Genomic DNA, 72,089 nt, shown 5'->3' with positions numbered 1-72,089 from the left:
AGAACAGGAAGACCATGATAACTTAGAGGAGGAAAGTGCCATTCAATGCACAGTGCAGTGAGTGGGGTAAGTGGTACGGAACAGCTTTCAAACACTAGGACAGGAAAGAAGGGCTAAGAACAGGACCACCGGTGTATATGTTTATATACTGGAGCCTGTAATTGCAATCTTCCCAGGAAAAGAAACAAAAATGAATGGTGATTTGGGGTGTGCAAATTCAACTTCCCCAGGTTTTCAGATAAACATTTTTAAGTATTCTTTTTCAAAACTATTTTAAATTATTATTGTGTGTGTGTGCATGCACACGTGAAATCCTAAAATTCAAATTATTACTGCCTTGATGGATTTTCTGATTGCAAAATTCTTGATAAGCTCTGCTAAGCTGATCTTTCTCTCCTGCTTCACTGGTGCCCCAAACATGTGCTTTGGCCACCTCTGGCTACAAATATATTATTGTTTCAAGTTCTTACAAACAGAACACCAAAAACAAATTTTTCTGACCATTGACTATGTCTTCAAAACTGCCATTTTTGTCGTCTTCACCTGACATGTCCTTTAAAATATAGTCTGTTGAGAGTGATTTAATTTCTTCACCAAATACTAACTTGCTCAATCCTTGCAACTTTTCTACTACATAGGGTTAGCAGATAAATAGTATGCCTAGTTAAAATCAAATTGCAGATAAACAAATACCATGTTAATATAAGTATGTGCCAAATAGTTGCTAAATCTGGCACCTACAACCTCAAACTTGGAAGTGTCCATTACAAGACTTTATGGACCATTACATGCAATGGCGGGACCATGAGTGGACCAGACACACAACGTAGAATCTGAAGGACCATCTGCCCCATTTACTCAGTGACTTTGGACACATCAAATATTTCAGAACTAATTGGAGGCACATCTTCTATGTATACAGTGTGTGCTCTGAGTGTCAGTTTAGATGCTGGCCATAGCAAGATGAAGCAACAGCCCAGTAGAAAAGCAGTGCTTTTGGACTCTGAAAATATAGTATTCAAGTTTTACTCTTTTCAGGAGGCATTTATTTTTCTCAACAAAAGTTTAAAGTGGAGGTCTAATGTATGCAGTATACAAAAACAGAACTTCTGTGTTTGAGAGCAGAGACCGACTTTGCAAATTCTTGGCTCCTCCTTCATTGAAGACCATGGCAATCTCCAGTGACTTCTATGGAACATCTAGGGCTCTACCTGACACAGCATGTAAGACACACTTTTAATCCACTAGCTTGAGTGTAATGCTGCTAACAAGAGAAGACACTGAAGAGAAAAGAAGAGGTAAGAGATACCTCTTGCGGGTGTTCTGGCCTCTTTTGCCACATTCTCTGTTAAAAGCCTGCATAGTTCACTTTGGCATGAATGCCATCAAAATAAAGGTTTTTTATTTTTTGCTGTTTTTTTCTTCCTGTTTGGCAATATAAGGAATTCTCTTGGCCATTTAATGATTTACTATGTACAAATTCCCTGTCCAGATTTGGTGAAACAGCCCATCTGAATCTGCCCTAGGCAAAGAAATAATATCTCTGGCTAGATATAACATCAGTGTAAAATATCTTAATATGGTTGGCCAGGTATGCAAATTCCCTGAAGGTATATGACCTAAGGGTCATATAAGAAAGAAGGCAACTAATGGGCCACCGGGAGAAAGATTTTGTTTTGGCCAGGCTTCATTCAGGACAATTTTTCAACCTCACTTAGCTAAAGGCAATGCTAAAAGCCACTTAACTCAAAGATCTGACTGTGTTGGTGTAAGTGTTTTATTATTATCACTTTATCCAAGTCTAAGAAACGTGACTCTGAATCGTAAGTGAATGAAGCAACTCTTTACCCTTTACAACCAGTCAGGTCTTTGGAGTTATTAAACCAGCAAAAAGAAACAGTTTGTTCCAGCATTTAGATGGCAAGTGTGCTCACTAAATAAATCTCAACATAAATAAGGTTCTAAATCTATGCATTTATTAGGACTCTTTACCAGTGGTGACATTTCTTTGGCCTCTCTTGGAGTTTCTACTTTACTCTTTTAGTTGAGACAATCACACTAGGAGGAAATATAGCATTGGTCATCTCCAATCTTCAGAACATGCCCTTCTTACAGAAGTATAATTCAGTGAGTCTCGGAAACATTTCTATCAGAACAAAGGGGTTGAGTAGGCACAAGCTGAGAACATTCTGGGGAGGAACTACTTTATTGTGTTAAGTGTTTACCTGGCATTCTATGGCATCTTCACGTTGGCTATAGACACACTTCAGCCACAAAGCTAAAAAGAGCAAATGTGCTTGTCTGGCTGCCTTTCCAGGTCTCATTATCTTAAACCCATCAAAGGTACATTTATTTTACTGAAAACTTAGTAAGTCAGTGTCAGAGCTACTCTTCCCATTTTTACAAATGGAATCATACATCAACTTTCAATTACCAGGGATATCTGGTAGAACAAAAAAAATTCACAGATTAATTCTGAATCTTAATTTGGCAGTTGATTTCAGCCTTCCCTTCTTCAGGACAATTCTCAGTGAGCAGCCAGATGATCTAGAAAGTGACTGAATTGAGTAATAATAGTATCAATATTAATTATATGACTACGATTTTCAAAGTGTTTTCACATTCATCATCTCATTTAGTTTTCACAAACTCTCTGTGATGGAGAGAAAGTGTGAGCTTTATTTCTCTTTCAGTGTAAGAAAGCAGAGAATGAAAGTTCAGATCACTTGCCTAGGTATTTGGCCTGATCCTCTCTCTATAATACTATACCTACATAATCCAAGATTTAGCAACCATAGTACCACTTTGTTATCTGTACATTTATATTTGGTGAGCTGACAATGAGCTCATGAATTGAGGACATAAATACAGCAAACCTGGTTTTTAACAAAATGTTAAAAACTTTCACAGGATTCCTTCCCAAGATCCTGGGAACACAATTTTGTGAATTTCCTAAGTACTGTATGAATTTACTAAGCCCACCTTTCTCTTCTTTCTTTTGTTCATGGTTGTTTTATTCTAGTGAGTAGTCTAGTCTATAGAACAATGTAAATCTTAAATGGTTTATACGTTTTATACTGTTAACTGGCCAAAATACAAGGCATCATTTACAATGGAAAATGGAATAACAAAGCTTTGTTCAAATGAAAATGTCCTAACCTATGCTGTTTTATATTCTAGATTCAAACACATGATCTAGAAATTTAGAAGTTTGCAGAGAGTCAGATATCCTGCCTAAGGCCTTTTCACTTCTTCTTACCATGTATAAATAAAAGAAGACATTTTTGAGGCATGAAACACCGAATCTAACACACCGAATCTAACACTCATTTGTCCTCTTATCATCTCCCTGTCTCTTCTGGCTCAACAGTATTCCATTCCCAGGTTTGGCAGAAGATGAGAAGCAGAGAAAAATGAAATGGAAATATCAATCAGAGAATACTTGCCTTTATTGTATTTTCTTTCCTAAAACTAATTATTCTGGCTTGAGAAGGAAAAGAATAATAAAACACTGTGAATCCTTACTTGATTTCAAGATTTGCTTAGAGCCAAAATATTGGGTAGGGCTTAGTTTTCCTTATGTTAGCTACAAGTTCAAACCCTTTCATGGGTCATTTTTCCATTATTTCATAACATATTTCCCCCCTTTCAACCAAAAAGTAAATACTCTGGTTTAGAAATGACAAATTTGGTTTTCACTTTCAAAATAGAGCTAGAATGTTATTTGAAGGGTCAGGTAAAATGATATTGTCAAAAATGCTAGTGGCCAAACTCACAAATTTACACCTCAGCCATTTCCAATATATTAGGAATTCTAAGTGTCTTGTCACCTCTTACATATTCTACTGAGTCCACAGTCCTGGAAGGGGAAGCCTTCCTGTGTCGTTTCCACAGCTTCTCCTCCTCAATAAATGTTATTTATCTTTCAAGATTCAGTTGACGCATCAACTTCTCCTAGCCCTCCCTGACTTCTCAATTGTGTTGTTAGCCTCTTGTGGGTATCTCGAAATCCTAGACACTTTTCTTGGTGCTCTTTGCACATGATTAAACCTGCAAGGTGGACCTCATTTTTGCCACTTGACACATACAGAAGCCAAGGTTCAGTGAGGCACAAGAACCTGCCCAAGGTCATGGTTGATTCAGGATTTATTTGTGGTTTGAATTCAGAGCTCATCTGTAGACTGTGTGCTCAAGGACTCTACCTGGGAAGGCAAGTTGGTTTATGTTACATGTACATGAAGAATCCTATCAGGGTTATCGGTCAGTTTGGAAATGCTCACTAGGGAAATGTTCTAGGCTAAAATGCTAACCAATGTGCTACAGGACTCTGCCATAGAAAGCTAGTTCAGTAAGCTACTTCATGGAAACAGGAACCCTTAATTGAATCAGTATTGGAAAGCCATACTATTCTTGGATATTTGCAGCTCACATTAGCCTCATTAAGGCTTTAAGAAATCCTGCAAGAAAACAACTGGTTGAACCTTGTTTTATTCATTGGCTCTCAAACTTATTTATCATAGAGTATCCATATCATCCTTTAGAAATAATGCTTCCTGGAGAAAACTGTGTTGCAAGGTAGACCCTGGGGGCCTTGAGGAAAAATTTCTCCATCTGGAGCAGACTAGGAACAGTTTCTGAGGAAGACTCTTACTCCTCTAGGCTGAGGTGGAGGACATAGCCATCATACGATTAAGTAACTTTCCCACCGCTCAGCACAGGATTAGTTGTCAAGGCATTAAGATGTTCCTTTAATCAGCTCCACATGGTATGTGTACTTCAGGTCTTTACCCAGGATGGCCTCCTGAAATTCTCTGCTCTCTTTTATGCTTATCCAATATCTTAATGTGAGGTGCACTACTCGGAAGTCTCGTGTGTAACGCGAATGAAAAACAACAGTCCCTGTTTTGGGAATAGGAGTGTGGATATCTACTCCCTAGAGTCATTTTCCACCACCTCCCACATGCACCAGAATGATCACTTCCATGGGGTTTGGTTTAAATGCACTTTTCTAAATTTTATAGTAGGTTCAGGCAAGATGAAAAGAGAGTTAGATTTTTTTTCCTGCAATATTTTACCTATTCACACACTTGCTTTTACTGTATTTTACCTGGATGTTAGGTCACTGGAATACTTTAAGGACCATACAATGAGTGGTCACATCAAAGTGAATATTTTAATTATTGTGTAGATGTTGGCAAGCCTCCCACCTATCATATAGCACAGTGTTTTCAAATTGAGAATCCATGGGACAATTTTCCCTCTCATCTCAATAACTGCAAAATCTCTTCCACTTGGTTTTAGCCAATAGCCTGTTATCTTACAAATCTTTGTAACTGATCACATTTCCTACTTTGCTTGGATGTCTCAAAAGTAAATTTAATGCCAAAATTTTGTTTATTTTCAGCAGCTTTGTAATATCCCTATGGAAGTTATACCTTGCATATTGGTCTTATTCTGTCCTAACTTTTTTCTTATCTAAGTTTTTCCTTTACCAGAAGTCCTTCCATTATTTGTATTCATCCTATATTCACACACACATACATATATACATACACACATGTACACCTATGTGCACATATTTATGAACAAATTTAAATCCTTTGTGGAATGGGCTGGGGCATAAAGAATTAGTGTGTGTGCATATCTCTCTCAGTGTCTAGCTTAGTGCCTTATGATAGAAGGTACTAGATAAACATTTCCAAATTAATAAGTGGGGAGATGAAATTTATTTGAAACATCTTCTATGTCAAATTCTCCAGTAGCTTTATTAATGCTAACCTTTCTATTACATGCACGCTGGAAAATGTTTCTAAAGCATTTGCCTTATTATCACTTACCAAAGGAACTTCACAAAAGACCCTGCTGGTGTATAACTGTGCGTCGCTGATGACGGCTGCCAGGGTGCAGTGCTGAGAAGTGCTGAGAAGGAACTGGGGCTGACTCCAGGCCTGGAAAGAGCAGGGTTGGTTAATCTTGTCTCCATTTGATACAGAAGGCGAGAGTTGTGCACTGCCACCAACTCACCATTCCTACCTAATGGGAATGTTGTCCACAAAAGAACTTCTTTGCCTATATTTAATCCATGACATAGAAAAGAAACCAGTGTTCTCTTAAACAAAGCCGTATTTGGCCACTTAATAATTTCCAAATTTTCATTTGTTTCTGCAGTTATTCCTCCAATTGGTGTCAAAATCAATTAAAGAAAGAATCTTCAGCTTGGCATAGTTTTAATTCTGTTAGCACATTAATCTTCTATTGCCTTAAAGGTTTAGGATATCACTAAAACTCTCTCCCATTGATTCCCACATGTATTTTTCACACAAGCAAGATTAAAATATATGTAAGCATGTTTCCGAACACGCTGGTATAAAAACAGGGATTAAATTTTACTCACCACACTGCTAACTAAATTTCACAGATGTTTTATGTGAATTAAGGATTGTAAAACACTTAGAACAAAAGAGCAAGTGCAGTGATTACCTTAAACTCAGTTTTAATGCCAGACAAGTTATTGCATCTGTTACCAAATGGAATTTCAAATTAACAAATCTCTACAACCTGTTCATATCATTAAATGGAACCCTGGTATTTAAATGTCTAAATTGTAAAAATTTCAAGTCATAGGCATGAATTAATTTATTTTGAAATTTAATACTTTATGGAACATGCACAACGGAAGGAAAATCGTTTCGTGTAAGACAAATTATTTTCCAGAATTCTAGCCTGCCCTAGTCTTTAACAAAATCATGTGACCTTTCTAACTGATTTTAATATTTCGGTTCAGTGCCCATAGAATAACCTGCCCACTGCTGTTTCACATAAAGTTACTTCATTATCACCAAGAATCTGTATAGAAACCTTCTAAAATTCTAATCTTGGGGACAAAATTAAAGCATAGCTAGGTAGTAATCATTTTCCATGGAATGGTTGTATTTCTGAGTGTTCATAGCATTACTTTATCCAAATAAATCTCACATAACTATATTCCCTGAAAGGTATAAAATAAAGTGGATTGAGATGGATTAGACTAATTAATGGATATGAACTGGCCTTTCACCCCAAGAGTTGTGGACAAGTTCACTCTAGGAACTTAAATCAGGGTTTGCTGTTCTAAGCCCTAGCAGACATCAATTCACATCATATAATTTGGCAGAGCTGGCCCAGAAATGAACTTGCCGTGGATTTGATCCTCCCAGTCATAGTTGGGGCAGCACAGTGAAAGAAAATAAAAGCATGTACAGACACACACATCTAAACCATTACAACTGTCTGAATTTTGTGAAAAAGATCGAAGGCTCCACTTTAAAAGGTTCTACTTGAATGTACTGGCTACCAATGAAAATCTTATAAAATAACATTATATTATAGTTCATCACTCTACTCTTCATTCAGTTGAAGACTGAGAAGTAATCTATTTATTTATACCCTCATTTAAGCCTACTGGATATTCATCCTGTAAAACAAATAGAATTTGAGGCATACAAGCATCATCAACTTTTACCTGAGTTTCTCTGTAGCCTGATTAAAAATAAATTTCATAAAGAAATAACATTTTCCCAAAGAACATACCTTTTCTGAAAATACATATCTCATTGCATTTACATCAAACTCATTGTAAATATAAATAAATGTACATATGTGTGTTTGTATTAGTCTTATTTATAACTAGCCTATGAGACAGCTTTTCTGTGAGTCCCCCACTTTCTGTCCTAAAAAAAAATCACGGACAGCAATCCCAATGGTGAGAGTCACCAGTCAAGCCAGGACAGAAGGTCCCAGAGGAACCCCCTGCCAACTGAGTACTGCAGGGCTTGGGGCCACGGGTCAGACAGCCAGTGAGGGCGCTGGGCTGGTTTGAATAAGAAAGCTGTGAATGACAGAGGGGCTGATGGATTTCAGGGAAGCCTTCTGTCACGGTGACCATGCTAGCATGATGAAGCACTGCTCGGGGCCTTGGAGAATAAGATTGCTGTTAGTGAATATTTGTACACTTGGCAGTAAGAATATTATTTTACTGTTAATGCAATTTTCTCAATACTTGGTGGCTGAAATACACAGCACAACCTTTCGTTAAAGGTCACATATCCAAAAAAAAAAAAAAAAGAAAAGTACTCCTATTTTCTAAAAACAAAATATTCTTTCGTTAAAAAGAAAGAAAGAAAAAAAAAGCTATGTGAAGTTCATACCGGATCTGAAGAGTTTTAGCTGAAACACTTATTTGTGTGTAGTCAATGCAAAATTTGTTATGTGTTTTTAAGTTCTAAATACAGAATCTATTTGAATAGATGTTAGAGGCCTCTACCTGAAACATCCACATCTAGTAGTAACAAGTGTGATTAGAATACATTACAGCAGCCTCCTAGCGGATTTAGCTTAAATCAGCTCTGCCTCATCTCTGCATTTCCGTTTTTAGGGCATTTGAAAATATGTTCCATAAAGTCACAAATAAGCTGATACCAAGATATTTATAGGTCTTATTAATAAAATTAAAACATTGTACATAGGGAATACTAGTTAACTCTCCTTAGCAGTAACTTTTGGGCTGTTCCTTAGATTTATAGCTGACGATTGACTGATTTAGGAAGGGTGAAATAAAAATTATTATGTGATTTTGTAAGTATGAAATTTTATGAAAAATCAAACCGTGCACACAGAGCAATGGAATTTGGCAAGTAACTTACAGTGCAGCATTCTGTTGTAATTATCAGGTAACTATGCTTTCTGTTTCTGATCTGTAAAGGGGCCAGAATAAATTGTTCTAGTTTACAAGCTCTTTCCTATTATCTGTCTTAGCACCTCCCAACCCACTGTTTTTTCTCCCCTAAGCTTCAGTGGGATGTAAGCCATCTTTGTGTTCCTAATATTAAGACAGAGAATAAGAAGTCATAAAGAGTCTACACATTTATAAAGATCAATCATGTGTGTTCTTTTTCCTTTAATGCATTGTTAAAAAGACTTTCTGCATCAAAGTCTATGATAAGTTCATTGTGATGAGAAAATTAGAAAGTTGGACGTATTTATACCAGTCATGGAGAATGTGCATGTAGTTAAATAGGTCATTTCCAATTTTAACAATTCCACCCCCAATTTCATTCAGCATCTTTGACACAGAAACCCAGTTTAACTCCTCCTGGGAGGGGTAAAGCCCTGGAGCAGCAATTCCCCGAGTGGGGCCGGCGCATCCCTGGGATAGCTCTTTACTTAAGGAGACTTTCTCCAACGTGCCTGCTGCTCCCGGCAGATGTGCTGGTGAGACACTAGGGAAGGAAAAATTATTTAAAACATAAAAGGAAATTCACAAAATGTATTAACTGCTATGGCTGAAGGAGACCAAAGAAACACCAGTTGTTAAAAAAAAAAAAAAAAAAAAAAGTAAAATAAGGGTCCCAGATTTGAGCTCATGTATGTTTATTCATCTGTAAAAACATTTAGTGTGCTACCCATACCTTTATTTCCTTTCTAATTTTATATGGCGTGTTTAAGCTCCGGGATTTGTTTGTAGAACAATTAGTTTACAATTGGCAAAGATGCCAATGACTAGTTTCTTCTCATTGGAGAAAGTTAATTAATTTCTTCCTCGTTGGCTTCTGCTAATGGAGGCAAAGATTGCATTCAATACCATTTTTGCTGTGTTTACCAAAAGCCAGAGAAGCCAAAACCTCTTGCCAAGTTTCTTCAAGTCGCAATCTGGAATCACCTTTAACTGCCCGCATAATTTGTTGAGACTACATACAGAAGAAATAATGTATGTAGTAAAAGTCTTGCAAGGCATAACAATGGTTACTGATACAGAGGCGGATGGCAGAGTAAATTGGGTCATTGACCTTGAACCTCTAAAGGCCCGAGGTTAGATCTGGATTAAATCACGAGTGAAATGATCACAGAGGTTTTGCTTCAAAAATTAGCACTCAGGTTGATTCACTTTGACAGGAAAAGACGAGGGTGCCAGTGACTAAATTAAATAGAATTAGATTGTTCTGCCTAAGTGGGGCATCTGCTGAGGATGAAGCTTTATTCTCACACATCTTAACCTACTGAATACCCAAGTTGGATTTTTTTTAATAATATATGGTATAAAAATAGTTTTGAGATGGCATAAAGGATATCAAGATAGCACAAGAGGCTAAAAATGTACAGTGGCTGCACTAATTTGGCAAAAATAGCTTAGAAATTAATTACAGTTGAGTGCCAGTCCTTGGAACAGAAAGTATTCTGTTAAGTTTATATTCAGTTTCCCCCGTTACCAAGTCTCTCATCAGTATTTGGGAAAATATCTCCAGTCATCTGATGAATGCTGTGATTGTGTAGGACCTAAAAATCTCAAAAGGAAGACCTATTTTAAAAAAGAAGTAAACCTATATCTCATAAAGAGGTACCATTTTTAATGAGTATTTTGAAAGTTCTGGAAACTATGTAAAATATTTTACTATTATAATTATTTCAATTGCTTTCCAGAGTATAGCATAAGAAAATTTCAAGTAATAGAAAAACAGAAATTATGCAGTTATAAAGTCATTCTTTAATTTTAATTATTTCACTTCAAGAAAATTGCATTTTATTTACTTTTTGAATAAGTATCACATTCACTTTTTAAAAAATAAGTATCACATTCATTTGATTCACATTTCAAAAGCTAGTACAATAACAATTACCCTTTTACCCTGTGTTCATTTCATTCTTTTCTCATCCTATAAATATTTTTGTGAATCCTCTAGAGATATTTTTACTCAGATGCAATAATCAAATGTATATATGTATATGTAGACTATGTGTGTGTATATGTATATTGGATACATTGTTTTGCTTTAACAATACATATTTAAAATTATTTCATATCAGTAACAAAGAGCCTTATTATGCTCTTAATTAGCCATATAATAGTTTACCTAGTTTTCTTTCAATCCTCAGTTGTATAAAGGGGAAAGTATTGGTGTGGTGTCAGTATTTCTGAAGTGACTTTTTAACATGTCCCAATCTCTCTTTCTTTTATACAAAAATAAAGATAAAAAGAAAAGAAAATAGATGGCAGGGATGTACATAATCTTAAGAAAATTAAGGCAAAGCTCTGCCGTAGTGAGATAAGTAGGAGCCATGAAATTCAGTAACATAAGATGTGGGGTTATGTTACAGGGAGGATGTTGAAGAGACCTGGGCCAGCATGCACAGTGATTGAGCCAGGAAGTCTCAGAGTGTCACCGCGGGATTCCCGTCCACCCACGTTCCACATGCACTTTGGTACCACCTGATTGCACTTGCCTACTCTGACTTAAATATCAATGAGGATCCTCCATCCTTCAGCTGGCTGGAATTTCCAAGACAGTGGCCATGATTCCAGGACCCTCCCACTTAAATGGTATCCATGTTGTTCACCTGATCCAAAGAGATTCAGTCAGAAGACTCCTAGGAGAGCTGCTATCTGTGCCTTAGCTTCCCAAGACCAGATAATTTACTATTTATCTTCCCTATCTTGCCCTTGGCATCGTATTTCACTACCCCCATCTTTGAGATAAGAACTCTTCAAACTGCATAGGTCCACCATGAACATCAGCCCTGCACAAAACTATATTCTCCATACAAATTGATTGTGCATGCTCTGTTGATCAAATATTCTGGTGTAACTATCTGTGTTATTACCTTCCTTAGGTCTGTCTTTAAGACATCTTGAATGAGGACTAAAAGACATGGAGATGCGGTGGTCTTTACAGATGAGATGCTACTAGATTCATGGTACCCAGACTCCCAGTGCCATTGCCTTTCAATCCCCATATTTTTTAACAGTGTCAGGTGTGTTTCCTCACCCAGATGAGGGGCTCAATGTGATTATATCTTCTATTTCTTCTGTAACCACATCCCAATGAGCTTGACCTAAACATATTTTTAAAATGCTTATCTAATGCTTCACGTATAGTTGGTACCAAATAAATGTGTGCCTCCTGTGTGACTTTCTCCCTTCCTTCAAAGCATAGGTTCTGAAGCTAAAATCGCTCTTACTAGATAAACAATCGCCTTGTTGGCAGGCACCAGTGCCTGACACATAACAAGAACACAATACATGTTTGTGGAACCCAGTGATTTTGAAAGTGAATCCACAGTTTACTGGTCTTTACTAAAACTCCGAATCTCAACCTCTCACCCTATGAAAGGGGTATTATAAGTACTTAGTTTGGGAAGGGAGACAGGGAAGGGAAAGAGAGGGAAAAGGAAGACACAGGAGTGGAGGGGAGGGGAGGGGAGGGGATACAAGGGGAGAGGAGGGAAGGTAAGAGGAAGAAGAAAATCTCTTATAGTTACTGTATATAGTAGGTGCTATATAGTACCTGATGTATATAGTAGGTGCTTAACTAAATGGGATTCACATTTTCACTTTCTTCAATATCCCCTCTATGTGTTAAGCCATCTGCCTTTTTTCTCTACTCTTTTATTCATAAGTATGAACGATTATCCCAAGAAAGCCCCAGGGGCTCATGAAGTCCTACAGTTAACTAAATTCAGCATTTAGTAAGCTCAAATATGTTCCTAGGTAGCAACAGACAGTCAACCAAAAAGTCCCAAGCTCAGAGAAAACTACATTTTTAGTAGTACCCATGAACCCCATTTATAGCTTCACTACTACTCAAGGGATCCCAAAATCTGGCATAACATTTTGGTTTGTAATAGTCAACAACACCGAAACTCATAATCACCAACAGTAGAACATCTTTTTGCCTAGTCTGTCTTCTATAAATTAGAATTTTAAAACTGTTATTGTCAACATTGATTATAAGTGAAGACACAGGAAAGTCAGGAGTTAGGAAAGTTGATGCCCTGGGTCACAGTGAGTGGACTAGAATTTTCTGTTATCCACAATGAACAAAAGTTTCCCCTATCCTTAGCTTTTTATTTTGGAAATGTTCAAGTCTATGAAAGTTGTGGAAGATTAGCACAATGAACACCTAAATACCTAACAGCTGGATTCACCAATGATTAATATTGTGCTGAATCATGTGAAAGTAAGCTGCAGATATCAAATTCTGCACATCTAAACCCTTCATGGAGCATCTCTTCAAGTGCAGGGGCATTCACTACATTAAGTAGTTATCCCACCCAAGAAAGTTAACATTGATTGAAAATGCCTTCCAACTGCATTTTAAACCACACTCCAGTGTGTGCTTGCCCTGGGGGATTTTACTCTTGGAGAATTCTGCTCTATTAACTATGATGATAGATGCTCAGAATCCCACCCCTTAATAGAAACAGAAGGGCAGGGAATTCAGAGGAAAGAACAGTCTTTGAAGGTGCATAAACTTTGATTTGAAATCTAGCTTTGCCATATGGTATCCATGAACTTGACCAAATTTAACCACAACTAGCCTCCCTTTTCCCATAATAAAAGACAGGGATAAGAACACCTATGTCACTTGACTGCTAGGAGATTACATGAGACAAGCGATACGAAGAAGCTGACCCATCGTTGATCCTCAATAAATATTGGTTGTTTTCTTATGTGGTCCATACCAACAACAACAACAAAAATGACCACACCTTGGAACTTTCATAGAAAAAGATATCAAAAAGACAAAGGCAAAAACAGAACAAACAAACAAACAACAACCACAATAAAGCAAACTTTTCCTGAAGTTTCACTTAGACCACAGGAAAGGGGCTGAATGAGAGAGAATACTTGGAACTTCTCCACTGACGTTCTCCAGCTTGCCTGAAACAAAATGACAGCAATTGTGCCAGATCTCCCCAGTTGGAGAATGTGTCAGGATTTCAGGAATAACTATATGTGTGTGTGTATATATATATACACACATATCCTCTCTCTTCTCCCACCCTCCACCCCACAATAGGCCTCAGTGTCTGTTGCTGTCCTCTTTGTATCCATGAGTTCTCAACTTTTAGCTTCCACTTATAAGTAAGAACATGTGGTATTTGGTTTTCTGTTCCTGCATTCTGTTTTTTAAGGATGATGACCACAAGCTCCACCATGTTCCTGCAAAGGACACGATCTCATTCATTTTATGCCTGCAGAGTATTCCATGGTGAATATGTACCACCTTTTCTTTATCCAGTCTACCATTGATGGGTGTTCAGGTTGATTCCATGTCTTTGCTATTGTGGATAGTGCCACAATGAACCTATGTGTGCATCTAAATTTAATAAAACATTAATAATGTAAGTAGTGGTGGTAAAAATTAGCAGGAAAACCTACCTTCTACCTATTCTATTTCAATCTGAATCTTGCCAGACAACAGAATGAGCCGCAGCTTAGGTAAAGTGTTTTATTGATGTCTCTAAAAATCCCAGTTTGTTAAAAAGTATCAGGTCTACATTCTAAGGTGAGTAACCAAAAAGAAAAGGGCATCAGTAAAGTGGTTCACATTTTCTAACGCATTTTAGGGACCAGTCACCATCTAAACGCTCCATACACATTTTCAGTTAATCCTAATTAGACAACCTGTATGCAAAGGTACCACAAATAAGCAAAGTGAAGCTGAGAAGTATTTATTTTAGAATGGTTTTTAAAAAATGTCAATAATTCATCTTTAAGCTTTTTGAGAAGACTGAGTTATCTATTTCTTCCTTCTTCCTTTGTTTAAATACATTACGTTCATCAGAGAAGTTATAAGACATTATGTTTTATATGAGCACAAGAAGTAACTGAAGCCAGTGATAATGCCTAATGTTGTTTTAATTAAGCCCTCAATTAAGAATTTTAAAAGTTCCAACCTCAGGTCTCTCTGTGGCTGGGTACCTGACCTTGGGCAATCTTTTCCCACATAACAAGGACTCCATTCTTTTAAATAAAAATGTCTCTTGATTACTAACTCTAGTAGTAACATAGTTTTAAGTAGATAATAGCTGACATGGACTTTTTTTCTCCTTTAGGACCACCAGAAAATTAAATATTTTTGAAAGTCAAAACAATGTTGCTATGACTTTCAATGAGTTTCCATTTCCATGCTGCCTCCAAACTTCCTGATTCCAGCTGGGATTGTGATCAAAAATGCAAAAACATATGTAGAGAAGTTATTCTTCTGGAACATCTGACCGGAAGCAGGAAATGCAAGATATCTCATGGGACTGCCTGTTATCAAAATATACCCAGTCCAGCACTGCAAAGACAAGAGCAGTTTGTTTGTTCAACACCCAGATAAAGAGAATTATAGAACATTCTGGTATAGATGTAGCACTGGGAAATGATATGGGACCGAAATGCCCCTTGTAAGTTCTAGTCCCTGACTCACCCTGTATCATTATGTGACCTTGCAAAGTCCACCTTAACCTCTGCCTGCCTCATTAAACCCTTCTACACAACAGATTTTTACAATAATAACTTTAAAGCACATCTCCCTTAACAAATCTTCTAAATGGGAAAATCCTTTTATTATCCATGGGTAAAATGGAGATTTATACTCATAGTAACTGCTAAAGGTTACCATACACTCCATCCTAATGCTCAAAAACAAAACTGACTTTGTTACTTGAATTTAAAATTATACATTTTGTTTTTCCTGTAAGTCCTGAAAGTATTTACTTGAACTTTTTCAATAAAATCAAATTTCATGAAAACATGTATTTTAATTACATAATAATTAAGTTTTATCCTCTTTAAAAAAAAATAGAAGAAATTGAAGGGAAATATTCTTCAAGAATTCTAGCCAGGTATTTTAAACTCATCCATCATAAAATCATTGGCACACAGCAGGCAACTGGAAAAAGGATACCTTTTAACCTCAACTGGCATAAACGTGTGTATTTATTTTTAAGAAGTGAAATATAAACAGACATGCTGAGAGCCAAGTGTTTTATGAATAAAAAAAAAAGATTTCATACACACACACACACACACACACACAAACACACACACACACACACACATATAAAAAACTTTCCCCAGTGGGCCACTGAGGATTTATGTGGATGTGAACTCTATTTACTGTTAGTATTAAGGAAATAGTGGCTTTTTAACAAGTTACTCATGCCTGGAAAAAATCCCAGTTTTGCAAGTTATCCAGGATTCTTTGCCAACTGTCCGTGGGAATCACTGGGATGGGAAAAGTTCAAATTTGTTTTAAAAGAATTTGCTTAATGGAAAATTTTTTAAAAAGTAGAAGAAAACCAGTAACCCACTGTGCTAATCTTTTGGTTAAATAAGAATAAAATATGGTCTAGTTACTTTATTTTTCTTCGATATTATTTTAAGAAAAGGAAAAATCCCCCAAATTTTCCATTTTTATGTTATCGCATAAAGTCACATTTAGGACTTTATTTCAGTTATCCAAGGGTCTGATGACTTGCTGGCTTTGATTAGCCTAAGATTATACCAAAAGGGGCTTGGGGACTTTGGTCAGAGACATTAAAATCAGATGACTTGACATGGCTTATCTTATGTCATTTTCTTTAAGATCTTTTTTTTTTTTTTCTGTTTCGATCAAACAGCACGGTCTAGCTACATTATTGCTGTCAATTTCAAAACTACAAAAGACTAAAAAAGCCAAGATTAAAAGTTGTGTCATTTACAGTTAGAAAGCCGGAATAATTGTATATTTTCTGGAACCTAAAAGGTGCCCAGCAGTGTTCCAAGTTCTTTTATATATATTAACGCATTTCAAGTTTCCTTACAACCTTATGGTTTTAATCTCCTTTCACAGGTTTGGAAACTGAGGCCCAGGGAGGTTAAATAATTTCCCCATGCTACACAAACAGTAAATGGCAAAGCAAGGGCGGAAACCCAGGTAGTCACGTTCCAGAGTGCTTGCTTTAACCTCATAAATTATACCACTTCTAAGAAAATACAATGCACAATTCTTTTGACCAAGAGATTTTATTAGAATATATCACAAGTTAATGTGATTTTAATTTGATATGACAGAACCCACTTTTTATAGAGTAAGAAATCATAAAATGGAAATCTTGCTTTTCCACTTATGATATAATAGATGTGAAATAGATTCTCTTGCAGCCATCCATGCAATGGGTGTGCTTGTTCTAGTTTTATTCTGCAAAAGGACCCTCGGGCAGAAGCATCACATATAACTGGGCTCTTATATAGAGAGTTCTCAACTAAGTAAACAAACAAACAGACCCTTCTTCCTCCCAAAAATAAATCCATAGATTCCTTTCCAGAAAAGCAAAATAGTAAAAGGAAAAATTCTACATATTTTGTATTTAAAAAATATTGTTAAGAAAAGTGGTTCTCCTGGGTAGACATTTGATTAAAAAGAGTTTTTCACTCTCTTAATATTTATATTTTTCAAAGATACAGTTGAGCATATTCTAGAGATTCTGTCCATCAATTATTTTTAGCATTCATACTCTTAGAAAGAAATAGTGCTTCAGGTTCTTTTTTTCTGTGCATTTATATTCTTTGATTTTTTCAGAATTTAATATCTAGGTGATTGCTTTTACTTGGCACGATTGGGAAACACTGCCAGTCTAGATCTAAATATTTTCACATACAATAATAACAACAAAACTGTACTCTGCTATGCTCCGCTGATTTATAGAGCTTCAAAAAATGGGTTTCAGATGTGATTTTGCCAAGTTGTAAACCAAGAAGTCTTAATTTAAATTTTTCCTGACAGGAAGCTAATTCTTCATCTGAGATAAAGTATTTTAGTATTTTCACACACACAAAATAAGGTTTATAAATTGCATTCAAGCTGGTATTATTTGCACGATGGCTTTTTTAATACCTTGATATGCAACATAAGTGTACAATATTTTCACTGGGTAGAGTCCCATTGGAATGACTAGGACAAGGTTTATGCTACTGATTCTAGTTATAATTTTTACAGTAAAATACTAGTCAGCATTATTTTATATTATTCAGTTGAAATTTACATACACTTGAGAGTTGAGATTCCAACTTAAGTTATAAAAGGAAGCCTAAGTTTCTAATTAATATCCATGAACTTCTCTAAGAACCATACTATTAATGGAAGTAATAAACATGTATGCTTATTTTTAAAAATTAAAATTAACAATATTAGCTTCACAGCTCACAGAAGAATGTCATGTATGCCATGATTATTTTGCATGTTGCTGTTAAAATATGCATAATAAAGGTGGCATTTCAAATTCAATTTTGAAAAATTGAATTATTCACCAAATCCTGTTTTATTGGCTATCAGTGGGCAAAAAATAAAGTTAGATTCCTTCTTTACATAATTTACCGAAATAAACTCCAGAGATATTAAAATCTAACTAAAAAGAAGAAAGTGAAGAAAAAAATGAATAATTATTTTTACTCAGTGAACATGTCTCTTAGCACATAGTAAGCTTTCAGTAAATGTTCGTTATAATTATTGCAAGAGTAAATTCTTTCTAAGCAAAAAACCAAAGGAACAATGATTGATAGATTTCACTATACTAGCAAAACAAAGTTTGAATTAAAACATCACTGTAAGAAAATGTAAGGCAAATAAAAATCTAGGTACAACGTTCAAAATATTTGACCCACCAAAAGATAATATCCTTTATAAATAAAATGGTCTTACAATTTAATAAGAAAATGATCTGCATTTGGTCAGTACAAGTCCTGTTCAGTACTAGGCAAGTACTTGGTCAGTACATTTGTGAATATAGATAAAATGTCATAAGTCAAAAAAGATAAACTAATTTGTTACAATTTCTACTTTTTCAGATTGGAGTTAGTGTAAGACAGTGAGGTTTTGTGTGTGGTGATACAAAGTGATAGAAACTTTTCAGAGCACAACATTCTTTAACCTAGAAATTTCACTTTTAGGAATGTATCCTATAGGAAAAAAATGGGGGATATTCACTAAAACATAGGTTGAAGAATTCAGAGCATAACATTCTTTAACCTAGAAATTTCACTTTTAGGAATGTATCCTATAGGAAAAAAATGGGGGATATTCACTAAAACATAGGTTGAAGAATGATCATTGCAATATTATGTACAACAGCAAAAGTTTGAAAACAACTTAGGTTTACAAAAATATTAGATTACATGCAGAAAATACAGAAAGCATACAATGAAGTCTTATCTAAACAAAAATAATATCTATAAGTTTATTAAATGGCATAAACATTTATTCACATAAATAATGTAAACTGAAAGATCTAGTTGCAAAACAATATGAACATGATTTTATGTACAGGTGTATAGGTGTGTGTAAAAGATAATCTCTCCTTTAACCACACACAAATTTGTAGGAGAAACAAAGTAGAATGGCTGAATTCTCTTCCTCTTCTTTCTCCTTTGTTCTTTCATGTTTCTGCATTTTCAATTTTTCCTCAATTGATCATATATTGCCTTTGTGATTTTAATGCAAGATTTTAAGGCTATTGCTTTATTAACTCAGAGTTTAAAACACTCTCCAATTGTTTACTATTTTATAAAAATGAGTGCCTGAATACTGTGAAAACTCAACAGGTATGAAAAGTTTTAATCATATTTTTTATCATAATTCAAAAGACTAGTGGGACCCACATTGATTCCTACGCAGATGTTTAGTGTCCTTATGGTCAGAGTCTTAAAAAAAACTTTATATTACATGAATTAACAATTTAAGATACATGAAGGTGGAAATCCAGGAGTCTACCCTTAGTCTTCTTATTTCTCAGTTCTTAGAAATTAGAAGCCAATGGTGTTTTTAAAGTTAAAAGCGACATGTTTATGGAAACCCAGGGTAGCCATTAAGTTATCAACTACTACTTTTTTGTGTTTTCTTTAGAGGGTCACAGTATTATTTTAACCAAGGTTAGTTGGGTTTTTGTTTTTGTTTTTAGTAATTTTTTTCCTGGTCTTACTTTGTTGATGTGGAAAGTAATTTAAACTTTATGGCCCATTTGAAACAAGATTATTTATATCTGTGTGGCAGTGTCTGCGTGTGCATGTAATTTATACACCACTGCTATTGCTTCTCAAATTCCTCCTACTTGGTTGAATTTATTTCCATTGTAAGCTTGTTATTTTTCACTTTAGTTAGTTAGAAATTAGAAAGTCGGAAGAAAAGTTTCCTTAACTAAGGATGAACAATTGTGTTGTGTGTGTGTGTGTGTGTGTGTATGTACTTGTTTCCTGCTTGACTTTTCTCTTTTTGTTTAGTGTTTGAAACTTAGCTTTTCTTAGGTAAGAACTGAAAACTCCAGAGTGAGTGCTATGATGTTAAAGATGGCTTTAATTCATCTATTTAAACATTAGTTTAGAAAATTATGCCAAGAATATTATGATGGAGAATACACCAGCAAAATATTTCTTTGAAAAATTGTATATTTAATTAACAAGGCAGTAGAATATTTATAAATCAAATTGAAGTTTTATATCTTTAGTACAAATGAGACGTCCTTCATATTAATTTCAATTTCAGAACTTTGAGTTCTACGATTCTAACTTATCATACTACAACATAGAGACATTTTCCCTCAGGAATTAAAATGTCATGCTTAAATAGAGTCATATTTCCAAACATAAAATCATTAAAGATGGTCTGATACTATATTTGAGAAAAGAGAGGTTTGTGATGAAATGTTCACTGTGATCACTGCATTTTTCGATGCTTCCTGACAAAATTGTTTGTCATTTCCTTTGAGTTGGTATGCGTAATCATGAACCATTTTTTAAATGTTTTCTGTTTTTGGTGTCTGTTATTACACAACACGGTTGTCTGAGGAAGAAATTTAACTGAGGCTCTAGGTCTTTAGGGATGTGCACCATGACCTAAAACCCTTTTCACCCTTTCTTCCTCCCTACATCCTAAGTGTATTAAGCCAAATGTCTCCAAATGGTATCTCCAAATGGTGGCCTCAATACGGGAAACATGAACATTGGTAAGGGTAGGCCTTTATTTCTTTAATTTCATGTCTCCAAATGGTGGCCTCAATAGAGGAAACATGAATATTGATCAGGGTAGGCCTTTATTTCTTTAGTTTTCACATTCTCAACTTTTCCATAATTTGAAAATTTCATGATACTCTCTTTCTCCATGCCCCTCTCTGATCAGGCCTGAGATTCCAATTTCACTGAATAATAAAGTTTCCATTACAAGTGCCCTCTAATCTTTTTTGTTCATGAAAGATAAACAAAGAAAAAGGGTTAGCTGTTCAAAAGGAAAATTGAGATAAATTCCAATATTCAAAGAAATGTGAGAGGAACAACAGAAAAGAATAAATGACTTTTCCTCCTCCCACATCCCCCACTAAACCTTGAAGAAAATGGGATTATTCAAAGGTCTAGTGATTTCCATCTGAAGACATCACTCCTCCCATTAGGAAGAAGAACATGAGTTTCAGTGGCTTGTAGAGAAGAACAACTCCAGGAGTAGGATGTAGCGTGGGGTATTGGTAAAAACATTCCTTCTGCAGAAATACTAAAGGGCCCCACTGTGTGGTTTTAAATCAAACTTATTATAGAAGAAATCTCTTTTGTTCTTCTAAGTGGCACCTGATCCAGATAAGAGAACAGCTTGATCTAAACAAGTTCATTGAGAGTGGCATTAATTATCGGCCTTCTTTTTTCTATAAACTTATATAAAACTTGTAGCTTTATGTGTTTTGTTCCTATTGACAACTGAATCAGGCTAAACTTCTAAAGAAAAGGTGAAGAACAAAAATAGAACAGAGAATATAAAACAGTGAACCTTCATCTTTTTGCTGTAGAGAAGCTGTTGCTTCCAAGTTCTGTGGATGCATTTTATATAAGTGTTTACGGTTTAGGGTTGTAAACTTGGATTTCAAATGAGAAAATTTCTTCCTAAATCTGATTCAGCCCCTCAACTGTTTTAATTATTATTATTTTCTACAAATCTGAACACTTGACTTCTCCTCCTCCCTATTGCTTAGAACTGTGCAATAACATTTCCATAGGATGAATTAATTAATAAAACCGTACAGTATTCTGTTTTCCAGAATAAGGTATAGCAGCCATTTTAGTATTTAGAGAGAGACAGGTTCCCAAAATAAACTCCATGGGGGAGAAAAAAAGCTATCACTCTACAAATGCATTTGCAAGGCACTATGATTAATATTGATATAATGCCTCTATATATCTACTTGGCACCTGTTGAATTGTTGTACTTACCCATTAGCACTCCATTTAATACCAGAAGGCAGTTAATAAATTCTTTCTTCCTGTGCAGGAAATTGACTAAAAGACACAAAATTAGCTTTTAAATTTTAAAGAATTAAGATCTCTACTGCTGACTTTTTCCTTTATTCAGTTACCTTGAGAAGGAGCGTTCAACCTTATTCTTTGTGTAGCTAGAACCTGTTAGATCCTCAGACCTCAGACTTTGCTTCTAAAAGGCACAATCTGTGTCCTTTCTCAGATCTTCCCTGCATCAGTTCACAGGAAAGATCTAGGTTTGGATGATTGTCTGGGCCTTAGGCCCCAGAGGCCACAGAGTTCAGGCTTTTGTACTGAGAAGTTGCCTGGATTTCTTTACATTCTTTGTCTGATAAAAGATAGCAATGGCTTTTTGTACCACGCACACTCCACCCCCAACTGTAAGCACAATGGCATGCCAACCAAAAAGGGGATAAGCCAAAGAGGTACATCTTTATGGCTTCCATGGAGATTTTATATGGCTATTTTAAATTTCAGAAACAAAAAGGCAAACTGTCAAAAACTCGAATGCAAGAGTTTTGATTCTTTGCAACAAAGTCTCAATATAAGAAAAATGCATATTTTGAAGTGTAAAAGTAGTCCCTGCTAGTTGATAAAATTCTTGTAGAGAACAACTTATAAATGTTTTTTAAAATACAAGATTCACATAAATCTCTCGAAATGGTATTATAGACACTAACAGGAAAAACTGCTGGTATCCGGAAGGATGATGTTAGAATAGTAGTGGGTTCTCTTGTTTGTTGTTGAACAGTTTAAGTGTTTATTTGTTTATGATGTCTGTTTAGTTAGCAAGAAGAGATATTTATTATTCTTTTATGCATTTAGAGGAAAATCTGAATTATTTTCCTCCACCATCTCAACATTCTTCAAAACTTTGGAAAAAATGCATATGGTTAGAAAATCCAAAAGAATTCATCACTTTTTTCCTCGAACATCAAGAGTCTTATCATCTTTCCCAGGGTCCTTCAATGTAGTAAAAATCTACAGAAAAAAAAAAAAAAAAAAAAAGACAAAAACAAAAAACCAGCCTCTACTTTAGAACGGGAGAATTTATATCTCCCAAACAAGAATGCTCCCATTATTATCAGAAACAGACATAAATTGTGAGGGCACCACAGAAAAGAAGGGCAGGTGTTTACATTAAGCCTTCCTCAAGGCTGCCTTTGCCCATCTGTTGAGTATTTGTATACTTGGTTTTTGAAAAAAAAAAAATCTGTGTAGAGACTAGAGATAGATGGGGGTAAAATAACAAATAAATCCATTTTTATTCTTATATTTTAGCTTCATCTATCCTTTCTATTTTAAAAGTACTATAACAGAAAACCAATTCTCTTTTTAAGACTATCTCCCAGAAATTACTGATTGCTACCTCTATGACTCTTCGAAAATTTCCTTTCATATCACAGTGATGCATACATTAAAAAATAAATTTCTCTTCAGTAGTGATAACAGATTTTTCAAATATTTAAAAATGATGAATTACCATTAATTGCCCTAAAATTCTTGGGCTTATTGCATTAGATGAGATTTGAGCATTCAGTCATTCCTTGCCTCTTATTTCTTTAGCTTGTTTTCTTGTTTTGTTTTGTTTTAGTTTATTATTTATTTATTTAGAGATGAAGTCTCACTCTGTTGCCCAGGCTGGTGTGCAGTGGGGCAATCTTGGCTTACTGCAGCCACTGTCTCCCAGGTTCAAGCGATTCTCCTGCCTCAGCCTCCCGAATGGCTGGGACCACAGGCGTGCACTACCATGCCTGGCTAATTTTTGTATTTTAGTAGAAACAGTGTTTCACTATTTTGGCCAGGTTGGTCTCGAATTGCTGGCCTCAAGTGGTCCACCCACCTCAGCCTCCCAAAGTGCTGGGATTACAGGCATGAGCCATAGCACCAGCCAAGCTTGGTTTTAAAATCCCATTCCTCCAAACCGATTTTTTTATAAGGCAAGCACTGTTTTCCAAAGCTAGAACCACTCAACGACTCTGTAGCAAGCATACACTACAAGAATTTTCCCGAAGATTTTGGGGAAGCTTACCAAGGTGCCTATGCCATTGGGCAGCATTTCCCAAGTAACTATCTGAGCAGGAACGAACAAAGGTGGGGCAAAACCAAATCTTCAAGGAAGGCCCTTCAGAGGGTAGTGCAGAGCTTTCAGCGGCTGCCACAAATGCCTGGCATTTGCCAATAGCACTGAGCTCTCTGTTGACTTTCTGTCTGAGGCCTTAAAGCAAATGGACTGTCCAACACTGAAATATTGCCTTGTAGTGGTCCTAACTACAGCCAGGGAGTTGTCACATAACGCATACCATGCCATCTAAAGGAAATTCTGGTCTTTTCTTGGGCAACAGCCTAAATGTTTCTGGGTCATGTCCACAACTGCTCATATGCATCCATCATCAGGGTTTCCAATGTGCCATGGCTCTTTTGCCCTGGCCTGAGGAATCTCAATCATTCACCCATTTGATAAACATAGTAAGTTCCTACTTTATTCCAGGTACTGTGCTAAATGATAAACCTACAGTACTTAACAAAATTGATGTGTGTGTTACACCAATACATAAGTAATACATATCAATCATATGCCTAGGAGTGTGATAGATACAAGAGAATCCAAAGGATTCCCCTGCCTTTGCGGATTTTATAGTCTGATTGAAAAAAAAATGAGGTTTACATTAGAAACCATGATAAGACAATACAGGATGGTATTATTTTCCCCATTCTACAAATTTTCTCTTCCTTCCACATGTTACAAGAAAAATCCTATTCCATTTTTGTGAAGTTATACATTTCTAGGACAATGCAGAAAATTAATGTGTCATATATCCAGGGAGATTTTAGAACATTGTCTTTTCTCTGAATCCCAAGCTTTCTTGTGCAGCTAAGAGACCGAAAAACCTGCTCTTACTCCTGCTGTTTATTGCCTAAATGTTAAGCCAAAAGTGTAAATTACCATCTTCCTAATTCACGAATGTGTTTTCAGATTCTTTTAAAAAGCATAGCTTTTGTGGATTTAGCGAGTTTTAGAAGAGCCATCAAAATTCAGATTAGCTTAGTTTGTGGCCAAGAAAGAGGACAAGTAGTATGAGTTTTAAGTAGTACGAGTTCTTTGCTAACAGACAAGTTTTGGCTTGCCACTGGACTAAAGGCAGCATTTGTGTTTTTATGAAATGTTTTATGTTGTCCTCAGATTTAACAGACGTACTATTTTTGGGCTTATCTTGGACTTGTTTTCACTGTTTCCTCAGAACCTGTCCCTTACTTTCATCTATGCATCTCACAGGAGTTTCATATTCTCTTCAATTCCCTTGCATTTTGGAAATAGTTACTATGGCCAGTCTACAATGAAAAGCTGGAAGCTCCAACTCCCAAGGCCTCTTTAAGTCAAAGCTTATTGGACAATGTTATTCTACTTGATCATCATTTTCCTGGGCATGGAGGAGAGGAACTCAGGAATGTTCATCTGGCTACCCCCCACACACACACACACACACACACATACACATATACACACACACACGTACATACACATACATATATATACACACACACATATATATACACATATGTATATATAATCCCTAGATATATGTGTGTGTGTATATATATCCCTATATATATGTGTGCATGTGTATGTGTGTGTATATATATCCCCTTCTATATATATAGGTAGATAGATGGGGATTTCTTGCTTTCTTGTTTTTAACCACTGAACTGCTGCCCACAGTCCACTCTGAGACTTAGGGCAAATTTGAATCCAGAAAACATTGATTTCCTCACTGTCATGTTGTTGAAATCATAAAACTACATAACAAGAGTGCAGAAAGCCATATTTTATAAACACCCTAATGTATGGCACATGACTAAAGTGATAAATCTTGACACGTTTACCAAACAAAGTAAAAATCTTCATTTGTCTTACAGAAAGAGAAGTACTCCCATGTGTTTGGACATCTGCACAGTCAACATGTGGCAATTATTGTGCGAAAAATAGAATCACTGTAATTGCTGTTGCAAATTACGGCCTCATTGATTAGTATCTTACTCCCTCTCAAACTCTCCACCTCATCACAAATAAGGAGACACACACACTCAAGGCCTTTTAGGAGATTTTCCCCAAACCGTTTTAGAATAGATTTACTCTCAGCAGGCTCTCCTACACCATTACACAGTCTTTGCTTTTTGTTTAAGGATATCTTCAGAATTTCTTACATACCCTTCCTGTGTGTTTACTTAGGCACTAAAATAAATTACACATAATGAAGCCATCTGCAGCAAACAGAATTAATAAATGGAATACCATATTGCTGTGAAGATGTATATTCAACAAATATGTAACATACACCGTTCTCTGCGGAACTTGGCATTTCTCGTGTGTTACTGAGAATATTTGAATGGGTCCCAAGTTATTTTGGTGTCTGGGGATTGCATACTGAGGCTGGAAACCTCACCAATAAGTTCATCCTATAAAATGTTTCTGACTCCTCGTACCAGACTTTCTATCAGGAAACTAATGTGATATACACATATCGTAAAGTTTGGGGGATTGATCAAATGAATATTATAAAATGCCAATCATTACTTAGTCTAAAGATGTTTCTTCTTAGATTTCCATGCTGTTTTTTCTTCATATTCACCAGACCTAATTTGGGGCTGATTATTTTTCAAGACAAACACGAGGGACACGCCCAGATGATGTCAAACTGCCCCACTACGTTTATCAGAATTTCTTGGAAAAGCAAAGAAATAAAGTATGAAGCAATCATCCATGAGCTGCACTTGGCTTCTATATAAATATACCAAGGATTGATTATGCCATTTCTGTCAAGCTTGTGTTTGTCTTTATTTTACAAGCAAATTCGTATTGTGCTGGAGATGCTACAAGACCTAGCTAAGGTAGGGAAATGGAATTTAGTCTTTGAACCAATTGCAGAGGGGAGTCAACCTGAAGTTCAGATTCATTTCCTTCATACCACCCTTAGATAAAAGAGGACACAAGCTGATATGTGTTCAACAGTGCTCCTGGTTTGGGAAAGGGAGGTTATCTCTGACAAGGAAGATGCACTCTATGGACCAGCTCTTAATAAGCAAATGTGTGCTAACCAGGACTGACTTTCTCTCTGCTTGCACAGCACAGCCGTCCTGTCATGGCAGCTCCACCAGAAGATTTGGCTGGGGGAGAAGGGGATATGTCACCAGGACATTTGCCATCGTTGTGCAAATTTTTTCATCAAGCCATCCTTTGATTTGTATAGCAGATTCCTTAAGTCCATAAATACAGATTCCACAAATAGCACACAAAAGGGAAACCCTGGGCTAAACATCTGCCACCTTCACCAGAATATGGCACACTTATTTTCTAAATTGCATAAGGATCTAGACCAAGGTCAGCATTTCCTCGGGACAAGGCTTCAGGTTATGTTTTTGTTGTTGTTGTTTTTATAGATCTATCTTCTTTCAGACACCTGGGTAAAAATCCCAGCCTGTAGCCACTTGCTTTTTCCGCTCACAGAAGGATTCCCACGGACACAACAAATGACACCAATTGAAAGGCGAGCCTGCTCTGGAAACTGACCTCACCTGCCTTCCTTCCCCTCCCACCCTTGAAGCTTCAGCTCAGCTGGCCCAAGTTCCAGGGGAAGTTTCCCAATGGCTTCTTAACAGTGTGGATCTCACTACAGGACACAGTGGAAGACGGTTTCTCTCTAGAGATGACTGAGGTGAAGAACTTAGTCTTCATACTTACCATCTATTATTACAAGAGGGAAGGAGAAAGAAGAGGAAGCAATCACTTGTTAAGCAATCACTCGTACTACACTGAGCTAGGCACTTAGACAGAGTCCTCATTTAATTCCCTATTACCCTGTGGGGAGAATGTTAAATTTACAGATGTTAAAACTGAGGCTCATAGAGACAGCCAGTGAAAGATCTTGAACTTGATTTTATGTTTTTCTAAATCCAAAGCTTATATTTGTGTGTGTGTGTGTGTGTGTGTTTGTGTTTTCTTTTTTCTTTTTGCTTCAGATTGCTTCTTATTGTTTTTAATTATTTTTTAAATAACCCCACCTATACCTCATCATTGGAGAGTCTTACCAGGACAGTTGAAGGTTAATTATGTGAAAAATCTGCTGTGTTATGACAAAATGCCCTAATGCCAGAAGAGAAGTTGGCATTCAACACGCTAGTGAAAGAGCAACCCAGCTGGCAAAGAGGTATCTAAATTGCTCCGTAATTGACCTTCTCCATGGCTTGCTCTTGTATGACCTAAATGTGATAAACTGTATAAAGGGCTTAGCTCAGTGCTTGGCAACCAGAAGACATTTCCCTGTAGTTGGGGTCCCAGATGTAGCAAATGAAAATTCAGGCCAGCCAGTGAAATTGTAATTTCAGATTAAAAAGTGAGTAACATTTTATTATAAGTATGTTCCATGCAAACTCTGGGATAGGCTTATACTAAAATCTCATTTAATGTTTTAAATCTGAGATTCAATTTGAATGAGGCATCCTCTAGTTTACTGTCAAGGCATTCTATAGTTTACCGTACCGGTAGCGAGATGAGTATTAAAGCCCAGTGTGGTAATCATACTCTCTCTAGAGAAAGATAATTTCCTTAAGTAATGGAGATAATAGTGCCTACTTCACAGGTAAATGGAAAGATTATAGGTGAACCTATACATAAAACACTTAATATATAGTTGGGATTTAGTGTCGAAAACTAAATTGTTTATTCACCCTTCGTTCAGAGAGTTTAAAGCTCTGAGGTCATCTGAAGCCACACCTAATTTGGGATTCCTAGGGGAGAAAAAGGAGAGCTGACTACCCCCCCAAGAGTCATCTCTGGTATACTCTGTAAATCTCAGAATCTCTGCAGCAGTCAAGACCACAACTTTTAATAACGAAAACCTAGTAAAATCTGTGTCAGATGCTGTTCTAAATGACTAACCTGAATCAAATTATTTAATCATCTCAACAACCCTGTACGCTTACCATCTTTAGTTTTACAAATAGTGCTTGAGGCACAGAGTGGTAAAGTAACTGGCTTAGGCAATCTCTGACGGTACAGAACCAAGGCAGCTTGGTTCCAGAGTACAAACTCTTACACCTACACTAAGACCCAGGACAATGACTGATGCACATGAATTGGGACTTTCTCATGCTTGATTGCCTGGGGTTCTGTGGTGGTCTGGCATCTGCTGCTTCCCACAGCATCTGAAGACAAGGGTTGAAAAAAGGTGAATGGAGTGTGCGCAATTGTGGAATTGCCCGCGGATGACATATTAAATCTCCTCTTGTAGAGACTTATCTTAAGGGATTAGCTGGGGACCTATTTTCTGTGTGCTGAAGAGAATACTGGTCGTGTGCCTGGGAAACCTGTTCTTGAACATGGGACACCATGTGTGGTGGTACAGCCAGCACCACTACTGGTGATTTGCTACATCTTATGCTGAAACATGTGTGTTTCAGTTGGTTCTTCCTGCTGCTGAGAACATCCTGACATAGAGAGGGCCACAGCGTTGCCAAGTGGGCGTTTGCTCAATGAGACATAGCCATTCAGAGGCTACTCTGCAAGAGAGCAGTCCCAATCCACTGTGCCAATGATCGGCTGATTAGCTAGCCATTAGGGGTCTGAAGGGCCTCCCTGAATCCAAGTGGATTTCAATTAGGCCCCTTTTTCAATACTATTAAAAAATGTTTACTTAAAACCACCATTAAACTACAAATGCTGCAAGAAAATCATATCAACTCTTAATACAACCACAATAGCCAGAGGATAGTTGATGGATCACTGAGGCACTGTGCTAGGCACTAGGGGAAACATCCTATATATATTTCTCAGGTAACCTTCCAGTTACACTTCAGGGTGGAAGGGTGATGTTAAGTGCTTTCCTTGCCATGGGACCAAAGGTAAATCAGGAAGGAATGGGAACTAATGAGTGCCAAAGTGACTTCATCATGAGCCTGCAATAGAGTTTACACTTCCTGATGAAAAGATTCCAAGACTTTTAGTTGGAATAACTGCATTTAGAAAACAAATATGCATAAGCTACCACATAGATTTATCTTGAGCACACTGTCATTTAACAATTATGGAAAGTCCATCGGGGAATGTTTAGAGAACACACAGCTTGTCCATTTCTCCCCAAATTCTATATTATATCTATCCTCTGATCAGGCCAAATCAGGTGACCATTGATAATTAAATTACACCATCTTTCTCTCTTCACTAAGATAATTTCTCCCAACCACCAGTGCACACTGGGAATCTCGGAGAAAATAGCCCAGCATTGCTCTTGTCTCATCCGTCAAAAGATTGCCTTGAATATTGTTCACTCAAGTGTACGGCTTTCCCCCTATGAGACTCCCAGGGAGAAATACTTGTCTGGAATTAGTACCAATAATAGTTGAAAATCCCAAAAGCTACTGGTGATTACTTATTTCATGGATGCTATAAACTATGTATCTGAAAATATTTCTCTTCACTTTCGCTTCTAGGAAGCTGAAAGCTAACTCTTAAATCTGCCCAGAGAATCAGTATATACATTGTGGCCAGTCTTATTGGTATCACTTTTCCACTATACTTTTTTTTCATGTTAATTTTAATTCATTTACTCATATTATTTTAAGTGCCCTTTAAGGCAGCCACAATATTTTTCAAAAGACAATAAAAAAGGTAGGAAAGGAAAGGAAGAATAGGCAATATTCTTGAGAATGGCGACGTGTGTGAGATCATGGTGTCAATTGTAGATTGTTGTGCAAAAGTAATATATTTACACTATTAGTAGTAGCAGTCATATCTAATAATTGTGTTAATACTATTACTGGCATTAGTATCCCTAATTTGGTAAGACAGTGATGAGTGATAGGAAAGAGAAGAAGAGAACTGGCATTAAACCAAACTTGGTGCTAGCTGCTGAAGGCAGGTGATGACATCCATTCTTCAAGAACAACCCATGAGAGTAGGGTGTTCACATGCTCACTGTGTAACTGAGGAAATGGAGACTGATGAAGCAAGCTGGTGGAGCACCAGCATTAGTGGTGCTCAGGTCTCACCGCTAATGCTGGGGTTGGTGTTGCTGTCAAGTCTATCTGCCTCCGCCTTTGCACTCTTTATAGCACTCTATGGACAATGAGGCCAATATTCAGTCCTGTTTATTTGCATACCTCATTTGTCTCAGAAAATATTTAAGAGGGTAGCACCTGTTACTTATTTTACGCTTAAAGCTCCCGAAAATATTTCCTTCCTTGCAGAAGTCTTTCCTGGCTCAGTCACTTCCCTTCCACGTTCTCCCACTATCACCGCACACATCATGGTGTGTTCTTACCTCGACTGCCCACTGGCTGGGAGCCTCCAGAGGACAGGATGGCTCTCCTCTCCAGCACTGTATTTGTGGGCCCCTAGCAGACTACCTGGCTGATGGCTAGTGCTACTCAATAAATGTTGAATAAATGAGTGAGTGGCGACTGGAAAGTCTGAGGCTGCCAAGGGCTGTGTGTCTCATAATTTCTTCTTTGTGTCATCTTCTCCTCCATTGCAGATGAAGAGCCATCTTCTTTCTTTTTATGACCAGACCACCCACCTTCCCATTGACTGACTGTTATGTCGTCTGCCTCTTTAAATATCTTGTTACCTTCCCACCAACATTTTCTACCTCTCACCCCTTTATACTAAGTCCTCTACCAGTGACAAAGTATTCCTGGGTATCTTGCGTCCAGTTGTCCCTCGCCCTAACTGATCATCCAAACTACGTGGAGAAAAGTTGAAATCTGAGCCTCACCTTGGATTACTAAATTGGGATTTCCAGGATTGGGCTTAGATATTACTCTTTAAAAAAAAAGAAGAAGAAGAAGGAGAAGGGGAAGGGGAAGGGGAAGGAGAAAAAAATAAACCCCACCAACAATCTTTTACTCCCATAAATAAGCCTCCTTTGTGGATGTAGAATCAATACTCGACAGCAATAGCTCACTCCAGATAACTCTACTCAAGTTCTGCTTTGAGTAATTTTCTCTTGCTATTATTTCCTTCCAGATTGAAGTTTGAAGGCACAATTTTTCTTTTTCACATAAACAGTGAGTTTATCATCTGGTCCCATCCCATTCTTCTGAATGTGCATAGACAAAGGTGTCTAAAAAGGTATAGTGCTGAATGCTTTCTCAACTGGCAGTCTGGGAGAAAGAGAAATAGGCAAAAAGGGAGAAAGGGCAAAGCAGAGGAGCTCATAATATATAGATGAGCCCATTTATGCCCCATATTTCCCAGCCTCTTCAGGGAAGGTTGAAGAATGAGATTCTTGCCAATATTGAGAAAAAATAACAGTTTCACTTTCAGTTGAAGGTTTATAAGCAAGGGTGTGAGTTCTCCACACTCATCCTTCTCTCACCACAGAGACCTTGAAAGATGTGTGTCCCAAAAGCTATACAACCAGGTAAAAGCCTCATGAGTCCCTCAATCCTCCTGGAGAGCTGCTTCTCCTCTACAGGACTTTGAACAAGCAAGAAGCTGTCTTTCATGTGATAGGCCACTGAGAGCTGGAAGTTTATTATCACAGTACAGCCTTTCTTATTCTTATTAATATAGAAATTGGAAACAGAAGTGAGAATCGCTCACAACAAATCTAAGAATAATTGCCATTGGCTGAGCAGTGGGGCAAGGTGTTGAGAAAATGAATATCATATTTGGGAAATAATGGAAAATATGGAGCTGCTTGTCATGCAGTGCTCAATATATTATATATTTCAAAACTGCTTAAAGAGTGAATTTTAAGTGTTTTTGGCACAAAAAATAAGTGAGGTGACTGATACATTAATTTGTTTGATTTAATAATTTCTAAATGTACACATATATCAAAATATCACATCATACCTTAAAATATATACAATTATTGTCAGTTAAAAATAAAATAATAAAAAAGAAGTAACTTTAAACATTTCAAAACATATGTACAGAAAGCCTGTTACCCATGTTCATTTGGGAGATGGACGCTACCTACTGAAATAAGAGACGACTTTGGAAAACAGAATATTTAGCTGCTCTTAATTGAATCTGGCAAGATATTGTAAGAATGAGATGAGCTCAAGAGAAAAACAATGCCAGTTTGAAGGCACCAATGCAAAGGAATAGGGTGATTTAAGATATTCCAGGACCTATAAGATTGGAGAATATGAGGACTTGTAGAGATGAGGTTAACAAGATTGGAAGGAAAAGTGCTAGGCAAACATTTCATTTGTTAAAAAATACTTCCAGGGCAAAGGTCAAATTAGGTGTATAGAACCCTCTTCATTGATTATAGTACCTGATGGCAAAAGTCATACTATAGTTATGTCCTCCTCTGTGAAATCAAAAAGCCACCAAGTAGCTACCATAGAATAGAAAGAGGAAGGCCTAGGAGAGAGGCAGATGAACAGGAAAAGAAATAAAACTGTGAAGATGCTTTGGAGAAAATCTTGGGTATGATTTGAGTACAGAAAACAGTGAAGGCAGGCCAGGCACAGTGGCTCATGCCAGTAATCCCAGTGCTTTGGGAGGCCAAAACAGGTGGATCACCTGAGGTCAAGAATTCAAAACCAGCCTGGCCAACATGGTGAAACTCCATCTCTACTAAAAATACAAAATTAACTGGGCATGGTGCTACATCCCTGTAATCCCAGCTACTTGGGAGGCTGAGGCAGGAGAATCACTTGAACCTGGGAGGCAGAGATTGCAGTGAGCTGAGATCGTGCCATTGCACTCCAGCCTGGGTAACAAGAGAGAAACTCTGTCTCAAAAAAAAAAAAAAAAAAAAAAAAGAAAAAAATTAAAAAGAAAGCAGTGAAGGCACCATTGGGTACCTCGGCAGGCCAGGAACTCAGTAATGAGAGACATGGTAGAATAAAACACATGGTAGATCCCTTGGGATCCACCCAGACATGGACATAGAATACTGAGAATTGCTATAGCATATGAAGGGCTTACTAAGTCCCAGCACCTGGAATAACTATTTGTATTTATCCTCATTTTGTCCCTGTGAGGTAAGTATAATTATTCTCATTTTAGAGGTGGACAAAATGAAGGCTTAGAGGAGTTAATTTCCTGAAGACCTGTTACCCATGAAGCACCAGACCTAAGATTCCAATCTTGTTGAAGAGAAAGAGCACCAGTCATGAATTAAAGGAGGCAAGACAGGTTTTATCCAGACTACTGCAATGGGAGAGAGAGACTCCAGTATAAGCTGAACTCAATGTCAACTAAGATAAAGATGATTATGGTTATTAAAGGGAAAACAAAGAGAAAACAAACAAGGGTTATGAGGAAATTTTAAAAAGAGAAACAAAAAAGAGACTGGGAGCCAGGTGTGGGGGGAATAGAAAATGATAGAAGATGTGCTTTGCGTGGTTTGGCAGCACATATTTCCTTGAGCAAAGACTCAGCATAAGGTTTGGGAATCCCTGTTAGGGACAGAGCCTAGTACAGGTGGAAGCCAGGATAAATTTGGTCCAGTCTCTTAGAACAGTGTTAGGGCAAGACCTTTGTGCCATGTGGGAGTGCACAGTTCACGCTCTTGCCTGGATGACTTCAAAAACCATGCTTTTAACCTTAATTACATGTCATCTGTAGACAAATGGATAGTTGCCAAACAATTTCAAAAATGATGCAATGCTACAGTAAGGTAACACTGGATTGCAGGAGGGCATCAGAGGGCGAGGCATGGAAGTAGAATCTAAGAAAATGCATAGTTGGTGTCAAATGGTTTAATATGTGGCTCAAGATGAGTTTGGCATGATAAGCAGAAACTGGAGCTCAAAGGTATTTGAAAGTCAGGCCACAACATTTGAGTTTTCTCCTCAAGATCATGGAAACTGCTGTTCTCTAAAATGAGTGAAGATTAATTAATTACATCAGCCAAAATTAGGTACCATGTTGATCTAAAATTGCCAGCCCAAAGTAGAAGTGGCCACTGACCAGAGGCCATAAATAACTCACACCACTATAGGAATCTTAGATAACTGTAGAGGTTAAGTTAGAGGGGAAGGCAGAATTCTGTCCAGAACAATTTTAGCACACCCCAAAAGATTTGCCCATGAATGTCACGTATACATTTTAGACTGGAAAGTGATTTTCTTTTTAGACCCATTCGTCACACCAATTAATCAAGTCAAAGAATATGAGATTGATCATTATTGGTCCCTTTGTCTCAAATCCAGAGGTTGGCTCTCATTTTATTCCTCAGGCCACCCATCAAGCCAGAGAGGAAGCAGGAATCACAATGCTCAGGATCTCCTGATGCTAACCTCTATCCTGAGACCACCAGGCTAGGCTGCCTCACCCTGAAAGAGCTATTTTATCCAGAGAAAGCCAAGCCCCAAAAAATTCTATGCTGGTCTGTTTTCTATGAAGTTCCCAACATTGCGGATGCTTATCTGAATGCTATCTGAACTATTCACATCTCCAGGGACAGCATAATTGGACTGGAAATTTCCTAAAAACAAACTTTCTGGTAAACGTTTCAGGCTGCCCTGGGTTGGGTCAGGCCAGAAATATCCCTTCTCTAGCCCTCTGGCCTGAATTCTGCACCTCTGAGGATGAGGACAGTTGAGACAGAAGAAGTAAGGCCCTGGTGAAAAATGACAGGGTGGCCTCAAGTCTCTCAACACTCCCACAACGTTTTGATACTGGGTCCTATCAAGATCTGGAAGTTTTCTCATCATCTGAAAAAGAAGTCCCAGGTCCTTTGGGCACATCTCCAGGTGGCCTCATTAGTGGTAAATTAAATAAAAGCATTTTCTTACTTTTCCCCACAGAAAGTAATGATATTTTAATAATGCTATGCCATTACTTTCTTGGGATAACAACAGAGAGGAGAATAGCAAGGAACATCAGGCCTGGAAAACTGCCCAGAATATAGCATTAGGTGGTTAAGCCACAGAAGAACTGAAGAAGGAAAAAGAAGGCAAAGAAATACTTAAAACACCAAGACAGGAGCTGAAGAACAGCTATGCGTATGTCACAATGTTAAGTCATTATTTCTTAACACTGGCTACTTGATGAATGATTGCTGTTTGGCCATTACAAACACACGCCTAAGATACCTTCACTTCATTTTTTTTTTTCTTTTTCTTATTTGGATTTAACTACAGACAAACAGAAATGGCTTCTCAGGGAGCCATTCTCCTCTTAAAATGTAGATGTCAATTTTTGTTTTTTACAAGGTTTATTGATCACTTTCTAAACAAAGATAATTCAGAGAAAATTGAGTCAGCCTCATTTCGCTAATAGTTGGTATTTTCTTTGCGGTGCTGGCATGCAGCTGGAAAGTGTGTGGAGGTATGAATTTTCACATTATTGCATCTGACTGTTGAGTGAAGTCTGCTGGGATTGTTGGTGATTTGTGACAAGCTAAGGAATTCCTTTCTCAGCCTGCAGTAAGCGTGAAGCACATTATTTAAAACCAACCCAGATCATTGATATATTGTCATCTTCTGCTTTTAAGAGGGTCCTTTCCCCCAGAACATATAATTTTCTGTATGGCCTTTAGCTTTTCTGTTTCAAATCTTACTCTTTGGTGTTACGTTGCTGTTATCAAGATAAAGGGCCTATTTAAAATAGCTATCTATTTAATAATTTGATTATAGGTGACTTTTTGCTTTCTGTTGTCTAATTTATTTCAATAAGCATTTACTTAACTTTAATAATGAAAGTAACAAGTATATAAGTATTGTAAATGACTCTTTCATCTCTTTTGCCTTGTCTTATAGGTGAAGACTTCTAAAGCTGGAGCTCACACTGATTCTATTCTTCTTTGAACTGCTACAGTCCTTATTTGTGTTTTTTCATTTTAACTATTTTATATACTAGCTGTTAGTTGCCAGTGATGCCCCCTGAGTAATCATGGTTTCAAGTGTTTCTGGCCTTGTACAGTAACCTCCTGCACCAAATGAAAGCTGAACCTTCAATTAGTGTTAATCAGTAGAGAGAGGTGCTTAACCAGTCTTGAGTCAGTGGACAACGCCAGGCAGATTTGGCTGCTGCAATTCTGGGAGACTTGAGAGTTGAAATCTGGCTACGCTGTGGCTATTTTAAAATACTAAGTTTTGAGATTACTGCTCATGTAGCAATAGAAGCATTCATAGATACCGAACTTTCATTTCCTTATGTTTTGTCAGAAGGTCAGTGACTTTTTTGTCGGTTTCTGTATGTTAGTACACAGCTGAGTACCACACACATAGTAAGTTGTAAATAAATATCAAAAGAACAGATGAACTAATGAGCATATAAATGATGGAATACTATTAGAAAAAGAAGTCAATCACAGAGTGACAGGGGATTTTATCTGAAATATCTAAACACATCATTCAAGTTCAAGTCTTATTGTGTCATTGTGAACTCAATCCAATAAGAATAATGTAACTTTTACCTACAATGTATCAGTCTCAACTCCTATTATTCTCACTATGGTAGGGGATTCAAAGCTTCCACATCATCTGGGACCTGACGAACAATGCAGAATCTCAGGCCCCACCCCAGATCTGCTGAGTCAGAATCTGCATTTTAGTAAGACCCCAGGAAACGTGTGTGCTCGCTGAAGTTTGAGAAGTGGGACTCTAAGGCACTTACTTTTCTATGTTCTTTGTGAGTCTATCAAATGCACATGCTGAATAAATACTTAAAAACATATGACAATAATAGGATTCTTTGAGGAAGATATCATTTGTGATTGACTGTGTTTTACAAACAAGTACATTCTGATGTCAACAACATCCACATTCTCTAAAGGCTCCCAGCGCAGCCACAGTGTCACCCAGCTGTGACAGCCTGAGTGATTTCAAACACTACTGATTGACATCTTAAACGTTGCCTGGAAATGCCGCGCTCTGCAAAATCCTTCATCACAAGAACACATCTGCCTTAAAGTCGGCTGTCCAAATGGAGGGGCATTTCCTCCAGAAAGCAAAACACCAGCCTTTCATCTCTTCAAAGCAAATCCTCGTTTTGGGTACAAAGAGGAGTTTTCCCACCTCCTTCCAGTCAGTTGAGTGCCCCTCCCGGGTGAGCACCAGCCCTTTGCTTTGGGCCCTGACTTAAGAACAGCTCCACCATGCAGATGATAAATCTCAGCGCTACCAAGCAGTTGCCATATTTCCCGGGATCATGTTGTGTGAATGGCTGACGGGAAAAACCCAGGGGTATCGCGTTACAGGAAAGAGCTGCGCTTTATTTATTTATTTTCTTCCTTCTGTAACTAATTCCAAAAACAGACCCCTGCTTGGGAGCCGGAGTACCAGAGAACAAGATAAATTCTGCAAAATTCTAATTGGGGAACAGTTCACTTAATTGGTGTCCGTTTGGCAGACAATGGGAAAGGCTCTCCGGCTGGGCTGGGAAAAGACTCTGAGGGAATATAGCCTTGCAAGAAGCCCCAAAGCTCTGGGGACCAATTGTTTCCTGAGGTGAAACCTGGAGACCAGAGCTTGGATTAACTCTACAACTGTCAAGCTCCATTAGGGGCAATCAGAGGAGACAGAGCATGGGTTAAACACAGGAAACGGAGCTGACAATAGAGGCATATGTCTCTGAGAGCAGGGAAGGGAGGCAGGCATATCTACGTCTAATAACAAACATAAACATTTTTCTTTCAGGTTCAGATGTAGTACTGATGGGTCAAAGATATTCCTCAGTATGGGGTGTTAAATGTCAAATATTCAGAACCTAAGCAGTTCAGTTGCACATGCTTATTTTGTGCAATCTGATGGTGGTGAAGACCTTTCCTGAGCATCTCAAGTCTATGGAGAATTAGAGCGGGTGGCTGAGTGTTAAAGCTGAGGGTTGCCTGGAGGAGGACACAAGACGACCCCAGGTTCCACTCCCTGCATTGTTTTTATCCTTCTGTCTGCCACTGGATGACTTTTCCGAGTACTCTAATCCTGGTTTGGTCATTTTAAAAATCGGGGGACTATTATCAATCATGTCTAAGGACCCTTCCACCAGTAACATTTCATTAATTTATATCTTGCTTGATTTCAAGAAACACAGAATCATTTTCTCTTTGTGTGTGGGGGGGTGTGGTTATGTAACCAGCATGTACGGTGTGTTTTTCAATATATTGCATATTGATAACATAGCACAAAAGTTTGTGTATTGTTATTCCATAATATTTTTAAGTATTATGAACAATTATAATACATTACCAAAAAATCACAAAATATGCCATACTGATGGCATATTATTAAATGCTTAAATATGTAATTATATTTTGTAAATGCTTAAAACATCATAACTAAGAGTTAAAATCACATTAAATGCTAGCATAAAGAGAGCATCTATAGAACAATTAGCTCAAAATTCAAACAACCCTCATCTATGAAGGATCTGAATGTACTTAGATTCTGTGCTTATGAAAGGTGTACTTTTCATAACTTTACACAAATGATTCATCTCCCCCAAAGACAGAAGACCTAAAACCATCTTTTTGCAAGGAATCCTTCTACTTGGCCATGCACTCCTCAAGAGCAAGTACTGTGCAGAATTCTCATTGTATGGCCAGGATGCAGGATGTGAACAGAACCAGGCCAGATATGTGCACATCGGTTCAAGATGGCAGAGGCAATACCTTGGTTCGTGAGACAACACAGAAACTTTTCACTTGATCTTTAAAGCACTCCAAGAACAAACTCCAGAGTGAGTACATGATCTGACAGGTGAAAGCAAGAAGGTGGGAGCTGAATTTCACCAGAGGGTGAATGTATAATCACTGAATGCAATTGACATTGCAACCCAGAGCAACATAGAATGGAAGGAAAGGGCACCATTTTTTTTTTCAGAATTGTCCAAAATTCATGGATTAAATTAAACATCTTTGCTCCACCTCTAGAATAATAGAACACATGATAGAAAGTCATTTGACTGTCCTGCACTCAAGGCATCGATCCATATATAGTTGAAGTCCCAGAGAAAGCAAGGGAAGAATTCTCTTTTTTTTTTTTTTTCTCATGGGCATTTCCTGAATGTTGGAAATGAAGTCAGGAGATTTAGACTGAAGACATAACACTAGTCTGCAACAACCTTGGTCTTTAAAATGGAAGGTTGGCAAAATCCATTTTGATCTCAGTTCACCTGTCTGCCTTCCCTCCTCTTCTGAAATGTCAATCTTACAGAAGAATTTGGTTTTGAGAGCTATGAAAAAATCTTTATAGGCAAAACGGATATTTAAATGCAAGACTTCTTTCCCCTCTCCTATTAGATTGACCAGTAAAAGACAGCTGCGAGATTGTTTTGTTTTTCTTTTTGTTTTTGCTTTTCTTTTTATCCTGCAAGTCTAACTTCGAATTAAGGAAAGTACCTTCACTGTCCCATGAGGAGTAATTAATTCAAAACAGGCTTTTCTTATTTGGGTCAGGATATTTTTAAAACAGGTGAGCTGTTACTGGTGATGATATGAGATGAAGAAACAGGAAGAAAACCTTTGTGACTGAAGATGAATTAAACTGAAACATAAAAGCAACAGTAAAGTGAAAGTATAGCATTCTGTGGTCCAATTAAGTCTTGATTATGCAATAGAATCATTTGGATTTTCCTCCTAATATTGGAAGGAAAGGCTGTTTTCTTGTTCCCTCCAGTTTAAGCACTTTTTTCTTGCCATTTTGTATTTTGATTTTGTATTCTAAGTACAGCATTCTGCCTCACTCCTCTTATTCAACAGCTACTTCTGTTTATCTTTTATTCTCTCTGTCCCGCATACCTGTTGTGCACCTTTATCTTTGTCCATTGCATCTCTTAGACCAGACCCATGCTAGCCCCAGGGCTTGTCAATTTTATGATTCATAGCTATATTTTTTCCCAGCCTCCTACAAAGAAGGTCTTGGAGTAATTTAAAAACAGATATTTCCACTGGCAAGCTGGATTGGGGAAAAAAAAAAAATCCTTTATTGACTGATCTTATCTCGTATAATGTAATCTAATAATAAAACCTGTTCTCAGAGGAAATATTCAATAGATATTATACTGTTAAAGCAGATTTTAGACAGTGTGCTCAAACACATTAAATACAACAGAGCTGTCCAGTTAGTTTCTATTTATCAAACTGCTTAAAAATAAAAGTTGTGATAATATTTTTCTCAAAGTCTAAGGGAGTCCCCCATATGTTAACATTCCACAAGTCTGTAATCCTAGGACATGCATTATCTTTACACACACCTTTAGACCATAATTAAATGGTCACTCATATAGAAAGTTCTTGGCAGTTGTTCTGGTAGTTAAATGCAGAATAGCAAGCCAATTTATTTATAGCAAATAGGTAAGAGCAGCTTCTTTCATCTGCCAGTAAGTTCTTTCATCAGCACCATTTTCTGAGTGCTTAACATTTTGGAAAACACCGTGCAGGCATGATTTCCTTCAACCATGCCACCCTATGAACTGGTACCATGGTTATCTCCATGTTACTGGGGATAATAGAAAGGAAAGCATGTAGTTGATGCAGTTACATGGTTGATAGGTAACAAGACTCAGATTAGGTTTTATGCATTCAGCCTCCATAGTTTATGCTCTTAACACCACACTATCCTGGCAAGAATTTTAGACCTTCAGTCTTTCATTAAACTCTTTTTTTGTTGTTGTTATTGTTGCTTTTTAAAAAATTTTTAAATTGTTTTATTTTATGGGTACATAGCAGGTATATGTATTTGTGGGATACATAAGATATTTTGATGCAGGCATACAATGTGTAATAATCACATCAGAGTACATGGGGTATCAAGCATTAATCATTTATTTGTGTTACAAACAATCCAATTATACTCTTTCTGTTATTTGAAAATGTTCACTAAATTATTTTTGACTGTAGTCACTCTGTTGTACTATCAAATACTACATCTCATTCTAACTATATTTTTGTACCCATTAACCATCCCTACTTTCCCCTCCCCTCCCCACTACCTTTCTCAGCATCTAGTAACCATCATTCTGCTCTCTAGCTCCATGAGTTAATTGTCTTAATTTTTAGCTCTCACAAATGAGTGAGACATGTAAAGATTATCTTTGTGTTTTCACTTAACATAATGGCCTCCACCTCCATTCATGTTGTTGCAAATGACAGGATCTCATTCTTTTTCATGGTTGACTAGTAATTCATTGTGTATATGTACCACATCTTCTTCATTGATTTATCTGTTGAGGAACACTTACATTGATTTCACAGCTCGACTATTGTGAGTAGTGCTGCAATACACATAAGAGTGTAGATATCTTTTCAATATACTGATTTTCATTCTTTGGGGTATATACCTAGCAGTGGGATTGCTGGACATATGGTAGTTTTACTTTGAGTTCTTTGAGAAACCTTCATACTGTTCTCCATAGTAGTTGTACTAATAATTTACATTCCACCAAAGTGTACGAAGGTCTCATTTTATCCACATCTTCCACTCACATATGTTATTGTCTATCTTTTGGATGAAAGCCATTTTAATTGGAGTAAGATGATATCTAATTGTAGTTTTGATCCACATTTCTCTGATGAATAATGATGTTGAGCACCTTTTCATATACCTGTTTGCCATTTGTATGTCTTCTTTTGAGAAATGTCTCTTCAGAGATGTGCCCATATTTTAATCAAAATGATTTGTTTTCCTATTGCGTTGTTTGATCTATTTATATATTCTGGATATTAATCCTCTGCCAAATAAATAGCTTGCAGATATTTTCTCCTATTCAGCAGGTTGTCTCTTCAGTTTTTTTGTATAATTTCCTTTGCTATAGAGCAGGTTTTCAACTTGACATGATCCCTTTTGTCTATATTTGCTTCGATTGGCTATGCTTTTGGGGTATTACTCAAGAAATATTTGCCCAAATCAATGTTCTGCAGGGTTTTCCCAATGTTTTCTTATAGTAGTTTTACAATTTGAGGTCATTGGATTCAGTCTTTAATCCATTTTGATTTGATTTTTGTATAGGGTGAGAGATAGGGGTCTAGTTTTATTCTTTGGCTATGGATATCCAGTTTTGCTAGCACTATTCATTGAAGAGACTGTCTTTTCTTCAATGTATGTTCTTGGCACCTTTGTAAAAAATTAGTTCACTGTAGATGTATAGATTTATTTCTGGGTTCTCTGTTCAGTTCCATTGGTCCATGTGCCTGTTTTTATGACAGTACTATGCTGTTCTGGTTACTGTAGCTCTGTAGTATAATTTAAAGTCCAGTAGTGTGAATCTTCCAGTTTTGTTCTTTTGGCTCAGGATGGCTTTGGCTACTTCTTTTCTGGTTCAATATAAATTTTAGGACTATTTTTTCTATTTCTGTAAAGAATGTCATTGGCATTTTGATAGGAATTGCATTGCATCTGTGAATTGCTTTGGGTAGTATGAACATTTATAACAATATTGATTCTTTCAATCCATAACAAGGACTTTTTTCCCATTTATTTATATCCTTTTCAATTTCCTACATCGGTGTTTTATAGTTTATTTTTAAGAGATCTTTCATTTCTATGGTCAAGTTTATTCCTAGGTATTTTATTTTATTTGGAGCTATTGTAAATTAAATTACTTTCTTAATGTTTTTGATTATTTGTTGTTGACATACGGAAATGCTACTGATTTTTGTATATTGATTTTGTATCCTGTGACTCTACTAAATTTGTTTGTTAGTTCTTTTAGTTTCTTGGCTGAATCTTTTGGATTTTCCAAATATAAAGTCATATTACCTGCAAACAGGATAATTTGACATTTTCCTTTCCAATTTGGATGTCCTTTATATCCTTCCCTTGTCTGATTGTTCTAGCTAGGACTTCCAGACTATGTTGAATAACTGTAATGAAAGTGGGCATCCGGGCTTGTACCAGATCTTAGAGGAAAGGTTTTTGCTTTTTCCCCATTTAGTATGATACTAGCTGTGAATGTGTTGTGTATGGCTTTCATACACCCAGTTTTTTTGAGGATTTTAATAATGAAAGGATATTGAATTTTACCTAATCCATTTTCAGCATCAATTGAAATAATCATGTGGTTTTTGCTCTTCATTCTATTGACATGATGTATCACATGTAATTGACTTGCATATGTTGAATCATCCTTTCATCCTTGAAATAAATCCTACTTGGTCATGATGAAAATTTTTTAAGGTATAGTCAAATTCAGTTTGCTAGTATTTCTGTTGAAGATTTTGGTTATCAATGTTCTTCAAAGGTACTGATCTGTAGTGTTCTTTTTTTGACATGTCTTTGTTTGGTTTCAGTATCAGGATAATTCTGGTCTTGTAGAATGAGTTTAGAAGCATTCCTTCCTCCTCTATTTTTTCAGAACATTTTGAGTAGGATTGGTATTAGTTCTTCTGTAAATGTTTGGTAAGATTCAGGAGTGAAGTTGTCGAGTCCTGGGCTTTCCTTTGCTAGAAGACTTTTTATTCAGCTTTGATCACACTACTTGTTATTGGTCTATTCAGGTTTTGGATTTCTTCACTGTTCAATCTCATTAAATTCTAAACCTGAATATTTTATCCTGGAACTAGTACTTGGAACTAAAAGAGAGAAGTGTGGCAGGATGTAGCGTTTACTAAATATGCACCATATACCTGACACTGTGCTCAGCACTTTATGTGTTACCTTGTTTAATTCGTACACAAAATGCCTAATTACATATACTTCACAAGCAACAAAACTGAGACAAGAAGAGCTAAAGAATTTGCTCCAAATAAAACAATATCATTTATTAATTGTAAGATTTAAACCTAGAAATATTTGTCTCTAGATCTCATTCTGTGTCCATGAGATCCTCATGTGCCCACTGCTTTAGTCTTCTCCAATTTGATTTCATGAAATAAACCCTTGTTTGCAGGGATATTCTCTTACTCTGTGACCAATATTCTTAACTGGCTCTCTTGATTTTATTATTTCTTTCCTTCATTCAATATGTCTTTCCTTGGTCCACTTACTGTGAACCACACATATGTTTGCCAAAACAGGGATGGTGGCCGTTTTCAGAAATCCAAGAAAACTATTCTGTGCTGTTGATGAAAGATAAGACACTTTTGAGTTCATTACCTCCCACCATACTGAAAGGCAGTCCTTTTGTAAATATTAATCAAGACCCCACAGTGTATGAAATGCTGTGCACAGACCTTTCATTAGTTATAAACAGAGGTTGTTCTCATTCTCCCAGACATACATGTTTTCTAGACACTGTGTGCCTGCCATAATGACCTTTAAAGAAGTCCCAAAAGCTGATACATACTTGTGTCAGGGGATGTATGGTAATCTTCTTCCCATTCCCTTATAGACCATGATCCAGGTACATTAGTAACTACTCAGTAAATGTGGCATTGAGCTGAATTCCCAGCCTCCCAATCTAGAAACCTTGAGGTATTTAAACCTTGAAGCTTTAAACTACCATTTTTCATACTTTGTCAAGTCCTAAAATGTTCCTCTCCTTGAAAGCTAGTTAAATCCATCCCTCCTTTTTCTTTCCTTACACTACTGCTTAGTCCCTACCATCACTGAGTTCACACTCCAGCTTTGTAACCTATCTTCTGATGAAGGTGGTACCCTCCATTATCCATCCCTCGAGATAGATCAAGCTGTATCTTTCGATGATGTATATTGTACCAATATATATTTTCGATATATTGGTACAATTCCCCACTGGCGAACTTGTGAGGATACCTCTATTTCCCCACGGCACAAATGGCGGTCGTACAATGATAATTACTGAATAATCACTTATGATTCTAAAATAATGAAAACAAAGCATAACACCAATCAACAAGAAACTGTTGAATAAATTATGGTACATTCTTACAACGAAATAGTGTCCAGCAATTAAAAAGAATGAGGTTGTATCATAAATGAAGAATTTCCAAGATTTCTTTTATGAAGAAAGCAAGAAAAACTACCATTTGTGTTAAAGGGAAAAAAATACTTGTTTAAATACTTGAATCTCTTGGAAAGCTCTACCAAAAACTGCTAATGATGCTGCCTCCAATGAAGAGAGAACTGGGAAGAGAGAGAAGCTTAGGTTTCACCATGTACCCTGTGGGAAAATTTGCATTTTTTAATTATATTCCTGTATTAGGCATTCAAAAATAAAGCATTTTTTTTTTTTGTAAAAAAGAAATATTTTGCATAGCTTTTAAAACTTTTCTTGCTTTGCCTCTATCCTAACTTGTTCCTTTTTTTTTTTTTTTTTTTTTTTTTGTTGAGACGGAGTCTCGCTCTCTCGCCCAGGCTGGAGTGCAGTGGCGCTATCTCGGCTCACTGCAAGCTCCGCCTTCCAGGGTTTACGCCAGTCTCCTGCCTCAGCTTCCGGAGTAGCTGGGACTACAGGCGCCCGCCACCTCGCCCGGCTAGTTTTTTTGTATATTTTAGTAGAGATGGGGTTTCACCGTGTTAGCCAGGATGGTCTCGATCTCCTGACCTCGTGATCCGCCCGTCTCGGCCTCCCAAAGTGCTGGGATTACAGGCTTGAGCCACCGCGCCCGGCCCTAACTTGTTCTTAAAAGCGAATGTATCAGTGAAGACTTTACCAGAGCATAAATTTCTTCAGCTGAAAATTAGCTATTTTTTATTGTGATAAAATATATAACACAAATGTTATTTTAATCTTTTTTAAGTGTACTGTTCTATGGCATTAAGTATGTTAACATTGTTGTGCAGTCATCATTCGTAGCTACCTCCCGAAATGTTTCATCTTCCCCAACTGAAGCTCTGCACTCATTAAACAACATTCCACATTCTCCCCACGCCCCAGTTCTAGGCAATCATCACCAGTCTACTTTCTGTCTACAAATTTGACCACTCTAGGTATCTTATATGAATAGAATCATACAGCATTTGTCCTTTTGTGTCTGGCTTATTTCATTTAGCATCAGGTTTTCCAGTTTCATCCATGTCATAGCCTGTGTCATAATTCTCTTCCTTTTCAGGGTTGAATAGCATTCCATTCTATGTATATGCCACATTTGTTTATGCATTTATCCATCAATGAACATTTGTGTTGAGCATCTATATTACCGTAGAGCATCTTTTTGATTAACTATGTTTCTAGGTGGAGCCCTTTTAAAAAGTTGGAAGGTTATGAAGTCCAGATAGGTGTCAATGTTGTACTGGTGTGATTCTTTCCTGGCCACATCTAAAACATCAGTTAGCGTTGTGTGAGTGAACACCCTGAGAATGATTATTTTTAAAGTTGTTCCTAATTAACATTATCATCAAATTAATAAATCCTTTCTGAATGTGAACACTAACTACAATAGTTAAAAACATTAGCTTAAAATATTTAACACAAAATATGAAATATAATTGAAACAGTGCTCTAAATTCACAATTTAGATATCTTATGGGCCTTGTAAGCAGAAGTATCTTAACCTGTGAAATATTTAAGTACCAATCTTAACAACTTACCAAGAGTTTAATGTGAAAAAGAGGCTCTTCCAACATAAACATATTTTTATTATATTGTACTTTTGAATTGCCAAAATTTAGTTACTGCATTTTATAAATGTACTGTGCATATAAAAATTATGCCATTAATTTAAATGAAGCTCCTTTTGGAAACTTACTTTCTTCTTTACCATAATTATTATCACGATTATACATATTTTACCTGGAAAAATTCTGACACGTCTAACCTATTTGGGTCAAACAATTTAAACAGAATAGGTCTTGACATTTTAAAAATATGTATTAGGAGACTGAGTAACTAAATTACAGAGTCATTGGACATCAGAAAGAATCCAGCCTTTGGCCAGACACTGCTATTGGATCTGATATGAACGAGGAATTATTTAGCTATTTTGTTTGTCCACCAAATTCTATTAATCATTTCGGTCTGCATTTATCACTCCTGGTTTTAATAATTAGTTACATGTCATATACGTGTCATTTCATACATGTAGCTTCTTGAATAGTAGCTCTGTTGGCAAATTTTACATTTTTAAATTGCTGCACGTGTGAAATGAAATCAGCTTTAAGTGAAATCTTGGTATAGAAGAAAAAGCACAAGCTCTTGAATCAGAGAAATTGGTATTTCAAGCACAGCTCTAATACTGATCAGCTATGTGCTTGGGAAAATTACATAAACTCTGATTCTCTGTAAGCTGGGAATAAAGTCAGAAAAAGTAAAATGAGTCCACACAGAATGGTTGTAAAATGAGATGAGGCATGCAATGTGCCTAGCACCCAGTGAAGCTAAGAACACAGTAGGCATTCAATAAATGTTGGTTCTCTTTACTTGCTTATTATTATTTTCATGTAATTCTATAGTAGATCCCCTTAAAGAGTTACTTTTGTTAAAATCCAGGATATTCAGAAGCCCAGAAGTGCCCCTTGTTTCACCAAATTCAGTTGTTTGCAATGGAAGTTTCTGAAATTTTCTACATTGATTTATAACCTTAGAGGGAAAAAAAAAATCTTAATTCTCCATGGTTTCTGATCACTTAGACTTTTCTGGACTGGGGTAACACAGCATGCCACATGTTTTCCTAACAAATTGCATTCGGACACTTTCCGACACTTTCATTATTTTAACTCAGGTAATAATTAGTCACTGTCAGAGGAAGGACTTAGGTTGTGCAAATCAGAATAAATTTACCTTGCCGTAGCAGCAGTCACAAATGAAGCAATAAATTAGAAATAGCAAATTGTTACGGACTTAAGAGATCACAAATCAAAATTGCTCCCTGAAATCCAGGAAAAGGTAGAAGACTGCCGAGATTTCTTTGAAAGCTTAATTTTTTCAGATGAACTTTTGAGTTGGATCAGTTTGTGACAAATCCCAGAGCAGTTTCCAACACTGATCACAGAGACAACATCCTGGGATTCCACTGTGTCACTTAAGCTGTATTATAATGTTGCTAATTTAAAAAATAAAGATTTTTTTTAATTTTATAATATTAGGAAATTATTAATTCTTTATATAAACATATATGTGTATATATAAAAATATAGGTATACACATACATACACACACAGCCCTATACACATGTGCAAACACTAACACACAGACTTACAGAAAAATGAAGAACTCTTCTCGAAAGTCCCTTTGAGGACACAAAGCCTTTTCTGGTTTGCCCGTGATCAAAATGACAAAATTTGAGATCATGAGAGAGTTCTGGACTTAGCAGAACATCTGTTACCAGAGGTGGCTAATTAGTGAATTGAGGCCACTGAGGGGATACAGTTCTCGGGGATGTCATGCATATTGTGTGCTCAGCCTTGTCTTGCTTCACATTTTTATCCAGGATCAGAAAAACAGTATAGAAGGTGTATTGATGAAATTTTCTTACATGGAACCAGAAAGGAGCTAGAGTGAGTGCAGTGAATGATAGAATATGAGTGGATATGAATGATGAGCAGAAATAACGTAAGTGGAGCAAATGTAAGGCCTTGCACTTTCATTCAAAGAAGTAAAAGCCCTAAAATTGTTGGAAGAGAAACCTGCAGTTTAATGAAAGTCTCTCTGAAAAAGAATAGTGGATTAGATTTTGAAAAAAGAGCAGTATGTGGGCCAGGCATCATGGCTCACGCCTGTAATCCCAGCACTTTGGGAGGCTGAGGTGGGCGGATCATGAGGTCAGGAGATCGAGATCATCCTGGCATAGAACCTGGCATAACATGGTGAAACTCCGTCTCTACTAAAAATGCAAAAAAAGAAAAAAAAAATTAGCCGGGCATGGTGGCGGGCACCTGTAGTCCCAGCTATTCAGGAGGCTAAAGCAGAAGAATGGTGTGAACCTGGGAGACGGAGCTTGCAATGAGCCAAGATCCTGCCACTGCACTCCAGCCTGGGCAACAGAGCGAGACTCCGTCTCAAAAAAAAAAAAAAAGGAGCAGCATATGTCAACTATATGATGTGACAAGCTAATATACATCTTTAAGGAGGTGATTATCTTACGTAAGCCCTGGTCAGGTAATGACCAGAGTGTTGTAGTCATTTATGAGTGTTACTTCCTAAGAAACCCACCTAGAAATACTGGAACAAGATACTAAATGGGAGAAAATTCCAGTTCATGCCACGAGCACAGCATAAGGCTGTATCACACAAAGAAGTTCTGGGTCAGTGTAGAAATACATGAAAGTTATCTTCCATTGCTGAAAGATTTGCCATGTAAAAGAAAGAATGGGTTTGTTCTCCATGGAACAAAGATGAAGAACAGGTACTGGCCCAGAACATTGTAGCTAAAGCCAAAGGTTATATGTCTGGTTAAAATGGCGACTTGATGTTGAACATCTAATTATTTCCCAGGCCTACCGCCCACTAAGGTTATTAGTAAAATTATCCAAAGTTTTTTCTGACTGGGAAAAGCCTTCATCATCCATGGAAACAGAGGCAGCCATAACAGAAATTTTGAGGAATCCCTGCTATACAAGATGACACATGTATGAAAAGGAGGACGTTAAGAGTCAACTCATGGTTCTCCTTCCCAAGAGGGTAGCACAGCATCATGATGAGTAAATAGATAAGCCTGCAGATAATCCCACTAACACTTCTTTGTAGGAGATAGGCTAAATGAACTCTCAGAAGCTTGGGTGAACCCAGGAATCCACTCAGTGCTGCTGCTATTGTGAGAGGGTCTAGATAGCTGCATAGGAAAAGCTGGCAGGGTCCGCAGCTGGCAATCTGATGTGATTGATGGCTCCTTCCTGGTGCAATGGGAAGCAGCATCAGGGAGAAAGTTCCCATATGCACATTGCATAGCTGGCACAGAGTGTAAGTTTATAGGAAAGGCAGACGTGATTTTCTGTTCCCCAGATGCTGTTTTACCAATATTGAGTCCATTTGGGCTGATATAACAAAACACCACAAACTGGGCAACTTATAAATAATGAAAGTGTATATTTCATAGTTCTGGAGGCTGGGAAGTCCAAGATCAAGTCACCAGCAGATTTGGTGACTTGTGAGAATCCTTATCCTGATCTATAGATGACTCTCTTCTCACTCAACCCTCACAAGACTCTGCCCTCATGAACAAATCACTTCCCAAAGCCTTACCATCCCCCTAGTATCATTGCCATGGGCATTAGGATACCAACATATGAATTTTGGGGAGACTATAGCATTATCAAATAATAACTTCTGGAATTTCCCGGAGTTCTAACTCTTAGCATGTTGTTCCCAGATTTCTGGATCAGGGAGCAGGTAATGCAAAGTAACATTAACCTGCCCACTGGCCTACAATATGACAGGATAATTCTAGATGAAAGTGGCTGGACATTATGAAATGAAAGGAGAACTCACCTGCCAGATTCATGGCTGATGTGGGCTTCTCATTGTAAGTTACAAAATCAAAAGTATATATTTTTTTAATTAGTAAAACATGACCATGGAGAGATTTAGAAAGATATAAGAAGGGAAACAAAGCACTCACAGGGAGTATTAAAATCATATTTGAGGGGAAAAGTTATTATAAGAAAAATAATTTTATATAATATACATTTTACGTTAAAAAAAAAAAAAAGAAAATAGAGCTATGAAATTGAAGGCTATACAGAAAACAAACTGCCCAGAAAAGTAAGCTGTCTAAAAAAAAAAAGCAGATATAAAATGAGAAAAACTCTAAGGGGACAAAAATAATGCAATATAAATACAAAAATTTTCACTAGATCAATTAAAGTGAAACATTCATCACCAAGAAAATTGATCCTGTAGTGAAATTTTCACTCAGAATGCAGAAGACAGGTATGAAGAGTTGGAATTTATAAAAGAGGCCATCAGAGATCCAATCCCCTAATAATCAGCATTTATAAAAAAAAAGATTATAAAAATTGAATTAAAACAACAAAATAAAAGTTGTACAGAAAAAATAGAGATAACCATGGAAACAGTAAAATTTGAAAGATAGAAGAAAGCTTTGAATAGAGTCAAAGGAGAGTTTGCATAGAAAGGTACTGATAAAAAGAGATCAATATCTATGTAATTTGGCTAAAACATTAATGCAGAAGGATAAAGAAAGAATCCTACAAATATCCAGAAAGAAAATATAAATTAAATATTTTGGTATGTAATCCCCCAAAATCACTTTGGCATCATACTTCTTTTCTGCAACTTTAAAAGCCAGAAGACAGTGGCACAGTTTATAAGATTTGAGAATAAAAGAACTGTCACAAGAACCCTAAGTCAAGTTGTCACTCCTGTTAGAAGGCAAAACAACCAGTGTATAGAAACACATTTTAAAATTTCAAAACAGATAATGATTAGAAATACATTTTTAAAACTCAGAAAACTTACCACTTCCTACTTATCTTATTCTACAACTTTACATTTCACTTCTCAGATCAGTAAAATGCCTAACAAAGCTTATTGAGCAAACACAAAAAAGTCCAAGTATGATTTAAAAGGAAATTGTCAATGTTGTTACTCATTCTTAAATGAAGATTTCTGAGGTAAAACTTCCTAATTCAATCATTGTAACTAGGATCTAGAGTCATACTTTATATTTTTAGACAAAGTGATTTCTTAGTTGCTTCAAGGCGTTCATGAACATGCTGAAGGGGGATTTGATCTCACAGATAGGATTCAAGGAAAATGGCTTGGGAGGTCATGGCCACTACAGTCTTCCCAACTGTATTTGATGTTTTTTTGCCTAGACCACTGTAAAATTGCATTAAGAGTTTTCTTTTATAGCAATGAATATGTTTTGGCTTATATTTGTTTTACTTACTCTCCATTACTTCGTAAAACTTCTACAAGCATTTAAGCTCCATGAAAGTAAAGTCTATATTCTGTTATCGTTTTGTTTTGTCTTTTCTGTATTCTAAACCCCCTTATCCAACATCTAAACGGCTCTAACATCTAGAAATTATGGATAAATACTCATTGATTTGTGTTCAACTACAGGCCTATGGAATATCCAGCAATGTGCCACTTATAGGAATACAAACTTCAGGAGGAGAGTTACATGGCATAATGAGAGAACAATATAATGTAACACAAAAGGAAATACGAATTTGAATATAGATAATTGTCTTATTGTACAGAAAAGTTATAGTGTAACATGGGTGCAATTCGACAGCATGGGATGATACTGTAGCTGGCTGAAGTTTTGTTGGAAGGCATCACTGAGGAAGTAAAATTTGAGATAGAACTCAGAAAGTTAGTAAAGTTTCCCTGACAAAGAGATATGAAAATAATCATTTAAGGGAGAGCTTTAAAATTTGAAGGCTCTCTAGGGGAAACAAAAATTCACACTTCTAGCCATGCATGGTAATAAAAACCACACATATTAGAAAAGGGAGGATAGATTCAAGGGGGAAGAAGTAGATAAGAATACTAGCCACACTAAAGTGGTTAAGGATACTCACAGGCTCTCAGCGGAGACAGAGCTCCCTTCCCTTCTCATTTGCTTTCTTTGAAAATAAAAATACTCCACTCTATCCTCCTCCTACTTATGTCAGCCCAGCTTACTCAGAATCCTATTGGATGTGTTTCACCCCAGAAAGTTCCCTTTATAAATGCTATTTTTGGGCTGGGCATGGTGGCTCACGCCTGTAATCCCAGAACTTTGGGAGGCCAAGGCGGGGGGATCACGAGTTCAGGAGATCGACACCATCCTGGCTAACAGGGTAAAACTCCATCCCTACTAAAAGTACAAAAGATTAGCCGGGCGTGGTGGTGGGCGCCTGTAGTCCCAGCTACTCTGGAGGCTGAAGCAGGAGAATGGTGTGAACCCGGGAGGCGGAGCTTGCAGTGAGTGGAGATCAAGCCACTGCAGGCCAGCCTTGGCGACAGAGCAAGACTCCGTCTCAAAAAAAAAAAAAAAGTTATTTCTAATATTATATTTAATTTTTATTTTCTGATAGACAGAGTCTCACTCTGTCACCCAGGCTGGAGTACAGTGGTGCCATCACAGCTCACTACAACCTCCAACCCCTGGGATCAAGGGATCCTTCCACCTCAGCCTCCAGAGTAGCTGGGACTACAGGCACACCACCACACAGGGCTATAAATGGTTACTTTTTTGACTCTCCATGTTAATTGACTAAATTATACCTATACATAAAGCATTCTTAAATAACCTGTGGTGTTTCCCTAGGTACAAAGTTACTGTTCTATTTTTTGTTCTTATATACTTTATATTTAATTAGCATCGAAGCCTTGTTTGTCCCTTCCATCTTAGCTCAGACTGTCATGATTTTCCATATAGATCTGCTGCCACAATCTCCAGCTCCCAGTGTCCACCTATCTAATCTATCCTATGTGTCATTGGTGGGTTATCTGCTTTCTAAAACATACTCTAAGACACAATAATTGAATTTTAAAGCTGCTAGAGACTGTGGACATCTACTCCACGGTTTTCTAAATTTTCACCCTTATAAGACAACACTGGTTGCTATAAATATTCTGCAGTAAACTGTTTCCCATAACGTTTGGGAGCTACTCTTCTCTAGAGCTTCCGTTCGAGATTCATAATGCCTATTAGCACTCTACAGACCAACATGTGCTTTGCTAAAAAAAGTCAGCTGAACTTTGTGTAATCCAGGTGACTTCCAAGTATGTTAAACCACACTCTGTGGAGAATCCTTTGGTAAATATTGCTATGGTCCAGTCGCCTCATTTTGCAATTGTTCTCAGATCAAGTGAACTTGAGAAACTCAGTGTAACTTTTCCTGACTAACACCATTACAGAATATTGTTGGACCTCTTTTGCTGCCTTCCCATAGCTCTTGGCAATTGCCTTTCTTCCCTAGTGGATTCCCATTTCCTTTGAGGGCAGAGTCCATGCCTCCGTTTTACACTTCTCTCCAGCATGCAGTAGGTGATCTATACTGTTGAACGACAGCTTGACCAATGCTGTTCGAGTGAGAGTTTGTGGGCAGGGTCTACATGATACCAAGCTACTCCTTCACCTTTGCAGAATTATAGAACAGCTTTCCTCATCCAATTTGGATGCATTTGTTTTAGAATGAGGTGACCTCCCATTGTGAGTGTTATATAGCCATAGGGAGTCCTCAGCTTAGAGAAGTCTCATTGTCATCTCAGCTATGGGGAGATGTAGCTATATCCAGGCTGGGCAGACCCTAGGATTAAATTCCTATGTGTTTCTGGAATAAACAAAAAAATGAACAAACAAATAAGGACCCTTAGACCACCAGCTCCATCTCACTTGGTAATGACTCCAGGTAATGAGAAAGAGAAGGTATAATTTGCACTGAGTGTTTTCATTCACCTGTTGAATCATTTGTTAGGCAGCACTGGTCCCGTTGTGTCCCTTGTTTGATGACACACAGCCTTCCAAGATTTCACATAGATGTCTCTTTCCACTGATTTTTCCTCCGTCTTCTTAAACCCATTACCTTGAGCCTCTCACTCACTTCTTGCACCTGTTGTCCCCTTCCTCCCACTCCTTTAGCTATGGAAGTGATGCTATTTGTGTACAGTAGGAAAATCCCTGCACATGGAGGCAGAGAATTTGCATGTAAGTCTCAGTTCTTTCTCTTAGGAAATCTGTGACAAGGCACCAGCTCCTCTGAGCCTTTGTTTCCTTCTGTTAAAATGTTCACACTAATGTTTGCCTTACCCACAGCATGAAATCCTTGAGGGGACCCACTGAAGCAATGTGTATCAAATTACATTGTTAGCTAAACAGCCCTCTGTATATGAAAGTTTTCCAAAATTGTCCCTAATCGTTGTCTCTAATCATGGGAGAAGCTCTATGAAAGTCTCCAATATGCTCAAGAAACCACACATACTCTATCCTTGTTTAACATATCCATGATGCTCATGAGGAATTAGAGGTTTGAATGTCTGCAGAAAAAAAACCTGTTTGACCCAGAGATTCCCCCAAGTAATTTCATCAAGAATTCCTTCTTTTCCTTTTTTTTGGTGGGGGGAGGGGAGGACAGAGTCTTGCTCTGTCGCCCAGACCAGAGTGCAGTGGCACGATCTCGGCTCACTATAAGCTCTGCCTTCCAGGTTCATGCCATTCTCCTGCCTCAGTCTCCCGAGTAGCTGGGAATACGGGCACCCACCACCACGCCCAGCTAATTTTTTTGTATTTTTAGTAGAGACAGGGTTTCACTGTATTAGCCTGGATGGTCTTGATCTCCTGACCTCATGATCCACCCACCTCGGCCTCCCAAAGTGCTGGGATTACAGGGTGAACCACTGTGCCTGGCCAAGAATTCCTTCTTCATTTGGTTAGTGTAATAAATATTAACCTCTGGTAAACACTAGGGTTCCACAGAACACACTTTGAGAAATGTTGTCCCTGGCTGATGTAAGGTAATCTCATTGACAGTGTGTGCTATGCCTCAAAAAAACTCATTTTTGTTTTGTTTTAAGAACCGTTGCTTCTTAATTAATTTGAGTGAGAAGCAATGGGCTTGTCAGGTGTACTGGCAAAGGAGATGCTTGGGAAGAAGAAACCTTCTGGTCCATTGGAGAAGGCAGACGACTGACGCCCTGTCTTGTCTAAAGGACCACTCCTGCAGAACCCAGCGCATGTCTGTTGGCTCCTTTCTATCCCTTCAATACAGCCTAAGCCTTCATTCCCTCTCCCACAGACGAGCTTAACAGCCTTCTTTCCAGCTTCTATGTCATCTGTGTTGCCCTTAGCTGTTATAGGTCATCCTTAAAACTTTGACCTTGTCCCTCACTTGATTAAGAATCCTGTGACCCACCTTCTTTGTTTTTGTTTATGTTGTATGGAATGAAGCCTAAACTCCTTAGCAAAGGAGTTATGACCTTTCATGATCTGACTCTAACCTATCGTTGCAGGAGTGTCACCCCTGGTGTGACCACACCTGTACCTCAACTACTTTGACAGTCAACTATTCTTAAATGTGACAATGGTACCAGGCCTTTGCAAAGGCTGCATCTTCTGCCCAGAATACAACCCACCAAATTTCTCTTTTTAGTGCAAAACCTAACATAAATATTCACTAATTTATGACAGCTCCAGACAGTAGCCTCTCTCCTCTCCGGGGTTATTGTACTTACTACAGTGAATATGGCTCATATTATGGGTCAGCCCCTGGCATTGAGATGAAGAGCACTTTAGAGTTTGTCCTTAGTCTGCTCAGGCCATTACAAAACACCAAAGGCTGAGTGGTTTAAATAATAGAAATGCTTTCCTCACAGCTCTGGAGTTTGGAAATCCAACATCAGGCATCAGTGTGATTGGTCCCTGGTGAGGATTCTCTTCCTGGTGTGCAGATGGCTGCCTTTCTGTAGTGTCCTCACATGGTAGGGAAAGAGAGTGAGCTCCCTAGTGCCTCTTCTTATAAGAACACTTATCAGGCCAGGTGAGATGGCTGACGCCTGTAATCTCAGGACTTTCAGAGGCCGAGAGGGGCTGATCACCTGAGGTCAGGAGTTCGAGACCAGCCTGGCCAACATGGAGAAACCCCTGTATTTTCTCGACTAAAAGTACAAAAATTAGCCAGGCATGGCAGCGAGCACCTGTAGTTCCAGCTACTCAGGAGGTTGATGTAGGAGAATTGCTTAAACCTGGGAGGCGGAGGTTACAGTGAGCTGAGATCATGCCTTTGCACTCCAGCCTGGGCAACAAGAGCAAAACTCTGTTTAAAAACAAGCAAAAAACAAAAACAATCCCATCAAATCACAAAGGCCTCACACTCCTGTAGCCTTAATTGTCTTCCAAAAGGTTCTAGCTCCAATCCCATCACACTGAAGGTTAGGTTAGGAATTTTTGAACATATGAATTTTTAGGGGACGGGAGGCACAAACATCCAGTCCATAACAGTGTTATTGATATTTGTACCCCAGTATGCAGCACAAAGTACAATGGCTGACACATGGCAGACATATGGTAACTTATCATGGATAAACACAGGAACAAGCAAATAAGCAACATAATTCTAATGAAGAAGGTGAAGTAACAGAATCACACAAAGGGGAGGGAAATGTCCCTGTCATCCCAGTAGGCAATAGCATGGAGTATTAAATTGGCAAAGAAATCCATTTAAGAGGTCTGGAGCAGAAGGAAGTTCGAAGACCAAGTGCTGGGGAACCTGAAAGTGACCAGAAATATGTCTCTCTTGGATGTCAGAAGCGATGACAAAAAATGGCTTTATTGGACATCATGGATTTATCTATCAGTGCAGTGGGGTTGATATACTGTGTTGACTTTATATACTTTTAGAATATCAGTGCAAATATTTTTGGCTTTCTCTCTCTTAAAAGGAAACAAAAAGATGTTAGGCAGTGAGCAAATGTCTTCAAGGAAGACACTTTCTACCAATCCAGTTTTAGGACTGAAATTTACTAAGTCTACCTACTGGATAAATTCTTTTGAAAGAATTATTTGGGCTTGACAAATTCAAGAGATGTAGAAAATGAATTCCTTTAAAATCATTGGAGAAAAATATGTCTCCATAGGGCATCTAGAGAATGTGAGTTAAATGTCATTCATTTAATACATATTAGTTGAGTGTTTAAAATATGACACTCTCTTTGATACTAGGCACTGGGAACAGGGCAATGAGCAAAGTCTCTGCTGCAGAATAAGCTGTTTGTCTCTCAGTAACTCCAGAGATGGTCCTTACCAATTAAAGAGGCTGGCGTCCATTTGTTACCTCCTTAAATGGCTGAAGGAGCTGTTGATTGCAGGCTACTTTGCTCAGGGAACTACCACATTTGCAAACACAAATGCATATTTACACTCTGATGAATAATGAAGGTTATGTATTGCATGTGCTTGAAATAATGGTTGATTTTAGAGTGCCATTCATAAAACCCACATCAAGAAGTGTGTTATGGACTGACGTTTTCATTGCAGTTCAAGTAAAATAGTCCTTGGAAATTGTCTTGCTACCAAATTGCAATCATAAAGGCAGGGGTTCAGACTGGGAGAATCACGTTATAGTATTGTGAACTTCTGGATAATATATACCATAACGAGTTTAATTGAATCATTCAGTTGGGTTTTTGCCCAGAAAAGTGAGAATTTAAATGCTGATACAGCTTCAGCTTCCAATGACACCAGTCAGCACTCCTTAGATTGGATGTAAATAATCCTATTTGCGGGTATGCAATATGGTAGGGGATGGTTGTCTGTAAACTTGCTAGCAAAGGTAATTAAATAATTCCATCATGTCTTAATACATATGAAAAAAAATCATTGGTCTCAAAGATTTGAAATGCATTTTCCTTCTAACTACTACAAGAAGGAACACTGAAATTTTAGCAACCATTATCTTACCTTGGAACTGCAGAAGCAAGATAGAGAACATACCACATACATACATGCACACACACACACACACACACTAAAAGCTCAGAAGTTACCATAGCAACAGTAGCATCTGCTCCTGACCCATGTTTGGAAAAGTTTGCAACAAACACAGTCCAATCTGATTGGGCTCTGTAATTCTTCTTTCCTGGGATTAGAGATTCAAAGTTGGTTCAAATTATACACTTTAATAAAGTTCATCTTGATTTAAATTTTGAACTTCTCAAGTCCTATTTCCTGGGCTCCAGCCTTATCATAGCATTCACAGGAAAATAAATCAGCTACAGGGTCACTTAGACCATTGCAATGGAGTCGCACACAACAGGAATGAAATGCATCTCCAAACAAGGAGATTTTTGGTTAGCTATTTTTGGTTAGCTTGTGGAAAATAAGAGTTCTTGATGTGTTCAAAATGGGCCTTGTACATGTGGCTAAACACAAAATCAATTTACAGACAAAAAAATTCTCATGGAAAGAAAAGAAGAGTACCCTTTCCTCTGGCAATTCACCTCCCTGCTATGATACAGGATAGTAATATGAAGCATTGTATTTTGGTATCACAGCTGACCCTCACTCTTGATTTTTCACCTTCTCTTTGATTATTCCTTCTCAGTCTCTGTTTTTTCCTTCCTCATATTTTCAAAATTTGTACTTTGGTGTTCAAAGGAGCCCTATCCAGCCCCTTTCTCTTCTCACTGAGTATTCTTTTTCCCAAGTGAGGTTAGTCACTGTACAACTTACAATTCCCTGCCATCCATCTCACCCAAGACCTTATCTCTAGCCAAGACCTTATCATCTCTAGAGCATTCTCCCAAACCCCACACTGTTTCAGAGTTGATTACCTCCACCCAATGTCTGCTCAATACCTAAAACTTACCATTGTTCTCCTCAGATGGGCTTCTCCATCTCTATTAGTTGCTCCTCGTTAATTTCTGCAGTTCAGCTAAGATATTTGAAGTTACATAAAACTTTTCCTTAACCGCCAGGTTTTCCTTACAGTGCAGTAGAAATTTGTATTTGTTCTACTTCAATAACATGTTCAGAACCCAGAACCTCTTCATTATCCCCTGATACTGCCTTTAGTCTATTCTTCATCACCCTTGAGGCTATTTTGAATGCTTTCTTAGCCAGACACCCTGTCCCCTCTGCTATGCTATTCCTGAGTTGTATCATGCTTAGTTCTTCAGGAGTTCCCTTTACCGGCACCGTGAGGACTTTTACCTTGATCTGTCATCCACTCAACCCCCTCACTCAGCTCTATACTACCCTCAAACATGGGGTCTCCCTGTCCTTCCTTACCCCATGTCTTATAGCAAGGATCATAACCTAGACTGTCTCCTGGGTACTTGAGCAGTTTTAAGCTGATAGAGAGTCCTGGGGACTGTGATAAGCTAGAGAGCATGTACAATCTGAAGCAACTAAACATTGTTTTAAATACATTGTGCTAGGCAATTATAACTCTTCTCTGGGCTGGATGCAGCTTTCGGGAAGCCGTTGCAATCTCTGTATGTACTCTGACCACACTCAAATATTCTGTGAATGAACAAAGATCTCTCAAGTCTCTGAGCTTTTTCACATGCAGTTTCCTCTAGAGTCTTTGCTGAGTGTCTATAAAGGTACAATCTCCCTCCTGTAGAGGACTATTTCTCTCACCTTGTCCTTTAGATAAATTCATTAATACAGGGGGTCAACCCAACTCTTTCCTACCCAAAGCCCCTGTCACTCTGGGGCCCTGACTATGCCAAGACAGAGATTAAGCAAGGTGACTAAGGCAGTGTTTTGTTTCTTTATGAACTTGTAAATCATAACAATGAAGTTTAACATATGTATGGAACTTGGCAGCCTCCTAAGCACTTTCATACTTTTGATATGTCTGGAAAGAAGAACTTTAAAAGTCATGAAGAAAGCAATAGGGAGGGGAAGAAAACTTATTTCCAAGCCAGGGATGGATCATTGTGTTGTTGGTATGATTTTTCGAAAACAAAACTAAACAGAAATTAAACCATCGGTCTCTGTTATGGAGGCTTCTAGAATCACTTCCAACTTTCAAACATGTGAATGATTACCCAAAATCCACTTTATAGATCGACTGCAGGTACAATGTGCCCTCCATTTGGTTTTTCAAAAGCACATACTAAGTTTTCTTTAATTATAGCTATATCATGCTTCCATGAAGGTTTCATATTTGAATTTATGGAATTGTTATATTGAAACGGAATTGTGCTACACCTTTAAACCTCAAGTGGCTACTAATATTTTATTAAATACAGCTGCCACTAGGCAATAAAAATCTCTAAGGGGCAAAAAAAAAAAAAAAAGAGTACAGTGTTTTTCATATCTGCTTTCTTCTTGCAGAAGCCATATGCTAGTAATACATATATGCTGTCTGGTATTCAATATATACTCCAGCTTTGTATATAGTTAGCCTAGAGCATTACACACCACCTGCATAATTTCAAAACACTGAACACTAGATGTCACAAAACAAAAGCCCTGTGCTGTGCTCTCAAGCACAAATGCATTTACAGTTGGTTAATGAGATATACAGAAAGCTGCTGCAAAGCCAAAGAAGTTAATTTCATTATACAAGTTTAGGAAATAATGGTGAACTTTTGAGGACAGATATTCCACAGTCATAATTAGCTTTAAGATAAATCCATTTGGTATGCATTTGATTTTTCATTAGGACATGCATTTTCCCTCCCATGTGCAATGTTTGAAAGGTTTACATTACATAAAATTAGGGCTGTATAAACTGTGTGCTTCATCTCTTTCGCTAATGTGATTGCGCCTTCCCTTGAACACAGTAGCCTGAGTGATAGCCCCCATTGTATGCAATGCACGTCAATAAATACCGAACATGAATGTGAATCAATATTGTGTTAGTATTGGGATTAAGCAAGCTCTTTTCTCCTCCTTTTTTTTTTTCTTCTGGGGAGATGAATATGAGTAAATAAAATGAGTGTTTGTCTGAAACTGTGTTGGGGGATTAGGCTTTGTGTTTTCCTTTTGAGGAGCAGCATGCCAACTGGCAAGCCTTGGCTGGCTACCTGGGCTGAGCACAGAAAAAGAGATGCTCACCCTTGTGGCAGCGAGGCCTGCTGCTTTGAAGGACGCAGGGAGGCGAGCCTCCTCTCACCCAGAAAAGCCAGGTGCAGTTTCTGCTGCAGAGAAAGGTTATGCTTCATATGACTTCGTTTTCTCTCTGCAAATTAAGGGACAATTTATGAGTGTCTAGACAGGAATTAATCGGAATAATATTGGCTGCTTTTGACCCGAGAGTGCTATTACAATAAAGTATATACAACACAAATATAGGACAAAATCATTTATATAGCCTATTATCATGCCAGCATCCAGAGGCACCTTACAATAATAAAATGATTTACAAAAGAAAACACTAACAAAAACATATCTCAGATGATAAATGGCTTTGAAAAGCAAACTTAATCTGTTCCTGAAGTTATAGTTAAGAGAGAGAGAGTCTCTGTAAGTGCTTATGCGATAAGGAGATTTTAAATGATGGTAAAATAATAAAACAGACGGCTGGTGGAGAACCACAGATCTAAGACAAGTAGTTTCTACGATTTATACGAAGTGAGTAAGTGAGAATCTTCCAAAATCCCTGTAAGTACTAAACCTGGAGAATATATGTTCAAATCTAAATGTACTAAATGCCTGTCAAATGGAAACAGAAATCTTGTACATAAAACAAAAACCAAGAAAATGCTAGCTTTCTCTGTGAAAAAATACGAAATTCAGAAAAATTTAAAAGTTGCCATATCTATACAAATAAAAAGTATTATTTTTCAAAAATTCTTTAAAATCTTGTTTGTAAATTTGCTGACTGAGGGTAGGAAACATTTACAGAATTAATTCTTAAAGATAACAATTTAAACCGTCTGATTCATGATACATCACCTGATCTCATTGTCTGTTTTCTGAATTTGGGTAGTTTATGGAATAAAAACAAACGGTTTTTCCTTAACCTTTTATTTGGTAGAATATAACTGTTTTTATTCAATATGAAAAAAATACTATGTTGTACATTTTGTTATTTTAAAATAACTTTTCTCAATTATCAATTGTTTAACACAAATTCATTGCACAAAACTTTTAAAATACGTAAAAGTATCAAGAAGAAAACAAAAATCACACATAATCTCCATTTCCAGAAGTAACCACAGTTAATGTCTTGCTGTATCTTTCCTAAAATGATAGTTTTTCCAAATTAACTTGAAATTGATGCTAGTCACATTTTAAACTGGAAAAATGAGCTATTTCTATAAAAACACAACCACATCAAGTAGAGGTAAGAATTACGGCCACTCATGGACCAGTTTCATTCTCCCCAATGTTTTCTCTACCTTGATAATTGTTGCATGGCTATTTCAACTGGATTATCATAGTTTCCACATTGCAATTTAAAAAAGAAAACATAGCTACCTTTTAAAAATCAAATGCCAGTATTATTTATATTTATAAAAAACTGTAACTCTTAATTTGAAGCAGTAAAATATTTATCCTGCTACTTTCTTTTTTGCTTTAGTAATAAGTAAATTAATACATTTAATCTCTTATTGATGCAAATATACATACATCTATACAGGTACATATTACAGAGATCACACATATAAATTGGCTTCTTCCTATTTCTTTTCCTTATGGTAAGAGCAGGAGTGTTTCTACTTTATCAAAAAAGACAAAACAGGACAGAAGACAGGGGGCTACATTTCTGTCTTTGTTCGGGTGGTCCAGCTCTGAATGGGTTTAATCAGTTCAGAGCATGATGTAAAGGCAGGGTGCCCTGGCTCGTGCCACTGAGGGTTGGCTCTCTGGCCTGGGTAGTGACACCCTGGGCCTTATTTTGATGTGGATTATTTCAAACAGTTCGACTGTGAATTGCTGTTCTAGCAAAAGAAATATCCAGGGCAAAATCTTCACAAAGAACATACGGCGCAAAGATAATGTGACTACCGTCAGATAAAGGGCTCTTAATTTGAACTTTTATCTATCCCTTATTGTTTCTTTGCCCCTTAAACTTGTGAATCCATCCTTCGTGATTGGACAAAATCTCATCTCTCCACCCCCAGCACAGTTTTCCCTCTGTCTCATCTCCTTGACTATATGACTGCCAGATTGAATTCAATAGGCCCTCAAAATTATCTTGCTTTTTCTTTTCCTGTCCCATACAGCCACAAACCCAAATGTAAGGGCAGTTTTATTTCATAATATATATTTTTGTTTATTTATTTCTTAATTTATTTTACTATTTCATTTCTCCTGATGGTGTTGATTTCCATTCCATGGGCCTTTTAAGAAAATTAAATATAAAATTTGGATCAGCAATTAAAGTCGTATTGGACAAATAGACATATTCACTCTCGTGATCATCTGAACCTTGATCTGGTTTTTTGAGGACTTTAGGACTAGAAAGAAAACCTCACATTAGCTCATTCTGCCGGTAATGTCAGCAGTTGTTCCACTTGAAGGAACTTCTAGCACTTCCTAGTGACTTGGAAAAAGTCATTTTATTTCCTCTTCCTGCAAACATGGCTAACCTTTCTTAAGTTTATGAATTATTGTAAGTTCCTTGTTACAGCATCCTTGCCCCTCCCACAATACAGCTAGAAATGACAGGAAGGGCCAGGCGTGGTGGCTCACGCCTATAATCCCGAAACTTTTGGAAGCCTGGACAGGAGAATAGCTTGAGGCCAGGAGTTGGAGAATAGACTGGTCAACACAGTGATATTCCCATCTGTACAAAAAATAGTAATTAAAGAAATTAGCTGACTGTAAACTAGTTCAACCATTGTGGAAGACAGTGTGGCGATTCCTCAAGGATCTAGAACTAGAAATGCCATTTGACCTAGCCATCCCATTACTGGGTATATACCCAAAGGATTATAAATCATGCTGCTATAAAGACACATGCACACGTATGTTTATTGTGGCACTATTCACAACAGCAAAGACTTGGAACCAACCCAAATGTCCATCAATGACAGACTGGATTAAGAAAATGTGGCATATACACACCATGGAATACTATGCAGCCATAAAAAAGGATGAGTTCATGTCCTTTGTAGGGACATGGATGCAGCTGGAAACCATCATTCTCAGCAAACTATTGCAAGAACAGAAAACCAAACACCACATGTTCTCACTCATAGGTGGGAATTGAACAATGAGAACACTTGGACACAGGAAGGGGAACACAACACACCGGGGCCTGTTGTGGGGTTGTGGGATGGAGGGAGGGATAGCATTAGGAGATATACCTAATGCAAATGACGAGTTAATGGGTGCAGCACACCAACATAGCACATGTATACATATGTAACAAACCTGCATGTTGTGCACATGTACCCTAGAACTTAAAGTATAATAAAAAGGAAAAAAGAAATTAGCTGGGTATAGTGGCACACCAGTGGCTGGTGGTCCTAGCTACTTCGGAGGCTGAGTTGGGAGGATTGCTCTCATCCAGGGGTTCGAGGCTGCAGCGAGCTATGATCACACCATTGCATTCTAGCCTGAGTGACAGAGTGAGACCCTGTCTCCAAAAACAAAGAAAGAAAAGAAATATACCAGCTTCACACAGAATCCCAAAGAGTAATTGTGAGGAGACAGTTCTAGTTAAAAGCTCTTGGAACTGAACTTCAGTGAGAACCCTTAATACATCAAAACTAAAAAAAAAAAAGTGTCATTCTCTTGTTCCAACAGTTCTGGCTGTTGGCAATGAATTTTGAAAATGTATAAGTGAGTATGTTTCCTACTAGATGAGATAATTTAATTGAAAGAATTCTGTGTTTGCTTATTTGTTTGTTCTAATGAACTATTAAATTGTTGGGGTTTTATGTAGTATTTTTCCCCCTCACTAACTTTTGTCTTTCTCAGCTCTTCCTGATATGGGTTCTCATTTCCTAATATGGGTTCTTTGCCAAAGGAGAGAGGCCGTCCTGCCCACATGCAGGTGCTATGGAGTCACTGTACACATGCCGGGGGTATATTCTAAATGGGCTCCCAGAACAGGTAGTTGAAGAGAACAGCCCAGAGCTCACAGTGATGACTCTTCAGAGGCAACCTTGCATGCTGGTTAATGGGCTGAGCCCTAGAGTCAGATGGTAACCACTGAGTGGAGTGCACCAGCTATGTGAGCTTGGGCACATGGTTTAATGGTGCCTTAACCCATAAAATAGGGACGATGTATAGTAGCATCTATTATTAAGATGTCTACCTGTATTTAAGGAACTTCAGATTGCACCTGTAGTTTGGTGCTCAACAAATCCTAGTACATATTAGTAATTGTACCTCAAGTTCATACTGGTTTAATTCTTTTTAAGCCACGTTCACACATTTCTTTACACAGGTTTTTCTGTCATTGGGAAAAAGTGACTCTTTTCAGAAAAAAAAGGAAAAAGGCCAGGGGCAGTGGCTCATGACTGTAATCCCAGCACTTTGGGAGGCCAAGGCAGGTGGCTCACCTGAGGTCAGGAGTTGGAGACTAGCCTGGCCAAATTGGTGAAACCCCGTCTCTACTAAAAATACAAAAAAATTAACCAGGCATAGTGGTGCACTCCTGTAGTTCCAGCTACTCGGGAAGCTGAGGCAGGAGAATGGCTTGTACCTGGGAGGCAGAGATTGCAGTGAGCCGAGATCACGCCACTGCACTCCAGCCTGGACAAGAGCAAAACTCCATCTCAAACAAACAAACAAAACCCTGGAATTATTGTCAGAACTACATGAATTGGAATCCCAATTATGCCCTTGACTGAATATGATGTGACCTTGAACCCAGGAACTTAGCTCTTTGAGACCAGGAGTTGGAGACTAGCATGGTCATCATAGTCACACCCCATCTCTACAAAAAATAACAAAAATTAGCTGGGCAGGGTGGCACACACATATGGTCCTAGTTACTTGGAAGACTGATGCAGGAGGATTACTTGAGCTAAGTTTTCTTGGAGCTAAGTTTTCTGATGTGTAGCAAAGCCTAATGCCTCCCTATCCAGGATTTTTAGAATTAAATGAGATGATATAAGAAAAGCTCCTGGTAATTAACAAATGTTGATTTGAATTGAAATCTGCTTCATGTTTGTCTGTATGTAAAGCTAAACGCTGTACTCGCTATTTACATGCACAGTTTTTTCAGGTTTATTTTTTGTTAACCTAGAAAATCAACCAAACATTGTATCCTCAAATTATCTCTAAGCCATTGTTATACACATTGCTAATTACACAAGCAACATCCAACATTCACTTCCTCTCCTGATCACCTTTTCCAGTATTATGGCCACGGTACGTAGGCCATTGACAAGTTAACCTGACTGTATCACAACAATCTTGTTAATTTCTTTAATGTCACTTGCAGCTAGAGGTGGGCAAGTATTAATACACAAGGGAAACTCTGTTACAGTACTCGTGGGAAAGATTTTGCCAACTGATAAAAGAAAAAGAAACTCTTTATATGTGGCCCTCACATTCTGCCTTGAATACACTTGGAAAAGGTTGAGCTGCCTGGATCTGCGGCAGCGACATTGCAAGCAAGAGGCAATACTGAGAAAGGTGGAACAAAGTACTGGAAAGTCCTTAATAACATCACAGAGCCACTGCACTAACAATAGAATCATTTCTCTAGACTTTCTGGATGGAAAGATTATTAAGTATTTTTATTGTTCAAGCCACTGTTAACCGACTCCTGTTTGCTTAATCTAGCTCTCTGACTTCTTATTCCTGCTGGCTAAATGATGCCACAAACATAGATATAGACATAGATACGGATATGGATACAAATATGGATATAGGTATACATATCTGCTGTGTATATATTTGCACAGGGATTCTACACAACCAGCAAAAGGAAATAAGAGGAATTAAGATATAGGAGGATGTTTCCAGGGTTGGGTGAGAGATTACATTTACATAAATATTCCTTCAGCTTCCTGGGTGAGTAGGAATAATGTTAATAACAATAAAAATGAAAGCTACCAGTTATTGCACTTTCTGTCTTGCCATACTTGTTATTAAACATTATATGCATTATTTCACTTCACCCTCAAATTAGTCCTCAGAGGTAGACATTTTTATCTCCATTTTACAGATGAAAACCCTGAGCTTTAAAAAATCAAAGCTGTCCAACTTATCCTACTAAATTCATATATACCATTTCACCCTCTAACCTTCTTCATGTCAGCCTCACGAATCCTTTCCCATCCTGCAGGTCTGAACCGAAACCTCACTTTCTTGGAAAAGCCTTTCATGACCCCAGGCTAGATTAGATTATTGGAGATAAACATGCTGTTAGCATCGTGTACATCTTCCTCACAGTTTTTCACACATTTGCAATCATTTAATTGCCTGTAGTTATTACCTTCTTTTTCCCCTGCTTATGTTTCTTGGGAGGAGTGTCCATGTCTATCCTGTTCGTCACTGTAGCCGCGGGGTTTGGCCCTCTGCTTAGCTTATAAAACAAGTCGTTCACAATGTTTTTGTGCCCTTGGTACTGTTTAGAATTTTAGAACTTTTCACAGAACTTAAAAAGGAAAACAAAAGATTCGAAGACTCGTGAGAATGTCTGATCACATCCATAAAGCATTCAGCATCATCCCTGTAGTTGCTTGCGTAACTTTCCGTCTGTGTACTTAGCTGCTCCAGGAAGCTCCCATTGCTCCACTTACGGATTCACGAGGCAAAATTCCACCATCAGCCTGACACATTAGTCCAAAGGTGGAGCAATTGTGCCCAGCACACCTTGCACCACATCAGCCATTCAGCTCAGTACTACATCCTGTAGGCATCACCGTAACAGTATTGTGATTAAGGCTGCTAATTGCCATCCAGTCACTAGGCTTCCATTTTTCTTTTTAATAATAGAACCCTGCCCCCTAGACCCTGAGCTTTAGCTAGGAAGTAGCCATCCAACTGAAAGCTGCATTTCTCAGACTTGCTTGCATCTTGTTTTGCTCATGTGCACCTTCTTGTCAATGCAATGGAAGCAAAATAATGTGATGTGTGTAATTCCCTCTTTACTTCCTTGCTCTCCACGACTTTGATTTCCTCCTTCCTGTGGAAAATGTGTAACACAGGCATGAATCTTGTGGGTCAAGTTTGGCCATGTATCCAACAAAGTTCAACTTTAGGGAATTGCTGAGTTGCAAGAGTTCACTGCAGAAGCAGCTAGGGTTCTACAACCACTTGTAGCAGAGTCGACTACTGCCCCAGGCCTCCCACATACTTTGGACTATTCTACGGCTGATAGTAACTTGTATCTCGTCATTGTGTTTTTGTTTTCTTTTTATTAGTAAAGCTTAGACCAAACACCAACAAATGCAGATATATATATGCGGTTATAAAGAAGAGAAACTTTTCAAATCTAAAAAGCCTGATGGAACTTCCTGAGAGTTTACAGTGTATCAGTGTGCTGTATGTCATGGCCTAGGGATCTAGAGCCAGTACTTTGCATTACCTAATATTGTAGAATATGTTGATCTTATCAGCTATCCCTTGGAACTGTAACCCTCAAGGGACATGCCCACAGCTACTCCCAACCCTCCAAGGTAGTTGGATGAGAAAGCAACACAGTTGAGCAAAGAGAGAGTTGAGGCATCCCCTCTAGCATTGGGCTGTCTAAACATTGATGAAAATGGGTGAATTTGACTGTCAATTCTGCAATGATGTTCATTTTGTCTTGTGTCTGGATTTTCTGAGATTCTGCCAACTCCCAGGGAAAGGTGGCAGCATTCACTGAAAAAAAAATTGTAAAATAAATCTGTTTTAAAGTAACAAAGAGACAAGGTCCCTGATTGTTCTACCTAATAGTAAAGGTTGTATTTTGCTTGGTATTTTTCTCTGCCAAAATGGTGATGGTCATATGGGTGACCAAGTGCATGAAGATGACAGTAATGAAAGAAATGATCTCATGAGACCATGACTAGCCTTAGATTCAACCATGTCCTCAGCAGAGACCAGGAGCAAATAGAAAGTGGGGGAGCAAAGTAGATAATATAGAGAACAAATGTGGCCCCTGGAAATGAAAGAGGGATGAACAGAACTAACCTGTAATAGACGAACGATTCCAATCATTATGGTTAAGGATTCTGAACCTGGCTAGGCCTCTGCCTGAATCAGGGAAGTGCTTGAATTAGGGGTGAGAAGCCCATACCGGTTGCTTTTGAGAGTCTTTCATTGACATTTTTATTGTTATCCTCACCCATTTGATTATATTTCATGCAGAATAGTATGAGCTGAGAAACCTGGACCACATTTCTAAAATATAAATATCTACATGCAAAGCGAGTCTTCTTTATTTATCATAGAGGTCTGCCTGGGAATCATAATAAACAATTATATAGTTTGCAGTGGGGGCAGGCTCAAGACTGTCCCCCTCCAGCAATGAAGAAAAACACTCTGGGGTCAGGCCAAGCTCCTCTGGGGATCTTTTTCAGAGAATAACTAACTAGACAGACATACTTTAGTCTCAAAGTGTATTTCAGAATTACACGATGGTCCAAGTCAATGTTTAGGGATTTCAAGTTGATACAAATACACTGATGTTTGTGTTTCCAACCTAGCATATGTGGAACATCAAGAGCTGGCTGTTTACCGAAGAAATAATTCAAATTGGTGGACAAAAAATTGGGGAAAATGTCTCAGAATATGCAAAGCTATTAACCAAATCTGAGTGTGAAGCAAATGAAAATCACTAAGTCTAAGGAATTTGGAGAGATAGGAACAGCTAGTCACAACGTTCTTTCAAAAGGCAAATTGAGTGAGGAACACACATACAATAGTTATTTTTAAAGTATGGAAAACAATGTTATGCCCATTTGTGTTCCTTTACTTGTGGTTTTATGCACATGTTATCTTTATGTAAGTATCTTGTAAGCTCTTTGGAGACAGAGACATGACTTACACGTCTTTCACAGTTCATGGCCACCAGCACGTGAAGCAGCATCTCAGAAGTGAGATGGACACTTAGAGGAACGTGTGGGGCATAAATGTGTATATGAGTTACACAGGAGAGTGAAGTAAGGCTGAAGGGTGAGGGATGGTGGTCAATCATGAGAGACTCAAAGCATCTTTTTGTATAATTTTCTCAGTTTGTAGTTTGAGGATAGAAGGTTTGGCATGTCAGAATACTGAATGCATTCTTCTTTGTGTCCACTGTTCCTTAAATACTTGCCAACGGAGGTGTTTAATCATGATGTGGGTAGCAACCAGGTGCAGTGGCTCATGCCTGTAATCCCAGCACTTTGAGAGGTCAAGGCGGGCAGATCATCTGAGGTCAGGAGTTCAAGACCAGCCTGGTCAACGTGGTGAAACCCCGTCTCTACCAAAAATACAAAAATTAGCTGAGCTTGGCGGCGGGCACCTGTAATACCAGCTACTTGGGAGGCTGAGGCAGGAGAATCGCTTGAACCCAGGAGGCAGAGGTTGCAGTGAGAAAAGATCGTACCACTGCACTTCAGCCTGGGCAACAAGAGCGAAACTCCATCTCAAAAAAAAAAAAAAAAAAAAATTATATGGGTAGCTTTTCCATGGAAATATGAAATATATACTTGGTTATGAAGAACAGAGTAAGGGTACATATAGTTTGTTACATACTAGGGGCTCAATAACTAGTAATAAAGAGAACCTACAGCCTTGGAATATAGTGGGCCTATCATCTGCCAGAGAACATTTACACATTGTTCACAAGTTATCTCTGTTAGCCTTCACAATTATACTGGGTGATAAAAGCTATAATAACCCCTGTCTCAGATGAAGAAACTAACACACAGAGACTTGCCCAAGGTCACATGGATCATTAAGGGTCGGGCTGGAATTCAAACCAAGTCCAGTTCCAGAGTGTGGAACAGGATTCTATGTACAGC

The sequence above is a fragment of the Papio anubis genome, chromosome 7 (genome assembly GCF_008728515.1).
Source record: "Papio anubis isolate 15944 chromosome 7, Panubis1.0, whole genome shotgun sequence".
In the NCBI taxonomy this organism is placed as follows: Eukaryota; Metazoa; Chordata; class Mammalia; order Primates; family Cercopithecidae; genus Papio; species Papio anubis.
This window is presented reverse-complemented; position numbering follows the sequence as displayed.